The sequence below is a fragment of the Mixophyes fleayi genome, chromosome 4, assembly GCF_038048845.1.
Source record: "Mixophyes fleayi isolate aMixFle1 chromosome 4, aMixFle1.hap1, whole genome shotgun sequence".
Classification (NCBI taxonomy): Eukaryota; Metazoa; Chordata; class Amphibia; order Anura; family Limnodynastidae; genus Mixophyes; species Mixophyes fleayi.
This window is the reverse complement of record NC_134405.1, coordinates 178261916-178334004: the sequence shown is the minus strand read 5'-3', so window position 1 is coordinate 178334004 and position 72089 is coordinate 178261916. Positions and strand designations below refer to the sequence as shown.

Here is a 72089-nt window from a genome sequence, read left to right as displayed (position 1 = left end):
TTTTTTAGGCTGCATCCATTTTATGGAATTCCCTCCCTCGCACAGTAAGACTTTCCTCTAGTCTTCAAACATTCAAGCGCTCTCTGAAAACCCACCTCTTCAGACAAGCTTATAATATTCTTCTACCACCATCTTAATGTCACTAGGTTACCCTATTACCACCCTCTACACAGCTAACACAAGACAACAACCCTCTGACCAACATTGCTGTGTGACTGATCACACAGCCCACTCAATCCTTTTACCTTTGCATTCTAGTTGGTCCAATGTGCAATATGATGTAGCACGTGACCTTGTTTTCAAACTCCCATTGTCCCATAGATTGTAAGCTTGTGAGCAGGGTTCTCTTACCTCTCTGTCTGTATGTATTACCCAGTATTGTTTTATTACTGTTTGTTCCCAATTGTACAGTTCTTCGGAGTTTGTTGGCGCTATATAAATAAATGATGATGATGATATCAACCAAACAACTCTGAATTACAAATGACACATCAATTAATAAATGACATTAATTTATAAATCTTATGATTCCTAGCAAATTCAGGAAGCGGCAACAGAAATTTAAAGTACAATGTCTTTATTTAGGCAAAGTAGGTACCAGGCAGAGGTCAGGGAAACGAGAGGTCTTCTATTTACAAAGATGTCCCAAGCAGTTCTGGAGCGTTGTTAAGTACAAGTAGCAGGAGCTGGTTCAGATATCCCTCCAGCTCCTGCACGCGGTTCTCCAGGTGGTGTCGATGGGCTGCCTGCTCTTCATCTTCTCCTTCCCGTTGAAGCATTAGTTGGATCAAGTCCTCCTTACTTAGGTGCTGGTATTTGGAGGCAGTTTCTGGAGGGGACAGATGGTCTTGCTTGATGTTATCTACCGCTATCTCCTGGGGATCTGCTTGCAGTTCCTCCTTATTCTTGCTGGTTTTTGGGCTTCTGTATCTTCCTAGCTGCCACCATTTATTTCCCCTGCGGGGTGTCCTAGGTTTATACTTTTCATAGTAGGTGTGGCTGCCGTTGACGCACAGATATTTTGGGTCCGGCTCAGTGGTTTTACCCCTTAGGGTCTCCCACATCCTCCTTAGTCGACTTTTCTTTTCTATATCTCTATCCATTTTTTCTGTTCAATATCTAACCCAGCAGCAGGAGTGGTGACCTTTATATACAGGGGGCTGCATTGTTGCATGTGGCTATTATGATGCATTGTACTGATGTCATCTCTATACCTCACCAGGCAGTGAGGCTGAATACACAGCTCCTGGATATATTACACAGAGTACAGCAAGGCCATATTCACATAAGTGCAACACAATTGTATATGGAGGCATTTTAGGATGTATTTTTTGTGGGTGCTGGAGGCTGGTGAATGTGATGATGACTGTTAGCAGCGCTATTCAGCAGCTTCTGATTGGCTGATTCTGTATTGACCCCTCCAGCTGATGGTACTTCATTGGTTAGCAATGGGGCATATATATATATATATATATATATATATATATATATATATATATATATATATATATATATATATATATATATATATATATATATATATATATATATATATATATATATATATATATATATATATATGCAACACGGTGGCCTAGTGGTTAGCACTTCTGCCTCACAGCACTGGGGTCATGAGTTCGATTCCCAACCATGGCCTTATCTGTGTGGAGTTTGTATGTTCTCCCTGTGTTTGCGTGGGTTTCCTCCGGGTTCTCCGGTTTCCTCCCACACTATAAAAACATACTGGTAGGTTGATTGGCTGCTATCAAAATTGACCATAGTCTCTGTCTGATTGTCTCCCTCTCTGTCTGTCTCTCTGTGTCTATGTGTGAGTGTGTGTCTACATTAGGGAATTTAGACTGTAAGCTCCAATGGGGCAGGGACTGATGTGAATGAGTTCTCTGTACAGAGCTGCGGAATTAGTGGCGCTATATAAATAAATGATGATGATGATGATGATATATACACACACACGCCGTTTTTGTGTGTCTTTTACTGTATACATTCAGAATGCCAATGTGTCCACCTTTACGTAAGCCACATAGACTTTCCACATGCACATACAATGTCTGTAACCTGTGATCTTTATGTTGAGCTCTGTTTGTGCACCTCTCAACACCGGGTGAACATAGAGGAGCTCAGTGTTCTAATCATCCCTAACTTTTACTATATACAAACCACCCAGCTAGCAACCAACACTCAGATCCCACATAATATACCAGCATCATTATCCCAATGTCCCCACACCAACCAGTGCCCTCACATAGTAGCTTGTGGCTGATCCACCCATTAAGCCTCAAATATTCATATTCACATGCGTCATAATTGATGGAACTTCTGCCTTAGAATGAGAGAGGTTGATAATGCTTTTAGTCAAACATATCGAACCAAACTAGGCTTTATTTAATAAGGGTAAACACATAATTTCATGACGTTGTGTTTGGGTAATGTAATGATCCCATTGTTTTATAACCATGTTTGTTCACAATTGTGAACTACGGAATTTGCTAACGCTACATAAATAATTGTTGATAATGGCCCCTGTGACTACCCAGTTGTGGGGGACTGATGTCAAATTGTGGGTATATTTTTACTAGAGATGCTCACTGACCCCCGTGTTTTGGATCTGGTTTTGGATATGGATTACTGCCGTGTTTTGGTTTTGGTTTTGGTTCTGCCAAACCGCCCTTGCGTGTTTTGGTTTTGTTTTGTTTTGCAATTTTCGTTTAAAAATCAATGTTTTATGGGCATAAAATAACCTAATTTAGTGCTTCACCTGTTTCTTGGATAAGTAATGTAATTGTAAAGCTATATAATTCTGGAAAAAAACAGTTTAATTCCTGGTAGGCCGTCATTAATTCTACACACAAACCAGATTGTCTTCCTCTCCATCTATGCATATTGGCAATGCAGCCATCGTCTTTGGATGTATATTACACCCTACACTTATAGTTAAATATCTAAAGAAATGAACAAAGGCAGTTTGGTTTCTGTCTCTCTAGGCCCCCCTCCACTTGTAGAAAATACTAAAAATTCAGCCGTTGTAGACTGTACAATATAAATTGAAATGGACAAAGGCAGTTTGGTTTCTGTCTCTCTAGGCCCCCCTCCACTTGTAGAAAATACTAAAAAATTCAGCAGTTATAGACTGTACAATATTAATTGAAATGGACAAAGCCAGTTTGGTTTCTGTCTCTCTAGGCCCCCCTCCACTTGTAGAAAATACAAAAAAATTCAGCCGTTATAGACTGTACAATATTAATTGAAATGGACAAAGCCAGTTTGGGGTCAGTCTGTGTATGACACGCTACCCTTAATGAGAAATTGCCAAAACAGCAGCCTTTCAAAATGGTATGTGATATAGAAATGCCCCAAGTCCCTTTCCTCTTTGGGGGTAGATTGCACCCTACACTTAAATAGAAAGTTTTAAAAAGATGTTATCGTCATCATCTTCAGCTTCATCCTCACCCTCATCAGTGTGTACGTCATCATCACAGACTATCAATTCATCTCCGCTTGAATCCGCCATTAGAGAACAGTCAGTGCTTGGATGTCTTTGATGGTGAAGGCCTTCCTCGTGGAAGATGTAGTTCATTTTTATAAACATCATTTTCTCCACATTTTTTGGAAGTAACCTTCTACGGCGATTACTGAATAAGTTCCCGGCTGTACTGAATACTCGTTCAGAGTACAATTTATTACGAACCCACCCTTACGCACCAGGATAATCCTACACACATGCAAAAAAAATATACTATTATCAACCATCAATCTTTTATTTCATACATTTATTCAGCATTTGAGGGTAGGTGCACCCACACAAAATTGCAGAATCTGAGAGAAAAACTGAAAAACACCTTATGTGTTGAGGGGCACTCAGAGGATAATGGAATTATAATAAAACATATTCAAATTTTATTAGTATCTATTAAAAATAGTGACGCTTGATGAGTGGTTAGACGAAGTGAAATCTTAAAAACAAGTGTATGACATAATTGACCAACAAATATATGACTGTTAAAACCGATAGTGAAACTATCGGAACGCGCTGTATCTACCCCAATAATGTATGGATTCTATATTGGATGCTGACTCAACTGGAGAATAATAAAAAGTTCTCTACAGGTAATATATACCAACTAAGACTCTATGCTAGGTCTAAAATTTATATGGCCAGATATATGAATGCTCCAGGGGTGTCCAACCTTTTAGCTTCCCTGGGCCACATTGGAAGACGACGAGTTGGTTTGGGCCGCACATAAGATACACTAACAATAACGATAGCTGATCATCCAAAAAACCATAGAAAACATAGTTAACATATATATATCTATGAGAAAAAAAGTGATATATATATATATATATATATATATATATATATATATATCACTTTTTTTTCAAATGCCCCTATACTTACCTTTCAATCGCCCTGTTCAAAAAATCCTCTCTAGTTATTATACTACAATCGCTTTTTGTATTGTTTCGATGCAATATCAATAAAGTGCATTTAAGCCAGGCATTGTATATCAGGGTGCCCTGACCAGGCCTGCGGTACCTGACATATACATCACTGTGACCCCAGATTGTGACCTGTTTTGCTAATTACACCACTATGTTAGTTAAGGGATAACAACTTATAATGGGCCAAAGAGAATAATATATAATGCCCCATTAGTATTAGAAGTAGAAGTATGTAGCAGGGAGATAAGGTCCATGATGCTCCAGGACCAGGTGACTTTTATTCACTGGTCAGCGTCTCTTGAAATAATAAAAAAAATCCCCCTTAACTTACCTTTTAATCGGCTTGTTCTCCTGTCCTCTTCTCTTCCTTTCTCCAATTCTGTGCTGCTGATTGTTCTTCGCGCGCGGGTGACTCCTCTGTGCTGCGCTCCGCAATGGATGTTGGGCGTGATGACATCACGCCCGACATTCACTGCGAGCACCGCACGGAGGAGGAGACAAGGGAGGGAGCCAGAGTACCAGCTGACGTGACCGCGTGACCGCAAGGTAAGTATTTTCTTTTCTTTTTTTTGCAGGATTTTTTTTTTTCATTAACAGTGCTGCCCCCTTACCACAACCAAAACTCCTTCTGGGCCACATTTACAGGCGTGCTGGGCCGCATGCGGCCCGCGGGTTGGACAACCATGCCTTAAACAATCAGTTAAACCATGGAGTTCCTTATATTCAAAGGACACCAAAATCAAGACTCCTATTATTGCTATAAAGCAAGGATAATATTTCCCACCTGTATATGAGGATTCCCTTCCTTGTATACAGCACCGCCGCGGATGCTTCTTTGACAGCGCCGCTGCTGCTGTATAGGAGAGCGCTGCCGAAACGGAGGGGGCGCATGCGCAACAGCTCTCTCTCTTGGGGTTGTTTTTTATTTTTTTCGGGTCGGGGGGGGAACCTCCCCCTGACAATCCTGCGTGCGCCCCTGGTTATATAGTGTTGAGATAGAGGAGAAACAGCGCGTGTAACGCCGACGCGCGTTTCACTCTACTAAGTTGCCTTGACAAAGCTTAGTAGAGTGAAACGCTATAATAAATAAATATACAGCCACTATGAATAAAGTGTTTTCTAACCATAATTTACCTCCTGCTGTTTGGCGGCGTGTTCCAAGAGCTTGGACTTAGCTGCTTTGCTCCAGAGAGCAGGGCCATCTTAACAACATTATGGGCCCCCGGGCAAAGCAGTGCACCGGGGCCCCTAGATATAGATATATAGATGTATACAGATACAGATATAGATATACATATATAGAGATAGAGATAGATAGATGTACTTGCTCAGTGACCCTTGAAGGTTTTTTTTGCAGGTTTTTTTCTTTTGCAGGATTATTTATTCTCATAAAGGGCTCACTGTGTATGTTTCATAAACCTTACATCAACCTTATAATTCTAAACCTTTGCATGCAAATAAACACATGGAGACTTGTATAAGTTATTAAAAATTGGCAGAACTTTTATTATGATTTTAATTTTAACTAGACCTATGGTGGCGGAGAAAGGGCACTGCGAAACAACTCTCAAGCTGAAAAACACTATCACGAGTGGACTGGCGCAAACCGCCGTACGTCCACCACCACGGGGAACAAATCCCAACATAACTTTTGCGCTGAGTTGGCGTCAGAGTGACTGCCCCTTTTAAAACTCACGCTGCCCTCCCTCACCGAGTCGGACAGGGACCCTCCTCACCGAAGGGCCAAAAAGGGAGTTACTGGTGCCTCAACGGGGGGCAGTGACCTACGACAACTACCAGTGCGCCCACAAATCAGCCTCTGAACGCAGTGCGTTCCTACCCCGCTGCGCCCCACAGACGCCGCAGCCCGCCACCACTAATCCAGACACGCCGAAACTCCTCCACAAATGCTATCTATAAACAACCCCATACCTTCCTCCGTTAGATGTACGCCATCACCTCTAAAAAATGGAGGTGACTCTACCCCTAATCCCGGATGATTGATAACTAAACCTCCCAGGGACCTCACTACTTTCCTAATGGCGCTATTATGATGATATGTGGCCATGCCTCGTGAATTCGCCTAAGGTCTTCCCGAATCGAAAATCCCAAAATTTGTACATCGTGTGTGGTACCAGAAAAGGACTCACCATGAGGAGCATGATTCCCAGCACCGACTGACGCCTCTCCAGCCCTGGCTGACACCGTCTGGGCATCTGCTGGTCCCGGGATTGATTCCACACGACTCCCTGCCGACCTCTGGTCTCGTGACTCCGCCCCGGAACGACCTCCACCGGCAACCCTCATCTCTTGGTTCTGGACCGCAGGCTCTGTTACACAAAGTGGAGCAGTAAGCTGAGACCTAGGCATGTAATCCAATCGTCGCCACGCCGAACCCATGTCCGGACCGCGGGGATCTAGGCTTGATGACACGAGGGGACCCGGGCTATAGGGACCCCTTGGTGAACTGCGACGCTGAGGGGGGAAATCGTCATAAGGGACCCGGTATGGTTCTGCATAAAAACCGCTGAGTCTGGACTGGTTGCGCAATGGCGGGACCATTGGGACGTATTACCGCCGCTGGAATGATTGTAATCATATACTAAGTTGTCCCGCGTGAAGCCTCTGCTAAATTGACTGCTATCGATGTATGCTCCCACCGGCGAGGGGGCCCGCCGAGGCCTGTATGTCCAGTCATCCGTGGCCGGAAGGACGTGTCGTTGAAGGGAGGGCCGCACAGGCGCCTGATAACTTAACTGTCCCCCACAACTTCCATACTCCTGCTACTGCACCTATCTAGCCCCACAGATCTTTGCCCCTGCCTGTAGTGCTGAACCCTATCCGCCCCCGGGGTAGGTCTAAATGAGCCCCTGTCTGACGAAGACGCCCCCCTGCTGTGTGCCCCCCAAGAAGAACCCCTGCCACTATGGGGTAAAAAGGGGCTGGGTGGGAAATGCAGCTGGTGAGGGACAGGGGGATTATATGTCTGCATGTCCCCCTTGCGGGCCAAGATGGGTGGTGTGATGGGACACTGAATAAACACCGCCGAGCCGGATCCCCTTTCCCCCACCTGAGGGCCGCTACTTGCCCCCACTCTACCCTCCCCAGCACTGCCCCTGGATGGGGAAACATATGCAGCCTGGGATGATGCAGGCATAACCCCAGCTGGATGTGGAACAGGGGCACCCGCTGGAATATCCCTCCCACCGCTGCCGCTGGCTGGGGAGACCACCGCAGCGCGGGCTGGCGGCCTGGGTCTGCGCATGCGCGACACAGATGCTGCCGCCGGCCGGGTCGAGCGACCCCGCCGCCCGCTATTCAGAGCAGGTGTGGGAGATGACCCTGGTGAAGAAGTGTGAGACCAGTTACTGGACTCACGCTGTGGAGGAGGAGGGGTACCCGTGACCGCCGCCGGGAGAGGAGGGGGTGGGGTGGTGCTGACAAAATGGCGCCCAGGGCTCTGGGGAGAAGGGGACCTGTAACGGACTGGGCGGGTGGTGGGACGGCGTGGACGGGGCATGGTGGCAACGCTGGCGGGAGGGGAAACTAAAATGAAGGGGAGAGGAACGGAAGGAAAACGGAAGGAGGGGGAGGAAAGGGGGTAAAAGAAAAAAAAACAAAGTTGAAGGGGGAGAGATAAACAAGAAAAGGCTGAAAAATGAATGGGTGAAACACGGAGGGCAGGGGGAAAGGCTGGCAAGAAAAAGGAGAAGGAAAATGCAGAAGATAGGAAAAGAAACAGGTACTTATCCACTCTCTCTCTGATGTCTTCCTTCCTGGGCAATCTCGTGCTGTGGAATGGAGCAGAACAGGAAGTGCAGCCTCCTATATCAAACAAGGTCCCTCCCACTGGATTACACATTGGTCGGGCCAACCCATGTTAACCCCTTCAGGTCAGTGTTCAGCTTACTACAAACCCTGTCGCCCTTTAAGTGCATTCGTCCTATTCAGCCTCATTTGTCATTAAGAGCCCTGCCCATGGGGCCCCCTTGCCCATGGGGCCCCCGGGCAGCTGCCCATCGTGCCCAATGGAAAAGATGGCCCTGCCAGGGAGTGCTTTAATCGTGACGGTCACAATTAAAGATACCCAGATAAGCCTGTTATATGACTATCCATGTAAGTGCAAATATGCATTGTTTGTGAAATAAATGTGTGGTTATACAGCGTTACACTATGTGAGCTCTTTTCCTTCTATAAATCTGGATACCACTGAGTATATATGAAGTATCAGCTCCAGACTCCATAAGTGCTGTGTGAAGCATCCGCCCTATATATATATATATCCAAGGGGTGAAAAGGTTCAACTTGATCTGTGGAGGCATTTTTTATAATAGAATAAAAAAGAAAGAAAAGTAATACTACTTCCAATGAAGGCAACACTAAAGACGTAAATATTTAGTCCAATACTGGGAAATTATTCCATATCATTGAGGGGATTGTTGAAGATGGATAATACATAAACATAACTCATAAAACCAAAATTTTTTATTGATATGCATTAAAAATGAATTTAATAATTAAAAAGCGAAATATTAAAATGTTGGAGTCTGGGACAGGTAAATGAGATGGGAGTACACATGAGAGTGTAGTGGTGGTAGAATCACCTATATTTATGTATCTCCCTATCCACGATAATCACAGTGAGAATCCCTAATTAACCATCAAACATGATCAAAAACTGCACAGGTCATCTAAATGAATAAATCTTTATATTGTGTTAATAACACAAATATCTAATGATGTATATAATTAATACAGATGAAGTTCCTGAATGTAAGTTCTGTTTCTATGTCCTTAAATGATGGTAAATATCTGTTCAATATTGTAAAGATCAACAGAGTATTCGTGATACCAGTTTATTTCTGAAATCAGCTTATTTGTTATTGTTATACAAACCTTAGTAAAATCACGTTGACTGTAGAGGCTGGGGCTGCAGCACAGTGGCCTAGTGGTTAGCACTTCGGCCTCACAGCACTGGGGTTCAATTCCCAGCCATGACCTTATCTGTGTGGAGTTTATATGTTCTCCCTGTGTTTGCGTGGGTTTCCTCCGGGTGCTCCGGTTTCCTCCCACATTCCAAAAACATACTGGTAGGTTAATTGGCTGCTATCAAAAAATTGACCCTAGTCTCTCTGTCTCTGTGTGTGTGTGTGTGTGTACCTTAGGGAATTTAGACTGTGAGCTCCAATGGGGCAGGGACTGATGTGAATGAGTTCTCTGTACAGCGCTGCGTAATTAGTGGCGCTATATAAATAACTGATGATGATGATGGGGCTGGTTAATGACTGATCTGCTATCAGATACTGTGTAACAAATCGGTCAGCCCTGTCCTCCTCATGTCATCATTAAGCAGCTGAGATATCTTTATTTAGAAAAGAGAAAAATACCAGTAGAACGATGGACTGGGAAAGAGGAGTAGCCCAGTGACTACAGGAGATGTACATTTATTGTTTGATTCCATATTAGCACGGTGGCTCAGTGGTTAGTGCCTTACAGCACTGGAGTCATGAGTTAAATTCCCGACCATGGCCTTATGTGTAAGGAGTTTGTGTGTTCTCCCTGTGTTTGCGTGGGTTTCCTCCGAGTGCTCGGAGTGCTCCAAAAAAACATACTGGTAGGTTAATTGGCTGCTATCAAACTGACCCTAGTCTGTGTGTGTGTATATTAGGGAATTTAGACTGTAAGCCCCAATGGGGCAGGTACTGATGTGAATGAGTTTTCTGTACAGCGCTGCAGAATAAGTGGCGTTATATAAATAAATGGTGATGATGATATTACATGATTGATTAGCATGCTTACCAATATTTCTAAATTAAAAATTGTGGCAAAACTGGGCAGGCCCCCGATTCACCCAGGCCCACTAGCCGCGCCTAATTTTCCATGCACCTGACCCACGCAAACTACGTCCTGATAGGTGAGATCACAACCCTTTTCCAGTAGGTGACACCCTGAAAAAAAAAATCATGACTGAAAAATTAAATACCATTTTTGGTTTATCAAACCTTCTAAAAAGGAAAAGTTGAGTTGTTACCCGTAGCAACCAATCAGATTCTAGCTATCCTTTATCTAGGACATTCTAGAACGTGATAGCTAGGATATGATTGGTTGCTATGGGCAACACCTCCACTTTTCCTTTTCTGTATTGTAACAATATAATAAAGGGCATTAATCTACTAAAACACATTTGTAATGCATCAACAAGAGCTACATTATATTTGACACTATAAATAAATTGGAATTTAATTTAAAAAAATCTTGGATTATACGCTCAGCAAATTAAAAGTGTGTGTGTGTATTGTGCAATTTCGTCATACATACTGTATATTAAAAGACAATATCTCTTTATTGGAGACACCCAAGATTTGCCATCAGCAAGCAGATGATATAAACAGGTGACTGTTCCTCCAGTTACCCGCCTAATTCCACTTATTTCAGTTTAGCTGATCCCGATTTTCAGCGATAATATCTCTGACATGTAAATTGTGCATTGTTTTAACAAAGGAATTGATGTAGATCAACAGGATGGCACGTGGGTGGGGAGATTGGACAAGGTCTGCCCAGTCTATTGGAGAACCACTGGAACCCAACACCGCGCTTGGAAGATGACAGGGCACAGATAGAGGTCACCTGCCCGCCATGCTTTCTAACATGTCTAACGTGCTCGTTTTCAGGCAACACACTCTATAATGTTCTGGCCCATTTGCCTGATGTTGACAGCCAGCGTCGGACTGGCCTGCTGGTGAGCCGGGCGATCCACCAATAGGCCCTGACGCTGGTTAGCTACGCCCCCGCCTCATCAGTTGTTCCGAACAGGTGAATATGTGATTGAAGTGCAGAGATCCCAGACGCGACTGCGGCTCTCTGCACATGTGCCGTACAGATGAGTCATGTCACATGACATGTCACATGACTCATCTTGGAAGAAGAACCGCCCACGTTGGGGACGTCCTGCAGCCCAGAGGAGCTACACGAAGAATGCAGGAGCAACAGGTTAGTAAAGCGCGCAGGAGAGGGGAAAGAAACATAAAAGATGAGGGGGAATAAGGGCATGAGAGATGCTGAGGGGCAATAAGGGCATGAGAGATGCTGAGGGGCAATAAGGGCATGAGAGAGATGGGCAATAAGGACATGAGAGATGATGAGGGGCAATAAGGGCATGAGAGATGCTTAGGGGCAATAAGGGTTAAAAGTATGTGAATGGAGTTAGATAGTTTTACAATGAAGGCAGTGGGAGAAGTGGCACCTTATACACCGCCACTTCGACCACTGGTTAACATTTGTCAGTACAGTACAAGGCGGCACAATCGTCTCTATTTGGAAGGAAAGATGAATACCAGGACAGAACGTTCAGGAGAGGATAAAGCTACAGTTGGTGCTATCTCAGTGTACTGAGCTCAGTCTCAATCTCGGATACAAACGCAGCGCCGCCTCCTCTGTCACATCGGAGATGATGTTATTGGTTGAGAGCTGATATCCGCTCAGTTACCAGGCAACCAGTTGGTGCTCCCGGAAGTACCCGGACTGAGCGGGGCTGTGAAGCTGTCAATGACGGATACCGGAAGTACAGTTATATGGAGCACGGCGGCTCTGGCAACGGGGGTAAAAGACCAGTGATAGTAAGAGCGGGAATATCTTTCTGTATGATGTATATAATATATCGCTGGTATCGTGTCTGGCTGAGCGGCATCGTTTTACTATGAATTTACTGTTGCTGTTATAAATATATGATGCCACAGTAATTGTGCAGAGCTTAATTGTAATACCATAGTACATATGTGTTTCAATTCATTTTTGCCAACTGTTCCTGTTTTGCAGGAATATTTAAAGTTTTCCCAATGTTTATATCCCTGTTTATTATTAAATGGCACAATATAATTCCTTGATCGGTGTATTATGTGCAATATTGTGCATTTTTTTTTCTTATTTGGTGATTTATAAGCTAATATTTATTGAAATGGAGCGTTTACCAATTTATGAAGCACGGTGTTGTTAAAACAGGTTTGCTAAAAATAAATGAGTACACCAGCTGTTGTTGAAAATCGTTGTAAACGGGCAGTAAAAAATTATGATAAGTTAGGCATAGTTGTCCATTATTTCAGATGTGTGTATATGTGTATGTATATATATATATATATATATATATATATATATATATATATATATATATATATATATATATATTTGGACATTCTTCACTAGGGTAACTGTACACAACTTAAAATGTGATAGACTGTAGTGATCACAGTAGCCATAAAGCCAGCACATGAAGAGTAAATGCAAAATCCAATATTTTATTCAAATGTCAATTCTTAAGAAGTTCATCTGCAACATGTGGTACCCAGCACTCTATCTCGCAGATTGGCCTTTTAATAACTGATGTTTGAATAGAATCTTTTGATTTTGTTTTTACTCCATGTGTGTTTCTCTTTATATATTTATTCCTGCATAAATGTAGAAAACAAAGAATAAAAATAACACTCCTGGGTTATTTTTCTTGATAATAAAATATAGCTTTATTCCAACTTTACAGTCAGATCCACTAGGTGCCTTTGTCAAAGATGACATTCCTTGGTTTCTGAATGAACTGCTTACCCTGTTTCACCGGCACACTGGCAGTAAATCTGTTATGATAGTGCTCATCTAAAACATTATATATGTTATCTAGATTTATCTATTTATGCATTTTTCCAGTTTAGATTTAAAGCATAGCTAACAGATTATAAATGGGTATTATAGATCAGCACTTGTTTTAGAAATGAACACAGAGCCATTTGTGATTATTTTTTTTTTAAATTTTGAGGTATTTAATTTTCCTTCTTCCCTGTTTATTAACTAACATTTACATTTTTTTTTTAAATGTATTTCAGATGTGGTAGTCCTACTTATCTTCACCACTTAAGACAAAGTAAAATTTCTTACTGAGAGATCTGTTTACACATTAAGATGAATAGCATCACTCAGCTCTTTGGTGACCTGTGTGAATCGCACATGAAAGGATTCCCATGGAAAACTGGTCTGGGTGGTAGAAACCAAAGCAAGAAGAAAACGAAACAAAGGCTCAAGAGGTTGGCCTACGACACACTCTTTGTCCACTTGTTCCAAGAAGAGGCCCGTAAGCTGCACCCTAAAGCTACAAGACTTCCAGTGAAAAATAAAATGCTCATGCTGTCTTTTAATTTACGTCTTGGTGGAATGAATTCAGAGGCAGAACGACTAGAGGAACTGCTAGAACATGTGGAAAAGTTCAGTGGTGAACATTTTACAAATGTGTGTGCTGTACTTGAGCTTTTAGTAGATCTTGCTGGTACTGGGCCACCACAAGTTCTTCCACCAAAAAGGGACTTCTTTCAAAACAACAAGTATGTGGGCAGGAAACCACACTACCAGGGATATGACTATTATGATGTTGGTGTATTTGAAGCTGACCTTGGGACATTTCTGGCTTACCAAGAGTGTGACATAAGCAACACTATCCACAGTACACTTCAGATCATGGAGGCTGCACCTGGCACTGGTCTTCCAGCTATAGGCATGTTCTCACAGAATTTCTCCACTAGTGACAAATTTGAGAAGGAGACTCGTGTATCACTTTTTGGAGCCCTTGTCCACACTCGGACAAATGATATGGATATTAAACTGGATATGCCACCTGTACCGGATAGTGCTGACTTGTCTGGGTTGGCCATAAAAGTAATTATGTCTTTTTATACATGTATGATAGGAAGCAGAAGAGTACTATAATGCTAGCCAAAATTATAGTTTGTGTTTTGATGCATAATTTGTAATTACATTAATTTTGTTATGCAAATTTGGTTGTCATTGCATCACAAAATGAAACCATTTTAAAGTAGAGAACTAATTAAATGTGGAGTAGTAGCTAATTCAGTTAAATAAGAAATGTTTTTCTTTGAAGCATCAAACAAAGAATTTTGGACCTGGTTACAGCAGCCTTTGACTATGGTTGAAACATAAAATGTTAATCCACGTGACCTTTCCATTGATTAATTTTTTCATCTGCTGTACTCCTACATTAGTCTGTTCAGTTAATGTACTCCTAAAATAAAAGTCCACCCACATATGTATTTTTATTATTATTTTTTGGGTATTTAAGCAATTGTATTGTACAGATATAACTATCAATATTTAAAAGTATTATTCACTATTTTCATCAGCATTTGTAGTACAGCCAGGTGTACTAAATGAGTGTACACATAACATTTTATATATTTTATATATTATATTTATTTTTAGGAAGTAATGGAATTGAAGTGATCTTTATTGGTTAACTGAGTTTGTTTCACCTGCAAGCTTTCTAAACTTACTTAGGTCTCCTTGTCATGACCGTAATTTGTTCAAAATACAATGCTGTGTATGCAATTATAATACTCTATTGCTGGTAGGACAGTTAAATCGTCATTAGCACACAGGGGGTTCAAACAAGTTAAAATTATACTTACCTGTCCCCCACAACGATTCCCTGTTGGTGATCTGTTTGGTGGGCTTAGTAATGTCGTCACCTTCTCTCTCAGACGCTCGCTCTTCTATTATCCTTTTCGCTATGGTTATGGGTGTGCTGCAGTGATGGTATTATCAGTTTCCTGACACTACTTTTTCCCTAAAATTGTGTATTAGGTACTGCTGTACATTATCTGCCGTTTGTCTTCTACCACGTTAGTGCTGTCAATATTTGGATTGCTCTATTGTGCAGTTATCATTATGTTACAATATCCTACAGATTTATCTGTAAGTTCATTTTCTTTTTCTTGACTGTTCTACAGCTAGCCTCCCTGGTTTGTACCTGTTATCGTATCAGTTAAGGGGTCCAGATTTAAGTTTTCTGGGGGAAATCTGTACAGTATTTCACATACTCTAAATGCCAGGATAAGTTGTTAAATGGACGATTCGAAATAAAAGCCTGATGTTCAGTTTGCGACATTGAAGACTCAAGTTGGAGCACGAATGGGAGGGACGCAGCCAAGATTGCGGAGCTGACCTGGGAGATGTCTCTTGCTCAATGGCTGCTTGGGTAAACAAAGCATTTGAGAAGTGGTTTTAGCACATTGGTGAGGGCTTATAATCTAATGCTTCAAGATAAAAATTGTTGCCCTTCATGGACCAAGTGAGGGAAATTTTAAAGTATTTTGGTGGGGGTTGTCCTCAATGCAGGAGTTATTCTATTCAGAATATTGTTGGTTGCAGCCAGAGGCACACTTTCACTTAGGTCCTGGTAGGTAGATGCTGAGTCCAAAAAGACTCTGAAAAACTTCCCCTTTGAGGGGAGTGTTCTCTTTGCTCCGGAATTGGGCAGGATTATCCTCCTGTGAATGCTCCAAAGCCTAAGGCCTATAGATTCTCCTCCTTTCATTCTCTTTAGAAAATTAGAGGATCTTTTTTAAAGGCCATTCGCTTGCCCCACTGGGTGGTCCCGAAGGAGCAAGCAGGCTTGGTCAGCCAAGTGTCCAGCCCCCAAGCAAGCAGGCTTGACCAAATTTTGCGCTAAAAGCTCACCTTTTGCTGTTTTGGGACAATTGGATCAGATCTTCATCGGACGCATGTCAGGCACCGTAGAAAGAGGTTATTTCTTGAGCCTCCACCTAGGCGATTTTTCTCCACAGTCCTTCCGAGAGACTGGAAAAGGAGATGGCCATCCAGTTACTATTTTCATCTGGAGTTTTTGCCCCAGTCCCAAAAGAGCAAGAGGGTTTGGATTATTACCCAAATCTATTTTTAGTACACAGATGAGACTTGACTTTTTCATCTTGAAATTGAAAAACACTCTGGGGGTGGTCACATTCATGATTGTGTCTTTGAGATCTGTCATGGCATGGAGTGCAATAAATTTCTCACTGTCATGGACATAAAAGGTGCACTCCTCTACATCCCTATACAGTAAGGGCTATCACAGCTTTCTCATGTTTGATGTGCCGGATTCCCATTTTCCGTTCAGGGACTGCCCCTCGGTCTGGCTACAACTATTGTACCATACCAATCTCGTCCCTGCCCAACGCATGATATTTCTGGGTCTAACCCTCAACACCAGATGTCAGGTTCTTTTTACCAGAAGAAGAAGACACTAACCATTCAAAAACAGGTAAAAGCTCTCTTAATGTTCAGACAGGTATCTGTTCTTCATTGCATGAAGCTCATGTTTAAAATCGTATCTTCTTTCAAAGGGGTGCAGTTTACACGCTTCCACTCATGAATTTTCCAGACTGAAAATTTGGCAGGTGGTCAAAGTCCATCCCTCGGTTAGCAACAAAGTTCTTGAAACTGTCACCACAGACCCATCAGTCCCTTTGATGGCTGAAGAAACAAATCTCAACAAGGGTTGTACCTTCTCCATCTGGGACTGGACCATTGTGACTACAGATTAGAGGCTACTGGGGTGGGGAACGGTGCCTCTGAACCTCTAACTACAGGAAATTTGGTGTAAGATGAGGCAAATCTCCCCATTAACGTCCTTGAACTCAGAGCGGAGTTAATAATAATAGCCAACTGTAGCAGAGCGTTTGACATTCAAACTTTCCTACAGTGGGTTCTACCACCCTATGTTCTGCTCAGAAGGACATAAATTTGGTTCTCTCAGCAATACAGCGATCGCCATTCAAGCCTTTAGTATACATTGATTGTAGATTCATTACTTGTAAACTGTCATTCTTACTGGCTATTGCTTTCGGCAAGAAGGATGTCTAAATTGGCTGCTCTATCCTCCAGGTCTCCATTGCTGCTTTTTCCACAATGACAGAGCTCTGCTGTGCACCAAGCCTTCATTCCAGCTGACGGTGCTGTCAAATTTTAAACTGAAGAAGCATATTGTTATCCCTGTCCTTAAGGAGGATTTAGCTTCAGGGAATGAAGATTCTCTCCCATCAGTTGGATGTGGTCGTAACCTTGAGGATTTATGTACATTCTTGCGTAGGTCCGATAGGCTTCTGATTCTTTATGATATGCAGAATAGAAGCTGTTGTCATCAAAATAATCCCTTGCAAGATATATCAATGCTACTATTGGGCAGGCCTATGTTTCTGCAGGGAAGCTAGTCCAAAAAAATATTACAGCTCATTCTACCAGAATGGTGAGCCCTTCTTGGGCGTCGCAGCACAGGCCACAGCCGAAGAGTTGTTGGGCGGCAGTCTGACCTTCTGTCCATACGTTTACAGGATTCTACTGTTTCAATGTATTTATCTCAGCAGCTAGCTTTGGAGGAAAAGTGCACAGATGTGTTTGAACATACTCTCTCCTAGGAGCAGCTTTGGAACAATGTCCCTCAAATAGGAAGAAAGAGAATGGAGGATTTTTGTACTTGCTTTAAAACAGTTTATCTGATTTCATGTGGGAGAGCTCTGTTTGAGGTGGAATGCTGTTCCATTTGAGAGGTGTTATTCTTGTTTTGAGTAGATTTTTCGGTGCTCTTTTATGGGGCTTTGATAGTAGAAGAAAAACAAAACACTGGTTGGCCGTTAGTTGAGGGTGAAGAGCTTCTGATTCAAATATTTTTTTCAACTAAATGTGCATACTCCAGCAAGCCCTCTATAACCCCATGGTAGCAGTGTTCTCCAAATGGAATCAGAGAAGTGGATGTAACATAAGTGCAAAAATCCTCTTCTTCATAATCCCTAATACTGATGCTTTTTAAAGAAAAATGTGTAACCCAACATCTGACCCCTCATGTATTTGCCATCAGTGTGATTAGACCGTTACTTCATCTGCTCTCCAGGTTCCACAGAGCATCGATCAGTCTGAAGATGAAGGGTTCCAGTCATCATCAAATATGACACCCGATTCTCAGTCAGAGCCAAGCATCACCCCTGACATAGATTTGTGGGAGGCAGTCCTCTCCTATTCACCTAGTAAACGTCGCTGTTGGGAAAGAATAGGCTGGTAAGTTACAAAATGCACTATAAAGTGAATATTTATTTTGTCTGCTTATGAAAATCTGGAACATTAAGTTAAACATGTCATTGACAACTAGTTGAAGTGGTGTTCGTAATATGTTAACCAATGTTGAAAGGTTTACTAGTACAATCCTATAATGTTCACAATTTTTTATTTATGTTTTCTTTTGACACGTGAGCCAAGTGTCATTTGCTCTAGTAATTTGCATTTGTGTCTGCCATATTTTAGTTACTTAATAAAACTGAAAGAGATGTATTGAAAATCAGAATATTAAGTAAATGCGCTATATTGTTTATTAATTCCATAGTAGAGCAATCAAAGAAAAACACTATGTAAGAAACTTTTGTATTGGTATGGCACAATAAAAATAATAATCTTGGGGTCAAATATATCTGAACCCAAGTACTATAATAATATAATGCCTTCTTTCTCTCAACATTGCAACCATATATGGGAAAGGAAATGCACTGTGTCGTCTTCTCATACCAAATGTTCCTTTAATGTGGGAGAACACCCAGTGCATGTAGCAGTCTGACAACAGACTAGAATCTGGGGAATAGTAGCTACATTTGCAAAACTGGTACAAAAGCTATTTATAGAGTGAATTTTTAGATTGTGTCACTTGTGAATTAATTGTGAAAATATAAGCTTTAATCTGTTCAACTATATTAATATTTTCTTTTCAATGTTTATAATGTTCTTTAAGGGAATAACTAATAAACAAAGTGTAATCCTATCTGGCAGCATTGAAGATGGCATTACGTTTTAAAATCCTGTTTTGTTTTTTTTGTTTTTTATCGAATTGTAAGAAAATTAGAAAGTGTCAGTTGTTCTAAAATGTGAAAACGGATGCGTCTGTGGCCAGTTTTAAGTATGTGCTCTTTAGAGATATCGTCGAACAATAATATATCTAAACCATGCCTTGTTGTGCTCTGTATTGCTATAATCTTCAAGGAAAGCTAGGATCTCAGTCTTGTATTATAATTTTTTTCTCTTGTTATTCCAAGTCTGTCTATTTTATATACTATAAGGTGTTATGTTCATTGACTTCTTATATATGGATTGTAGGCCTCTGGGGTTTCAGATAGCTGAACCAGGAAACAGCCAGCATTGCAAGTAAACAATGCTGGTTACTGCGGAATCATGTTTGTCTCCTCTCTCCTTAGGAGACTTCCTCTAGATTAGCCCATGCACCCGACAATGCAATGACTTTGTGTGAAATATTATGAACGGTTTGAGTAATTGCTTTATTTTTTTTAACAAATGAAATTTTTATTGAAATTTAGGGAATAAAAGCAAAATAAGGTACATGCATATGTAATAGGGAAAGTGAGGTGAGGGAGGACATCGGAGGGGGTACATTGATTCACTTTAAACAGCGATTTCCGGCAATGGGGCTAAAGCTACTGAACTCACTGCGTTAATCATGTTAAAAACTTCCGTCCAAAGGCATAGCAACTTCGGGCAAGACCAAAACATGTGTATCAAGCTCCCCACCTCACCACACTTCCTCCAGCAAAACTTTGACACATTGGGCATACATCTTTGAAGTTTCTCGGGAGTCAAATACATTCTGTGTACAATCTTAAGGAGCAATTCGGAGTGGTTACTGCATTTTGTCAGGGTTAATCAAACTGGGAAAGGTCTGGTTCAAACGCAGTGCAATGACTTTAGCAAATATTTTAATGTCTGAATTTGAAAACGCAATGGGGCAATAATTTTGCCATTTAGTGGGGTCTTTTCCTGGTTTAACGATCGTAATAATTTAGAATTCCAGCATTTCCTTAGGAAAAGCAGAAGTCAGAGTAACATGGTTAAATAGTGCAGTAAGAGACGGGGCCAGTTCTGTCCTAAACTTCAGATAAAAGTTGTTGGTAAAGCCATCTGGGCTTCGCGCCTTGTCACTCTTTTTAAAGTCTTGATGGCTTGCTCTACCTCCTCCATAGTCCACAGGGAGGACAGGGCATCTAACTCATCTGAGGAAAGAAAGGGGAGATCCCGGGAATCCAGGAAACTACAGATAGATTCAGGTTTATGTTGCGGAGCAGAGGGGTCAGTGTGTAAATTGTATAACTTCTCGTCGTAGCTAGCAAATTTATTTGCACTATCTGGGGGATTTGAGACTCGTTGCCCACTGGAGTCAGACAGGTGTGTAATATGGTTAATAGGATTTTTACCCCGTAACTTACGTGCCAACAGTCTGCTTGCTGACACCGAGATACAGAAGCTTGAACTTGGTACATAGAGATGGATTGCTACTTGCTACGGATATCAATTATTTCAGCTTTGAGATGAGAATCCCTAGGCGCTCTTTTATGTTGTATGACATCAATTGATTCTCCAATTATTACTGCAATTCTATATCTCGGGATTTAATTTGGCCTGTAGCTTTAATCACCTCACCTCTCATAACGACTTTCAGAGCGCATCAGTAGTTAGACAGAGAAGTATCTTCTGGGTTCAGCAATACTGACGCCACCAGTCTCCAGGTCGGGGATGGGAGGAGTTGCCTAGGAGCTCCCAATGCCACCTCAAGGAGGCATGGTCAGACCAAGTGATAGGGAGAGTGTCTATAGAGGTAATAGAATGCAGAGACCACCTACCTGTCAGAAGCAAATCAGTGCGACAGTATGAGCTGTCAACATGGGGGAAAAAAAAGTATAGTCCCTCAGAGTTGGATGTTTGACTTTCCACGTGTCATACCAGTCATACTCTGCAGTGAGTTGATAGAAAGTGAGTACCAGAGCTAAGAGAGGGGATAGTTGACGAGATGTGGGAGGATCTGTCTGATCTTGGGTCCGGGGCAAAATTAAAATCACCCATGAAAAACAAGGCACCACTTCTAACTTTCTGAATTTCATGACATAGCTTCCGAAGGAAATGGATCTGATTAAAATTGGGAGCATATAGAGACACCAACGTGACTTTCCTACTATCCAGGGAATCCATCAATATCAGATATCTACTATTTTTATCTGAAATTTTTTGTATCAATTTAAACGGGCATAATTTACAAAAATAAAATGTCAGTTCCATTATGCTTGAACGAACCAGTAGACCTGTAGCAAGTTGGGAACATGGAGTTAGAGAATTGGGGAGCTGAGGTCTCAGAGCAATGAGTCTCTTGGACAGCAATAATGTCAGCCTTGTGAAGAGCAAAATATTGCAGCACCAAACTTTGTTTATTAGGGGAGTTTAAACTCTTAGCATTGAGGAAAAGAAAACAAACCATTCTGACGATATATAGAGAAATAAGCAGGATCTGACGAAGTGATGACATGAAAGGCTAAAAGCATGAGAGTGAGTACCGACACACGGAATGTAGAGAGGTGGTTTACCCTAGGAAGAAAACAGGAAGGGGAGGGCAATGAAAAAAAACAGAATTAGTTTCCATTTTGGAAACTAGAGATTTGCTGCAAGGACAGAAATATAGCTAACAATGGGGAGGAGCAATACAACATACGCGCACCATAAGTGAATAAGTAAGTAACCCAAGTGTATTGAAAACTATTAATATCGGTGAAAACAATTTCCCAGTCTACTTAGTGCAGCCTAACTAAGAGAATAGACTCTGAAAACATTGAGGATCGCCATAACTTCTGAGCTAAAGTTCTCTGAACTGACATCTATACATATAGTATTATATCAACCAAGCATTAGAAGGGCAGCAACAATCGTATATAAAATAAAATATTATAAATAACTTTAAATGTCAAATAGAGCTAGAGCAAGACAGCTGAGGATATTTACATGAGAGGCACAGTCAAGTCTCTACACATGAAGACACACTTTTCTGGCTGGTGCCCATTCCAACAATTTTATAAGTGAGTACCAAAATATGACTAGATAGTAACATTTATAACGGAACAAGAGGTCTGGAGTCTCAGATCAGTTAGGATACACAGCCCACTCTACTTGCTGCATAGAGGTGTTGCTGAAGAACAGTGAGGACCCTAAAGGAAAAAAAAGGTTATTAATCCAGAGCTATACTCTGGCACTGGCACCTGTAGTTCGCCATGGAAAAACTTAAACCAAGCAGTCAAGGATTTATAAAAGTCCATTCCTTCCGGATTGGTTGAGGAATCAGCAGGGAGCAACAGATCAACTGGGATATTCCATTCCTTCAGCAGAGATATAGCAGATTCTGGTGACAAAACTGCAGTATGAACTCCCATTTCTTTGTATTATAAGGTGAGTCTGGAAGCCTCATTTTTATGAAATAGCAACATTCCGTAGAGCCAAGGTAACAGGTCAGAACTGTCAATGTTTTGCAAGGGTGGCTGGAGAAATGTCGGCGAATAGCTGAACATCTTCCAGAAGAACATAAGTAAGGGGGGGTGGAGGGTGTAGCCGCCTTGAGGATCTGTTCTTTTATATGAAAGAAGTGGAGGCGGTGAAGAAGGTGGAGCTGAAGGGGAGTTCGGCAGTCTATAAATCTAGTTGATGAGAAGATCGGAGGTCGATGCCGATGGAAGCAGTTTACTGAACAAAGAAGTTGCATAAGCATACAAATCAGCGTTGGCTACCGAATCAGGAATACCCCTAATTTTTATGTTGTTGTGCCTAGATCTGTCTTCCAGGTCAGCAAGCTTTGCCTTGTTGTACGTTACTTCGTCTTGAAGACACTCGTGGGCAGTTATCAAATCATTATGTGAAGAAGTCAGATCTTCTATTTTGGTTTCAATGTGATCTGTACGTGCACCAAGTTCTGACACTTCTGATTTTAATTCTTTCAGCCAAGATCGGAACTCGTGAGTGATGTCCGCTTTCAGAAACGTCCACAAGGTCTGGATAGAGCGAAGAGTAATGGGGCCAGCTAATTCAGAAGGTAGAGAGCCATGAGTAGGAGAAGAGAGGGTCTGGAATCTGACACTGGCTAAACTGAGCCCGAGTTCAGAGATTTAGCTGTCACTGGTGATCTGGAAGTTCCAGATGCTGCAGACACATTACTAAAGAAGTGGACTGGTGGGACCAGCTTCACTGAAGCCTTGATCTTCTTTGGATGCATAGTGTCGTCTGAGCTCAGTAGAATAGATAAAGAAAAGAATAGGCAAACTCCAAATTGCTAAGCCACTCTTCGTCCGGGCACTTGAGTCAAAGCATACGGTTAGTAGGTCGTCGGGATTATAACATTGCAAGGGTTATAACCTTCTAGTGCAGGGATCGGCACATTCTAACAATGTGCCCGCTAAAATCTTGTCAAGCCCATGTGCCACACACACAAACATTTTTTTTAAGATTATTAAAAAGGATAGCGCATTTAAAAAAAAAAAATTGTGCTTACCTGCCAGTCCCAGGTTCAGTTATGTGGCGTTGGGCGCGATTTTGCCTTTGCTCGTTTACGTCGCTTCTGATCGGCAGCTAACAACTCTGCCTACCACACAGGAAAGCAGAAGGAAAGGTGTGAAAAGAGGAGAAATGGAAAACAAGGGGGAAATGGTGTGGTGCAATAGGACTGTGGCTTGTGGGGGCACATAGGAAAAAAGGAAGGGGGACGACGACAAGGATGACATGTACACACAGCACAGAGGAAGAGAGAAAGGGTCAGGCAGCCATAATGTGAGACACAAACAGTTTGGACACACATGGTCGGGGGGAGCAGAGGCACACATGGGCAGGGAAAAATGGAGACAGGAAAAAGCAGGGTTGGAATGCAGACGGGAGAGCTAACTTATTTGGATAAGGCGCTTCTTTATCTGTGCACCGTGAGAGCGGCACTCACTTTCAGGCACGACCAATAATGAGTCAGAAGAGGCAGAGGCAGGGACACAGCCGGACGCTAGATGTTGCGCTGCGGTTCCTGTATAAATGTCCGCATGCACGCGCTACAGTCCAAACAGAAAGTACCTGTTCCTCCAGGGAGACCGGCGGTGGAAACTCGGAGCTCCTGAAAACAGTGTTTCCCCTTGATATCTAGATGTGGCCTGGGTGGTGGGGGTTGCCGACCTGCTCTAGTGTGTGAAATCTCACTTGAATTGTAGTGCTGCTGCTTATGCTTAGTATCACTATATAGCGATTACCAGTGTTTTCCCCAGAAAAGTGTGATGGCTAGGTGCATGAAGAAGTAGCCGGGTGGGGGCAGTTGTAATACTTTGCAATAATAATGAAAAATGTTGAAGGCTGTTGCCCACACCTGCCAGGACTGGTCAGACTGGTGGTCAGTGGTCTAACACACACTGCTGGCTGTAGTGCTCACATAGTGCCTGTAGTAATAGGAGAAACATCATCATCATCAACATTTATATAGCACCAGTAGATTCCGTAGCGCTTTACAATTGGGAACAAACAGTAATAAAACAATACTGGATAATACATACAGACAGAGAGGTAAGAAGGCCCTGCTATAGGACAGTGGGAGTCTGATACACAAGGGTAAGTGCTGCATCATATTGCATATTTTTCAGCTAGAATGCAAAGGCAAAACATATTGAGTGGGTTGTATGATAGTCACACAGCAATGTTGGTCAGAGGGTTGTTGTCTTGTTAGCTGTGTAGAGGGTGGTAATAGAGTAACCTAGGGAGATTAAGATGGTGCTTGAGGAATGTTATAAGCTTGGCTGAAAAGTTGGGTTTTCAGAGTATGCTTGAAGGTTTGAAGACTGGAGGAAAGTGTTATTGTGCGAGGGAGGGAATTCCACAAACTGGGTGCAGCCCGAAAAAAGTCCTGTTACCGGGAAGAGAGACGCAGATCTTGTGCAGGTGTTGAGTTTGGAGATATTTTGAGACAAGTGAGGAGATGTATGTCGGTGTAGTTTTGTTGATGGCCTTGTATGTTAGTAGAAACATTTTATATTGGATTCGTTGAAAAACAGACAACCAATGTAGAGACTGACAGAGTGGCTCAGCAGAGGAATAACAATTTCCAAGGAAAATCAGTCTAGCTGCTGCATGCAAAATAGATTGTAGGGGTTTGAGTCTGACTTTGGAAAGACCAGTAAGGAGGGAACTGCAGTTGTCAATGTGGAACATGGTGAGTGCATGAAGTTTTTGCACTGTCTTTTGTGTGATATGTGCATATTTTGGAAATGTTCTTTAGATGTATGTAACATGATTTAGATATATAGTCGATGTGGGGAACAAAGGATAGTTGGGTGGGATTTATGGTCACGCTATCAACAGAAATAGAAATGTCATGTAGGAAGCTTCTGTTTTTGGGTGGGAATATTGTTAATTCTGTTTTTGAAAGATTAAGTTTGAGTTGGCGAGAGGACATCCAAAATGAAATGGCAGAACGCGAGACAACACAGATGGAGAGAGATCAGGAGAGGATAGGTAAATTTGTGTATCATCCACATAGAGATGATACTGAAATCCAAAGGAGCTTATAAATGTTCCAAGAGAAGTGTTGTAAATAGAGAATAGCAGAGGACCTAGGACTAAGCCTTGTGATACTCCAACTGATAAAGGAAGTGGAGTGGAGGTGAATCCAGAGAAATTAACACTTAACGATTTAACAGGTAGGATGAGATGCAGGATAGAACAGTACCTTCAATAATCATTGACAACCTTGGTCAGCGCAGTCTCTGTGGAGTGTTGAGAGCCAAAGACTGACAGAAGAGAATCCAGTAGGTTGTTTGCTGTAAGAAAGTGTGTGAGGCTAGTGTAGGCAATCTTCTCGAGAAGTGTAGAGGGGCATGGGAGCTGAGAGATAGGGCGGTAAATTGAAAGAGCATTTGGGTTAGATTTTTTTTTTTTAGAATAGAAGTAATCACGGCGTGCTTGAATAGTGATGGAAAGATACCAGTAGAGAGAGAGAGAGGGATCACAGGAGTCAGGGACCTACCAATTTGTGAGGGAATAGGATAAAGGGGACAGGAGGTAGAGTAGGAAGATAGGAAGAGAGTAGAAACTTCCTCTTCGTTTGTATCCTATTATAATAGTACTCTGTTGTGCTCCAAGAGCAGGGTAGCAAGTAAGAACAGCCGGGTGGAGCACCCGGAGAACACTGGATTAGGGTCTTATAAGTGTATAGTATAACAATCAGATTGTTAGAAACATTAGGACAGCAGGTTTAAGTAAATATATAAGGCTCCTCAGTTCCAATGTTCATTCTGTTGTAACATGTGTCACGCATATAAACAATAAAATGTAACTACTTAAGAGTACATTTTCTTTCTGCTTCTAACTATTAATTATGACAGCCTACCACATATAATATTGTCATATTTTGAAAATGTTGAATTTCAGCTTCAATTTTGTGTAGTGCATTTAAACCTCTAAAAATTAACATGAAATGTAACGTGATTCACAGGGAATGATCCAGGAATCTTCTCACTAGAAATGGACTTAATAAAGGGGATGAAAAATAATTAATAGATATAGAGGGATATCAGAAGAATTATGGGGATATTCTCTCCTCCTTGCTTTTAATCTATATTACATAGTTTTTCTACCTTATCTCACACAATTTTATATTTCGCTGAGGAATATATAGAATTAGATTACCAATAATGGTTCCTTTTAACTGGTGAAATAAAATTATTTTTTATAGTACTAATTATTAACAAATTATCTTTCTGTATCTCTATACAAATAATATATAAACTTAATGTGCCTCCACTATTAGATTTCTTTTCTTTATGTATGTCAGATTTAATCTAGGAGACCACCCCAAATTTATTTTCAATCTTAGGACATATTATTTGTAGATGGGATGATTTGGGTGCAGAGTGCCTCCTCCTTCCCTTTTGAATATGGTCTTCATCTTGCAAAATCTATGTAATGAGAAATATATTATTAAAACCTATGTAGAAGAAATGGTTGGTAAATATTGTTTGTACTTCGTTTAATTATGAATGTGATTGTTGCTTATATGTTTGTACAGTGTTACTGCGTATTTTTTTTTAAATGAACTTTTAAGTGTACAGAGATAGTGGTTTTCTGCTCGGCATTGATGCAGCTCCTCACAGAGCTGAGAATCTTATACTTTACTTTGGTAAATTGGGACTAATGTGTACAGAGGTTTGTCCATATATTAGAGGTATTACAGTATGTCTAGCAGTAATGGAGAGCGCATGATTTCAAAAGTAAAGTTTCAGAGTCGGTCTTAAGTGGTGAAAGGAAGTTTGTGAAATTTGCAATTGACTAATGTACAAACGTATAACTTTCTAATTTAGTCCCCCAGGTAAGAGAGAAGATCCATACCTTACTGAGGCAGGACGAGAAGCATTTGACAAAATGTATAAAATTTACGAGGGGAGTCTACAAATCCTCAGCAATACAATCATACAGTGTCCAATATATGTGATGCTTACAGAATCTGAGTTGGTGAAGGATGTTCTCAATGTGCTCATTGGTGTTGTCTCCACTACTTTCTCTTTCAACCAGGTATATCAGCATTTTATAACTTTCTTTAACTATGACATGGGTTATAATGTACTACCAGTTGTAAGGTTCAAGGAGATCAAGCAGTTTTACTGTACTTTTATAATAGCATGAATACTCCAACAAGCAAATACGTTACTTCACCAGGAGAGCTCCCTCTGGGGTATTTTGATTTGAATTGGTTAAATACTATTTATGGGTAAATTCGGCGGTCGTTCCATGGGGAACAAATTAAGTGGTAACTCCATAATTGTCTTCTCTCTTTGCAGTCCAGCCAGGCCTTTGCAGTTAAGCAGGGCATCTATGTTTCTGGGACTTCCCCTGAAAACATAGGCAATTTGTTGGCACAAGTGGGGGAATATGGTACTTACTACACCAGATTGAGCAATTTCTCGCTGCAGACTGTTTTGGATTCTTCGCAAAGCAAAGGCTTTGTATTTCAGGTACTGATAATATCCTTGTATTTCCGGTAATTCTGGCCAGCTCTCTAGTGACTCGATCACAATTATCTTGTTTTATGCTACTTTGTATTATAATTCATCAGGAACAAACTGTGAAGGGAAATCCATTAATCCTCAATTCAGACACACATACACCACAGTATTTCTCCTGTATGTGACATTGTATGTTATCTGAAATGGTGATTGAGATGGAATATAAATATTTATTCTGTGTAAGATCTGTTCTTTTTTTCTTTTCAGGCTATGATGTATGTCTCTTACACTAACTACAGTAAAGCCAGTAGAAAAGCAAAATCCATACAGCACTTAAAAATATGAACATATTAATGACATTTTATTGCACCTTTCTTTAATTAGCATATATATTCCTTAGCTTTAAGAACAGAAGTTAGAGACATTTTGTTTATTTATTTATACAAACACTGTAACCTAGCCCAGCCGTGTCAAGGCAGCTTCCAGTGAGGTTAGATTTAGTATTGGATCATTTAGGGGGGATTCAATTTGTCCGCAAGGTGACGCAATGTGTCCCCTCATTTTCCCTTGCGTCCCATAGAAATGTGAGGGTAAAGGAGTTGAGATTTTTGGACCATATTGGCTGGTAATGTACGCAGCCGAATATATCCGGCGGGAACCGTGCGGCCAATGGAATTCCCCCCTTAGTGAGTGATCATCAGGAGATTGAAAGTTTGTATATATCGGATAATTTGCTACTCTGGTAAATCAGATCAGACAACATGCAAGTGTTTCAAATTTAATTGTCTGTGTATGTATCTCTATTTTCAGGCATTTAAAAGTGGACTTAGAAAATACTTGCAGTATTACCGGGCATGTGTTTTATCAACTCCAAACACACTCTCCCTCCTCACTATCGGCTTCCTCTTCAGGAAATTAGGACGACAGTTAAGGTGATTTGAATTGACTTTTTGGATACAGTGTTAACTTTATTGCAGGAGATTAGTGGAACTTACCCTCTACAAACATTGCACTTGTTAGCTTTTATGTTGCTTCCTGGAGGAGAGAGGTTGGGGCTTCACTATCCCCCCCCCCCCCCCCCTCTCATTTGGTTTCCAAAAATCGCCTATCCAGCTGTCTATCTCATCTATCTTATTCCATATATCTATCCATCCATCCTCTAATTAAATAAGTAGCATATTGTTTTCCTTTATTCATAAATATTTATACATGCTCTGTTATTTTTTTTATTTTATTTTTAAGGTATTTAGCTGAGCTTTGCTGCATTGGTACAGTTTGTGCAGGAGCCAGTAGGGGGAGCAGCGCTTCTTTTCCCACAGTAAGTACAACCTCATCTATTCCAAATGCTGCGTGCAGGTTTTTTGTTTTTATTAAACAAAGTAACTGCTGTTTATTAAAAATAACGAAACCAGAAAGAAAACAAGACTAGAGATTGAACTAAATAAAATTGGTTGCAATAATGAAGATTAGTATACAATCTTATGCTTTCGGTTAGAGTGATTGGTTGTACACATCTCAGAGTTTTTGTTGGTGTTGCATAATATTTTCTAGTGCAGGGGACAACCTCTATCCCATGTTCTACTTTATAATGATAAATATCCTCTAGGGAGCAGGCACTTAATAAAAAAAACTTCAACTCCAAGTTTTCCTTAGATTCAGGTATAAAACCAGCACACAAGATTAGTAGCCAGCAGTTTAAAAGTCAGAGGAACTCTCATCTCTGTTACACAGTTATCCTTCAGATATGGTCCAGGCACTTACACACTTATTACATTTAACGTGCAAAGTGCTTCCCCGCCAGTATGAAGACTATGACTGATTATCACTAATGCAATGTAAACTTTAATAGATAATAATTATTCTTATTTCTTGTATACCTCATCTGAACAATAGTAAGCCAGTGTCTAACAAGCAGGCAACGCATCACACAATATTAACCTTGATGTTGATTCTCTTAGCATTGAATGTGTGCAGTTCTAAACGCACAGATGCACACAAAATGAATCAACGTTAACACTCTCACTACTGTCACAAGCTCCTATATTCCTCTACAGCCTTGCCCATGGTGTTCTCTAAATACCTTTGCAGAAATTGGGTATAAGGCTTCGCCACATAGTTTAGTTAACAAACAAAAAATTGAATAAATATTATTTATACACTACTGTTGACATTACAGTGAATTACTTGGTTAGCATCTGTTGACACCCAGAGTGCGGCAAGGTTGAGATCTCTGGAACCCCTTTACCTAGTTGTTTCCTGCCGGAGGTTTCTCTCACCTTTACCGTTGTCCCAGGCTACAGTTTGCAGCATGCTAGTATGTTTACCATGCCGTTGAGCCATAGACCCCACAAGACCTCTATATGTATCCGCTGCTTCTGGCACCAAGATGTTAGCAGCAGATCATTTAAGTCCTATATGTTGCGAGTTGGGGCTTCCATGGCGAGGACTTGTTCTTCCAGCACATCCCACAGATGCTAGATCAGATAGAGATCTGGGAAATTTGGAGGCCAAGTCAACACATTGAACAATTCCTGAACAATTTTTGCAGTGTGGCATGGTGCATTATCCTGCTGAAAGTGGCCACTGTCATCAGGGAATACCGTTGTCATGAAGGGATGTACTTGGTCTACAACAATGTTTAGGTAGGTGTAACATCCACATGAATGTTAGGACCCAAGGTTTCCCAGCAGAACAGTGCCTCTGCCGGAATGCCTTCGTAAACGACGCACATGCATCTGACCATCCACATGATGTAAAAGAAACTATGATTTATCAGACCATGCCACCTGGTACATGGGTACAAGTGCATGCTGGCACTTGTGGTGTCGTAAGTATGTACTTAAAACGTAATATTTCCAGAGGGCGGCACCATTTAAACACATCAGAAAAAAAGTATTGCTGCCACACTGGTAATGAAATAGTATGTCACTATATTATATTAAACTAAAATAAAAATTCCATTACATGTAAGCATTACTGAAATTTCGCCCACTAATTTATTCATAAAATAATTTGGCCCCCATAATATAATTAATAATTTTTGTACCTCTAAACAAGAAATCATGACTACCCTCTTAATTAGAGCTTGTATGGTGCCTACTGTTAACATTGACCAGCAGTGGGAAGCTGGTGTGTTTACTAATCTTTTCTACCCATTACAGCGTGTTGATTCTGGCGACTTTCACAGCAATCTTGGGCGAGTTTGCAAAATCGCGGTTACATACATATGGCAATTTGTATTCTTAAACTGGAAAAAATTCCCGGCATTGCAGTAGCATATCTGAACTACCAGAGAGTAAGGCAAGGTCACCAGTCCATGGAGAAATAGTTCAGATTAAGGGGTGGGCAGAGAGGAATGTACTTTACCCTGTGATAACAGATCCATTCTTAGTGGGAGTCGCCAGGGACAAGTGGTTGTCAGTATTATGGTATAGCATTCTCGTTGAGGCCAGTTTGGTGTGTTTGAATTGTTCTTACTCCAAACCTTCTGGATCACCAGTGGAAAAAGTTGAATTCCACTAGATTGGACAAGATGGTGAAAGACTTCTGGATTTATGGCAGATCTAAGAGTAGAGGGTTTGCATAGGGTCTACAACAATTGTGTCTTTCTAGCTTTTTGTCTTTCTCACAACCTACCTGTGACCTACCGAAGGGTCTAGTTTTAAGTTCATTGATAATTAAAGTGTCTGTGCTTTTTCTTCTTTTTCAGTGTCAATTGACAGTAATTTCTGACATATCTTCCTTTAGAGAGTATGCCATGTCTAACTACGTGATCCATTCCCTCAATAGTTCTAATAACCTAAATGTTGTTGTGAGGGCATTGCAAAAGTTGCCTCTTGAACCTTTGCTCAATGTCCTTTTGTCATTTTATCATTGAAAATAGCTTTTTTTTGTCCTTTTGGCTATTCCGTCAGATTGTCATGAGAACGTTCTGGCCATGCCAGGAATTTTCATTTTCTTATTAATCCAAAACCAAAAGTAGCATTGCTTAATGTGCCATTGTTTCAGCTGAATGTAGTCTTATCTTCCCACATTAATCAGGAGCTGGTTCTTCCTTCTTTGTCCCTGTAGTGCAGGGGTCAGGGAACTTTTTTACCTTTCACCCCCAAATATATTTAGATACGCGACATTACCCCCTTGATTTGAAAGGAGGAAAATTATATATTAATTATTGGAATTCAAAATTTTATTCAATCTATTCAAAATTTCTTTAACTTCAAAACTTCAGGTTTTGGAGAAATTATGTTGCTTCATTTTTGATACAAGATTATTGGGGCATTTTGCTGTCAGAGCAATGTGCATACAGTCTTCAGCGTCCAATCGATTTCTGTGCTTTGTTTTTATGTTTGTTAGAGTGAAAAATCCTTGTTCACAAAGGTAGGTTGTTGCAAAAGGCAGCAACTTTTTGACTGCCTCCTCATGTGCAATTTTGAATGCCTTTGCAGCGGTTGACATCCAAAAATATGACAGATCTGCTTTGTTTTCAAATGCAATACGTGCTTCATTATTACATCGAAGCTCAAGAAGTACCTCTGCCAACCCTTGAGGCTCTTCTGGTACAACAGCAATTTCACATTTAAAGGGGTCTACAATCCAACTGACAGCATGTGAATCGGCAGCATTACCCCCAGGAATTTCATTTTTACCCCATTTGGGGTAATTTACCCCTGTTCCCTGACCACTGCTGTAGTGTTACATACTCTAGACGTGGATCAATGTATTGTACTTATGTTTCCAGGTTGCAAGAATTCCATTGGTTTCAGCTCTTTTACTTCTATTTTGAATCCGAGAAAAGGACTGCAGCTTTTTCACGGGCTATTCCCTACTGGATTACAACTGCTCTTTGTAGGACCTGTATAGCAGCAGAGAAACCAGTTCTACCTTGTCTAACTGCACACTCAGTTTGAATGCTCGGCCTCTACTTGGTGGTGCATCATGGGATGGTATCAGAACAGACATCTAAGGCACCAGCTTGCTGTATGGCACATACTTGTTTGCAAGGCGCCGACTTGGTCTGTGGCTCATACATTATTTTTTTTTAACCACATTATGACTGCTTTTGCAGATGCTTTGCTTGATGGGAAAGTGCTGCAGGCAGCAGTTTTAAACTGAGCATTTATCCCATTTATCCCTTCCTTTCTGTGGTCTTTGAGACACACCACTGTATGTCCTGCTGCTGATGAAGAAAAGTGGATTTTTCACTTACCATTAAATCTCGTTCTCTGATGCATCTAAGGGGCACAGACCATCCTGTCCAGGGATGTATTTTCTTGTTTTGGCATAGCTTGGCAGTTGGTAAACTGGGGGAGAGCTGAGGTTGCTGAGGGTATGGTTAAATGGAGATTATTTTTCTTCTCTAAGAACCTCTTATAAAAGGTGGCGGTAACCCAACCTTTGTGCCACTTATATGCATCATGATAAAGGAGTTTCAAGGAAAGATAAAAAGGTTTTTTTCTTTGAATTGTATTTTAGTACAGTTATATAACAGCTGGTAATGATTTTGGCAGATCATTTCAGCATAAGTTGATTGTTTGGCTTAGGCAATCTGCAACACTGTTGAAGTCTCTATGTCTTGATCATTTTTCTCTTCTTATGGATAAAATAACAATGACTGCAAGTATATGTAACTGGAATAAGCATATCAAACAAAACTAATTTAATCATACAGTGACACAAAAAAACAATATTTCACTTCTTTTATCACATAAAAGGGTGTCAGCTGTCCTTAACCCCCCTTGTTTCTTCGGTGGAGTAAATCTATAAATAGCGAAAGATAATGTCACCCAAAGGTGAAGGATATAGAAACAAATAACACTGTGATAAATTCAATAAAGTAAGTGGCCTCATATCAACAAAAGATAATTTTTGTTGGCTTAGATCCGTTTCAGAATACGCTCTATGGAAGTGCCCAGCACCTCTCAGATGTATTGGAAGAGGCTCAATGTAAGGAAACTTGAATCTCCAAAAAGATACACATACACCACAGGTGTAGTAAAATAAAATAAAAAGCTATTATTAATAATAATCTATTGCATGTACATCAACAATTAAAAGCAATCTTATCTGGGTCAACAATGAACCCTTTAATCATATAGATAGAGTCCCAGGGCTCCACCTTGCACACAGGAACATAAGGAACAGGCAGATAACATCCAGTAAACCAGTCCATCAGAAAGCAGTAACACCGTTTGGATCATTTCACGACTCTTCAAGGGGTGCAGTCCTTAAGATGAAGGAATCTACCTGGGTATTACTTACCATGTTATTGCTCTGGGTCATTAATAGGTTGTGAACATTCGCAGCACTGTGATGTTTTCACCGGATCACGCTGCTCATAACCAAACACTGACACCAAACAGCAACATTGTGTGTGATACCCAGGGACTTCTCCTCCTCTACCTACTGCTTCTTTAAGACGTTGTGTTGGAGGGGAAATAATGAATTAAAGGAGAAGAGGAAAGTAGGATGGTCTGTGTGCAACATGGGGGAATTTTGTTTTTATTTTATTTTTTCTGGACATTCCTGGGCGGCAGTTTAAGTAATTGGCCTACCATTTGGAGCAGGTAAGCTTTTTATTTTGCGCCATGATTTAAGCCTTTTTTTTCCAATTAGTAATTTCTCAGGATGTGATATATTTTTTTCCAATTTTGTTTTTTTTTCAGGGAGTAAAGTTACTATCATATTTATACAAAGAATCTCTTGAAAACAGCAGCAATGAAAATTATCCGGTCTTGTTATCACTGTTAAAAACAAGTTGTGAGCCATACACAAGGTAATATTATTTGCAAATCTATTGATTCAACAAGGATGTGATCTGTTTGACATGGGATTTTACTCATAATGGGTGTGGTACAAGCAGATATGCCATGTTTTGGGCAGACTGAGTATGGGGCCTAATTTGTCCTGATTTTTCCATCTAGAATGTTGGGAGGTATGTATCATACATTTCATCAACCCTTCTGGCATCACTTCTGAGAGTTTTGCACAGTTGACAAGTGCTAAGTAAATTGTACATGTACGGTTTCAGACATATACAGACAGCACCGATCAGAAGCATGCATGGCCTTTATATTACCTATGCACTGTACTTAACAGTTTAGAAAGGTTTTGGTTTTTTTTTAACAAAATAAACAGCATGTTTGGCACAATGTTGTCAGACTATTTGTTTAAATAATAGTAATGCAGATTTTTACTTCGGCCACACATAAATATAGCCAACGGAGTAAAGAAGTGAAATTCTCCGGTTCCGAAGGAACTCATAGGAGAGTGTAAAAGAATGTAGAGTGTAAATAAATGCGTTGCTTGAAAGATATATAATCCACACTCACTTAAAGTAGTTGAAACAAGACTTCAGATAAGATACATCCAATCTCAAAACTGAAAAGTGAGCATTAAATAGAAAAGGATATACAATAGTATATATTCTGTGTGACACTTGTAGCAAATTTATCTATATACCGTTTTGAGAATTGTGTTAATTTGCAACTACGCTCTATATTCTTTTCCTCTCTCCTTGGATTTCCTTCTGCACCAGAGAATTTTGTTTCTTTGGTCATTAGGTCTGCAGCAATTTTCAGTCCAAGGATGTGTCTTACAGAAAGTTGTGGTGATGTAACGCCTGTGGCTCCCTTGACCCAGGAGCTGCTGTGGCCACTAACACAGCACATGGGAAGGATCTGCACTGCATAATCTGCACATTCTCATGTCGGCCATTTATACAGATATTATATACAGAAACATCAGTGGAGATTGTCTGTTGATGTATTCTATACTGATTATACCCTGTACTAGGGGTGTGGTTTAAGTCAAAGAAGACGTGTACTATTTAGTGAAGGGTCCTGTCTCCTGTGGCTGGAGTTTAATCCATTTTTGTAAATCCTATTGGCCTTAGAGAGAAATATTTAATGGTAGGTTCAAAAAATCATGCTTTTACAAATCAGTACTATGGGCCTGATTCATTAAGTTAACTTAGGCAAGACATTTCTTACTTAAGTCTCCTGGACAAAACCATGTTAAAGTTCAAGGGGTGAAAACTAGTTTTCTATTTTGCACATAATTTAAATACTGGCTGTTTTTTTCATGTAGTACACAAATACTTGAAAGCTTATTTGTACACTGAAATTTAAAGTTGATATTTGTGTGCTACATGAAAAAACAACCAGTTTTTAACTTATGTTTATAAAACTAATTTTTACCCATTGCATTTTAACATGGTTTTGTCTAGGAGAATTAAGTAAGAGATTTCTTGCCTAAGTTCCTAAATGAATCGGGCCCTGTGAGAGCAAAGTTTTCAGTATGATGTGGCTACATAGTATCTCTCCTACAGTTCTATCATCTATTTGTTGCTTCTGTATCTTAAGTTTAATTTCTACCTTTGGTTTGTATGCATTATCTTGACTTATATCAATCTTATATGAATATTGATTGACTTATTTATGACTCAAACAAGGTGCTAAATAGTAGAAATAATATGTACCAACCGTAATATAAAGATTTATTTGAAGGTTCAATTTAGTTCAGGTAGCCACATGTTTATAGTATTTCCTGCGTAATAACTCGCTTTTGGGTTGCAGTTAACGAAACATGGTTATTTATTACAATGCTTATTGTTGCAGGGTTATCTATGATTGGGTCTACAGTGGTGTTTTAAAAGATGTTTGTAGAGAATTCATGATCCAGGTCAATGAAGACTTCCTCGGGTTCAGAGGTATATTATTATTTGCTTTTAATTTATTTGTAAAATGTATTGCTCACCTCCTCAGCGTTTACATCCAAGTCCTGTTTCTGTTAGATAAACGCTACTGGAATCACGGATATATTTTGATCTCAAAAGAAGTGGAGGATTGTGTGCCTGTCTTTTTGAAGCACATAGCTAATGAGATTTACATCTGTGGGAAGACCATAAACTTAATGAAACTGTGCTGTCCCAGGGTAGGTAATAAACCCCATCAGGTTTTGTAAAATGCACATATAGATGTGGAGAGACTGAATAGAGATTGAAGCATATATATGTTTATTTTTCTAGCATTATATCTGCTGGTCTGATATCCCTGTTCCTCGAATATCAATTACGTATTCCTTAGAGGAGCTGAAGGAAATGAGAAAAGACTGTGCCGTCTATGTAGCTCGCATGGATAGAATTGCGAGGTACAGCAGCATCAGCAAAGAGGAGAAGGTAATGTCAAATTCAATCCATATGATTGTTCTGTTTCCCAGAAACAGTTTATTTTGTGTTTTAGTTTCTCGTAATTTCACACACAGTTCCAAATACAGCTCTATATAGTGGTATAAGTTACATAATAGAACTTCAGGATTTACACTAGTGGCATCCAGAAGTACACTATTTTTTTCTTTCCATTTATGAGTGATTGTATTAAATGATATTACTTTATACAGAAACCTAGAATATTAATGATGGGTAAAGACTCATTGGTCTACATATTTCTCTTACTAACGGTTTGCTCTAAGGGCACATCTTATTCCTAGTATGTTTACTTTAGGAAATGTCCTAATAAATATATGACAATATGAAATGGCTTGAGTTAGAAGTTACAATATGTCCAACATTTAAATTAATCAACCTGGGTTGTCACAAAACATTTCAGGGAAGAGATCCTTAAATATAAAAAAAAAAAAATCTGTCTGTTTCCTATGAACATCATTAAATCACAGACAATACTACATGAAATACAATCTTATAAAAGATGATGCACACCCTTAAGTTGTTGGGCATAGAACACATGCACTGCTAATGTCAGCAGGCAGGGATATAGTGTAGACGCTAGAACTGCCACTAGCTGATTCATCAATTTCCTCTTGTATGTACAATGCATCGCCGTTTTCTGAAACTAACCGAATCCATTTTGTAAACATCCCATTGGCCTTGTGGATAGAATAGTGAGAAAAGCAGCCAGTGAGCATGGCCAATGACGCCAAACCTGTTTAACTTCAATAGTATGTTAACATTTTTGCCGATTTTTAATATTTTCCTCTCCGTAAGAATGCACTTACTGACTGGAGCAAAATATTTGATAGAATAATACATAACTGTTTAGCTTTCATGTAAGGGTGACTAAAAACAAAGGTCTAATTGATGCAGACTTTTATCCCTGAAGATAGGAATTGCATCTAGAAACGATTAAACAATTCCTCTGACTACTTTATGTTTTAGAACAAAAAGATTACTTTTGTTTTTTTACATTTAAAGGCACTCTAACTTTCATAATCTCGATACTGTTTTATGTTGTCTCTTTGTACTGACTAATGTTGTCCACACACTCTGCTATATATCAGCCGATGATCTGATCAAAACTAATGGTATCATTATTAAGCAGTTGGTAATTGTGCTTAGAATATGACTGCTTACACAGGCCATCTTTCCACAGAATTTACTAAAATACCTAATTGTCGGTACTGTGTGGTCATCTTCTGACTCTCCAGACACACCCACTCGCACACAGGCACTGGCCATTAAAGGTGATCTGCAATCATGTTTCAACTGCAACTTTGGATTACAATAGAGCCATCCTGGCCAACCTGTGACTCTCTGTGATGTGAAAACTAAAAATTCCCATTATGCTTTGCAAGTAGATTGCCAATCAATAGCTAGCAGGGCTTGCTGAGACTTGTAGTTTCACAACACATTGAGAACCACAAGTTGGCCAGGCCTGCTATAGGGCATCTTCATCTCTTTTGAGCCACATGTTGCAATATTTTGCCAATTGCTCAATATGAGCGGGGATATACCAGTATGTGTGGCCAGTCATTAAGATTAACCACAGTATTGCACCTTGACTTATGAAACATAAGTGAACAATTCTCACAGTTTGGTTATCTTTCCATACCTTTATATACATTATTCTCTGGTGTTAGGCTACAATATGATACAATACCTTTGTGATATACTGCTGCCTCAGAATAATGTTTAATGCTTTGTTTTAGGATTTGCAATCAAAAATTGCACAACAGGACCTATTTATTGAAGCTCGTGAAACAACAGAGAAACTCCTGGACAGATTTAAAGGTTTGATTCTTTTCTTTCAGACACAGTTAAAACACAATTTGTTCTCATTTTTGATTTGTTTTCACTTTTATTTATACAGATCAGCAGTTGGCAAACAAAATGTCTCTGAACACAAAAAAGAGGGAACTGTTTCTGAAGCTGAAGGAACAATTTGAGAAAGATCAAGCGGTATTTTGTCTTTTAAATGAATGTGCTGATCGTATACACTACTGCATCTTAACATGATGATGTTGCAGTATGTACTGAAGTAGAGTGGGGCAGTGATATAGTATTACAATACTAGTCACAGTTGTTTTGCTGGACACAATGTTTTGAGCATTACAGGTTAAAAACAAACAAACAATGTTGGAGAGGTTGCAGGGATACTGGATCTTTTCTCAACGTCTGGTGGTCCTGCCCCAAGATTGCCTGATTGTGGGATGACATCTCCAGACTAATCGACTACATTGCCAAAGCTCCAATCTCTAAATTCTCCTGGTCTTTTCTCATTGGCCTAATTCTAGAGGGGGTTAGATAAGAACTCCGATAAGATTTATGTTCAAATCATCAATGCTGCCAGTGTCTAGTAGCAATGCATTGGAAACAGCCAGAGCCACCCTGATGGCAGCACCTCCTTAATAATATTTGGCACCTGTCAATTATGGAGAAGATCTCTGCATATTTACATAATACGTCCCACAAATACATGCAATTTTGGTGTGATTGGTTTATTTATAATAGCTCTCTTAACCAAATCGATCCCTCATTTGGCTCTTCAGACCTTTTGTAGTGGAAATAAAACTAAACTTCAAAATATATAGCCGATTCTTAGACTGTACTAGCATCTCCTTCTTGGGGGCCCCAACCTCACCCCCTCCCATTCATGTGGCTTTCCATCATCCTTTAATTTTTCTTAATAAAGCCAGTAACAAACACATGACCTCATGACACCATTTATCAATATATTTTGCTTTACCAATGCCAATATCTGTTTTTTTCCCGAGTTGGTTGTGTGTTCCGTTTAACTGCTTATGCAATTGATATCATTTTCATAATTGCCAGTTGTTGTATCAACCAAATAAAACAACATAGGATGGCATAAGAGAGTGACTACAATGTAAAATTGTCTTTAAATAAAAAAAAATGTATAGTAGCTTCTTGTTGGATTTGTTTCACCTGTGGTTAAGTTAGTTAGGCAGTTCTACATTTTGCTTTTATGTTTATAGCAAATAACTATGAATCTAGTCATTTAAATTACAATTTGGTGGTAAAAGTGGGATATTACATTGCCCTCTTGAACTATTTTTTCAGTTCCACTATTTTTCACACAGAGGCGGCTTGCGGAAAAACAGGAGGAAGCTGATGATGATTTCAGTTATGCTCGAGAGTTGCGTGACCGCGAGAAACGGTTAAAAGCTTTAGAGGATGAGCTGGAGAGCAAAGCAAGGTAAACTCTGTAAATCATTATTGTTATATGCTAGTCTATCTCTTACATTTGTAATTGTTATTAACATTTGTGTCTTCATTAATCTTTTCAACATGTGTACCATGTTACTGATCAATTGTATGTTTTTTTGCTACACAGACCATTCTCCTTCCCTACCAGAAATCTATTCAGGATAATTAAACCTTGTAACATTCATTTTTACATATGCAAATGTCTGTTTAATATTCTCTGTGTTCACAGTATGCTGAGCACATTAAATGAATCCTTATGGTGCTCATTAGAGATATACATTGCCTGTTATTTTAAAAAAAATTATAGGGATGATTTATCTTTATGATACACAATAGTGTAGTAAAAAAGCCTGCAACATGAAAAATAAGAATAGTACTCAAAAATCTCTAATTAGATTTGTCTTCGTGAATTTCCTAGAAACGTTGCCATAATATTCTGAACATGTTCCATTAGCGATATGGTTTACCAACCTCTATTGGCTAGGTTTTGTAAAAAAGAAAAAGGCAAATGGAACAGGTGCACCATAATGGGCAGGCTGCTCACTCAGGAACTTCTGTGGTGGCAGCCAGTCTGCTGCTTTTCTGGGTCCAGTGGTCTGATTTCACCACAGACACCTGGTTGAGAGGCATCATAAGTCTGAGATCTCTCCACCCAGACACTTTTTCACCACCGGTTTTCTGGGAGACAGAGCAAACCATTTTGCCTTATGGGAAGCCAGGAAAAAAGATTTGTACAGTAACCTTTCTGGGCCAGAAACTGCAACGTTCCTTTCGACGTTTAGGGTATTCTCAAAGATAATGGCAGTGGGGCAGCACGGTGGCTTAATGGTTAGCACTTCTGCATCACAGCAGCGGGGTCATGAGTTTGATTCCCGACCATGGCCTTATCAATGTGGAGTTTGCATGTTCTCCATGTGTTTTTGTGGGTTTACGCCAGATGCACCGGTTTCCTCCCACACTCCAAAAATATACTAGTACGTTAATTGGCTGCTATTAAATTGACCTTAGTCTCTCTGGGTCTGGGTGTATGTTAGGGAATTTAGACTTTAAGCTCCAGTGGGGCAGGGACTGATGTGAATGAGTTTCTCTGTACAGAGCTGTGGAATTAGTGGCGCTATATAAATAACTGGTGATGATGATGAATGGCAGTCATGTCTGCCCTTATCAGATTCAGAGGGGTACCTGTCATGCCTTACCTTGCCCCTGCTGATGAAAGCGAACTCCCTGGCTTTGCTTTAAGCTCATGTTCGAGAGACAGCTCAAGATTGAATCAATTACTAGGAATCCATCCTGACTCCTTCCCAGCGGTTGATCTTCCTGGGGCTTTTGTTTGACACCTGTCGACAGAGGGTGCTCTTAATCCTCTCACTTCTGTTCATGGACATCATAGATGGATAATTACATTTTCTAATCTGGAAAGGACATCAGTGCCTTTTCTGATTTGCAGTTCCATCCAATCACTATTAGTTTCCCTTCAGCCTGTCTAAAGCCTTGAGCTTGCAGCTGTCGATTCACCTGTGCATGAAAGTCCTTGGGAAAAATGGCTTCCACCTTGGAGGTGGTACAATTTGCACAATTCCTTTCACTAGTATTCCAAATTTATGCTGAAATGGAAACTCTCACCATCACTAGACCAAACAAACTTTAAGGCTGTCTCCAAAGATGCCAGCCTTTAAGGGGGGGGGGGCTATCGTGCTTCAGCACTGGTTACAGGGCCTCTGTGCCCCACAAATGTCGAAGATAAATGTGCTGGAATTCATAGCAGTTTTCAACGACGTAGTCAGAGTGCACCAGTTCTTGCAAGATATACCTCCTTGGTGGGAAGTGAAGGTATTTCCTACTTCTTCAGTTGGTCTGGTTGCTGTTGTTCCAAATGGAAAGTCTGGATGTGTGTTTAAAATTCAACTCTTTGACGGTTCAAGTCTCGGCCCTCTTGGCTGTCTTTTACCTGAAGTGCAGACCTTTATTCAGGTTCTGCATGTGCAGCTTCCATACATCTCCCTGATAGCTCCTTTGGATCTCAGTCTGGTGCTGATAGCGTTACAGCACCCTCCTTTTGAACCAAGTTCCTTACCTGGAAGACTGACTATGTCCACAGCTAGGAGAATGTTGGAGCTGGGGGCTCTGTCTTGTAGGTCACCCTTTCTCGTCTAGTCTGCGAACAGGACTGTGCTTAGGACTAAACCTTCCTTTCAACCCAAGGTGGTCTCCAAGATCCATCTTAATCAGGACACTGATTCCATCCTTAAGCCGTAATCGGTCTCCAGAGGTTGAGGGCTCTCTTCAGTATCTGGATGTTGTTAGGGCATTGAGGACTTATGTCTGAAGGACCTGGGAAATGAGCAAGGTGCCCTAACAACATCCAGATAGGGGTGCCTGTCATGCCTGTTGGTCTTTTACGATGTCCACAAGAGAAGCTGGTCAGCAAGTTCTAAGCAGTCCATTGCCAGGTGATTTAAATTTATGGTTCGCCAGGCTTACATTGGGTCATGACAACATATTCCTGAAAATTTGAGCGTACACTCTACTAGGTCAGTGGGCTGCACGGGGCCTTGGCTGAGTATCTGTTTCAAGGCTTCCATCTGGTCTTCGGTGCACACCTTCACAAAGCTCTACAGGTTCATTACTTTTGTGCCCAAGGATGACCGTCTTAAACAAATAAGAAAATTTAATTTTTAAAAACTACATTTTCTCTGAATCCAATAGGGGACACTGGATGCCCTCCCTTTACACTCTTTGTTCTTGTTTCTGTCCTTTGTGGTTTAATTGTTGTCCTTGTTAGGAGTTTTGTTCTCGTTGGAGAACATTGTTCACTTCTCTTCCTCTTGTTCTGTCCTTTGGGGCTTTGTTAGAAAAATACTTAGGTTCTGAGGCAGGCATTGGCATATTGAGGGGGGCAGCTTAAGTTTTTACTGGTAAATGTATCCACAATCTTTACCCCAGTGTTCCAGTGTCCTCCACTGGATTCAGAGAAATGGATTTAACTTAAATACAAAGATCCAATTTACTTGCCCCTGTATTTTTGTCGATTGGCTGCCAATTATACAAGTTTTGAATGACCTAATGGGAATTATACACCTGCACCATTCAGGGCCGTCTTTCCCATTGGGCACAATGGGCAGGTGCCCGGGGGCCCTGCAGCCCAGGGGGGCCCGTCGGAGGCAGCAAAAAAAAAAAAAAAGACTGGAAAAAAAAAGACAATACTTACCTTGCGGTCAGCTGGCGATCCGGCTCCCTCCATGGTCTCCTCCTCCGTCGCGCTCGCAGTGCATGTCGGGCGTGACGTCATCACGCCCGCCCGACATCCATTGCGGAGCGCAATGAAGGAGGAGACCATGGAGGGAGCCGGATCGCCAGCTGACCGCAAGGTAAGTATTGTCTTTTTTTTTCCAGTCTTTTTTTTTTTTGCTGCCTCCGACGGGCCCCCCTGGGCTGCAGGGCCCATATATATAATAATATTTTTTTTTTGGTATATATAGGGGCCCCAGTGCACCGCTGTGCCCGGGGGCCCAAGATGTTCTTAAGAGGGCCCTGGCACCATTACATCCATCACAATTCAACCTGAGCATTTTTGAGGACTTAAGACTGTGAACAAGCGTGATCTAAGGTTACCTTGATGGCTTTGCATTGTTACTCTCCTTTACAAGCAGATACATATTTAACAATATGCCAAATTTTCCGCTAAATAGCAGTTGTGGCTATACCAAACAGACATTATCTCATTTCATTATTCTCGTTTGGCTCTCTCATTGCTGAGCAACTAACCTTGTGAAATATACTCAGTTTGTTATATTCTAAGGGGTATATTTACTAAACTGCGGGTTTGAAAAAGTGGATATGTTGCCTATAGCAACCAATCAGATTCTAGCTGTCATGTTGTAGAATGTACTAAATAAATGATAACTAGAATCTGGTTGCAACATCTCCACTTTTTCAAACCCACAGTTTAGTAAATATACCCCTAAGTGGGTATAGTTCCTGCGTTTGCTAATGAATTCAAGCATCCACGTTCAACATTATTTATCTTCTTTTTTTTGTTGGTTTTGTCTTTGCTAAGCATTGTTGTAAAATTAATATATGGCACTGTAATGTTATGTCACACACACTAATTTCTAATAAAAGAAAGTGGGAATAACATTTCTTGTAATTATTTTTGTTTAAAAACTTAAATTTTAACTTTTTAGATATATATGTATATATATATATGTGTGTGTGTGTGTGTATATATATATATATATATATATATATATATATATATATATATATATATATATATATATATATATATATATATATATATATATATATATTCAGTGTAGGTTAACCACTTAGTTCCATGCTTATTTAGGCTTTCCTATTTATTTGATTTATTCTCCCCGTGTACATATATAAAACAAGTTGCAGTCATTTGTACTTATGCTTTCCCAAATAGACAGGAACTCATAGAACATTACAGCCAGTTATCTGAAGAAGCCACTCGGAAAGAGCAGAGAGCTCTCTGGAAACTCGAGCGCCATAAATTGGAAACTGCTCGCTTGAAATTTTTATTGGATGATGAAAAACATATACAGGTATATATTTGTTTGTACTTTAATTGTAGTCTATAGTTATGTAGAATGATTAAGGCCGCTTATTAGCTGGTGTTGCATTCATGTAAAAACGCAGGTGCAAACCACGTGTGAAAAAGCATATAAATGCTATGCATTTGTCTATATGTCTGGTAAGTATATGCTGTTGGTATGCACTTTGCGCATTCGCATTTTCGCATTTGTAAATGTGTCGAGAATGAAAGCGATACAGAGCTTTTCCCATTCATTCCAATGCACTACTTTTAAAAACCCAGTTGAAATTAATCCGAAAGCTCTGGTAATAAATAATTAAGATAGGTCAATGTGCAACCACTCCCAAATTCATCAACCAACCCCAGCATTCGACATCCTGACTAGGTTCATACTAAAATGGGAGCAATAAGTGTGGACTTACCAATGTAAACCTATGAGAGTAAGGGGTACATTGCCCTTTTGTGATTAGAAAGGGGTGAAAGGAAGTCCTGGGGGTTCTCTGTTTTGATCCCACATCAATCGAGTAATTAAATCTGTCTTAATCTGGGGAAAAAACAATAAGTGATGCTGTGGAGCTCCATTCCTTTCAATGGGGTTTCTACATGCTGAAAACGCCTGTAAAATGAATGTGAAAGCTCATCTACAATGCTGCAAAATAAATTGTTTAAAAATCAGGCAGTGTAACCCCTCCTATTATCCTAGTTTTGCACTAAACAGCTTGGGATAGTAAAACAAGAACTGGACTACATTACAGCATGGGCTTCCCTTTCATAATGGAAACCATTCTTGGGCTGGTCAGTGGAGGGCAAAGAAGCAGCGTGGCACCCCCACCTCAAAGACTACCAGCCCCAGTGCTCCCATTTTAATGGTAAGGAATCTTGGTCCATTATACTAAAAATAAAAACTAAATACATGATTTTTAAATACATTTTATTCACATAAAAACTCCCAAATATCCTTGAAAAGATTCTTTATTTTTAACCGAATGGGATCTTCATATCTCTTTATAATCCACTGGAAATCTTTTTCCTTGTAATCCACTGGAAATCTTTTTCCTTGTAATCCACTGGAAATCTTTTTCCTTGTAATCCACTGGTAATCTTTTTCCTTGTAATCCACTGGTAATCTTTTTCCTTGTAATCCACTGGTAATCTTTTTCCTTGTAATCCACTGGAAATCTTTTTATTCTTGTAATCGAAGGGGAAGAAAAATAGGAAACTGTAAGTGATGCTGTAAATTGCTCTGTAGGAAGATTGCCCCTAAAAGACACTAGAATTAATTGATCGGAAATATCAGTAGCCATTCAACCTTTGATTGCAAAAGAAGAATAACAGCACAATGCTGGTGTGACTGCTCTTGTTAACTAGTGGGTATGTATACAGTCTGCTCCCAAAGAGATAAAAGGATTTTTTCAAGTGCAGCGACACTCTTTGAAAACACATAGATGGAGCAAGCAGTGTCCAAAAAAAACAGATTGCAACACAAGTGCGCATAATCGCAAGCATATATGCAGATGGGTATGGATGGATGGAATTGAATGTGTTTTAATTTTATTTTTTTTACATGCGGTTTTATGGTTTACACTTGTGTTAAAAATGAAAGTCAGCGTTTAAATGTGAGAAGGGACCATTATATGTTTATGAATATCCAGACTTGAGAATGATGGTAATTTTTGAAACTTTCATTTTAGGAATTGGTTAAGCAATTTCCAGTTGCTCAGTCGAGAGAAAAACTAAGTATTCTACCACATTCAGAAATACATGATGCAGTGTCTAGTTCAAGTACACCATTAGAGGATGAAATATACCAGGTTAGTTTTCTATTTCATTCTACACCCTTCCATAAAAAGTTCATGTTTCCGAAAGTTGTTATTTTTAGGTGTATTTGACTAAGGTCAAAGTTCATACTTACAACATGTTGCTATCATTATTTGCTCCCTCACATTTGTTTGGTTCCAGTTTTGAATTGAGAGGGGAACAACTTGTAGCAAATTATATCATAAGACTGTTTACAGCAGCACAAAACATTTTTAAGTTTCCTGGTCTTGGGATTTTGTGTTCAACTCTTGATTAGGTGAAGACAGGTGTGTTTCACTGGGGCACTGTCATGATGCCGTGATGGGGATGGAAGCAAGCAGGAGGTCACAGACTTTGCGTTTGATAGTGTAAGAAGCGGGATCCCCTGACAGCACAAACTATCGATGAGAAGTGAACTTTAGACTGATGGAGCATTGTGGTGTCAAATATGCATCTATATGAAAAAAAAAATAAAAAATTTTGTACATACAACATGTTTAATTACACAGACACTTGGCAAATCAGAGAGATTTTCTGGCCCTGCCTGTCTGATCTGAAAAAAGTTAGGACCGATTAATAATACAGGCAGATATTTCTCCTAGCATGTCCCTCTACATATACATCACAGTGACATATAGTCATTCAAACATACTATTTCATGTAATAGAAAAATAATAAACATATTTCTTTATAGATAGATTTATTTATTCACATGTATACTTCTACACTCCTAGTTGGAAGTACATATCTTCATATAAAGTTTCCTTCACCTGTTCTAGTTCCATATAGGACACCAGACATTACACTGTATATCTATAGTATTTAACTATAAAACATTACAGTATATTGATAACCTTGTAATTGGACCAAAAATGCAATTTTACGGCTCTGATCGAGAAGATCAGATCATTTTTGGACCCCTGTTAGTGTGGAATTAATCATCTCTAATTTACTGATATTATTGTGTATAATGTAGGTATCCTGAGACCTGGCTACATGAGCAAAAGATATCATAAAGTAAGAGCTAGCTGTTCTGTTGGACCTTAAGATAAAATAATCACAAATAAAAGAGAAAAACATTGGATCAAAATGCTGTTATTGGTATCTTAAAGCAGTGATTCTTAACCTTTTTGGCGGCTGACACCCCTTTGATTCTGAAATTATGTTCTCGCACCCCCTTGAAAAATATCTTTATATTTTTATATCAGGAAAACATAAAATATTGCAAAATGCTTTTACATGCATGTCTCTCATTGCTCAGTGGGGTCACTGCCATCTCACACCAATCTTTTAGTTAATCAATTTTATCTTCAACCAATCTAGATATGTTTCACCCTTAGGAGGCAGGGAACTTGGAATAAGTACCAACTCTTTCTCCATATAACTACCCCCCCCCCCTACTCCACACAAACACCCTTTGTCTTTGGCCTCAGCTGTGTGTTAAGTGGACCTTTGCCCCCTAGGGTGAGGAGGGCTCTGTTATTCAAGTGGACTCATGCAGCATCTCACTATAGTCACTGTAGTGTCCCATATCTTTTATGTCAGCGCTTCTACAGTGCTCTAGTTACTGTTTATTCGACATCCTGCCTCTACAGTCTTTTCAGTTCTCCAGACTTGAATTTAGTCTGTGACAGCAGTGTGTGCAATAACCACTCATTTGTCCAGCCTACCTAGGGGACTCAGGAATACCTGACCACAAGGACTCTTTTCTTCTCCCACATATTACCCCCTTTTCAGGTAAGTGTTTTGTCTGTTCTACTTTTGTTCTTTAGCTAAACTAGCAGGACCTTTTTCTTCCCGGATTGTGGTATAGTGTCCATTTCTCAGGAAAAAATTGTCAAAGATAAGAGAAGCTATGCCCTTGCTTTGGTGGGCCTTGTATATATCTGTGCCATGTAGCAAGCTAATTTTTACCTACGGGGCAGTTAGTCCCCCTGAACACTACCTGTGTCTCTCCACAGTCCCCACTGGCACTTCCAGGGGCTTAAACCATGCCATGCCTGAGCCAGAGTGGGTGTTGAGACTTGCACAGTCTGTGGAACACATTTCCTGCTTTTCTTTCCTGGAGGAAGGCCTGCAGGCAGCTTGTTTCCCAAACAATAAGCATCCCTTTTCCTTGCTGATTAGGCCTCCTTGGGTATGTGTCTGACAAGTTAGTAGAGGATCCAGTCTTTCAGTAAAGATGAAAGCATATCTAGGGAAGGCCATGTGGATGGGAGTCCTATTCATTTTTGCAGCCACTTTGAAATTTGACAAATGCTTCTGTGTGACTGATTCTGTGAAATGTCTCATCAAAGAAGTGATTTCTGCACTGAACGTTCAAGATTTGCAGGACCTAGGTCAACTCATGCAGCCACTTTTTAGAAAGCAATCCCAACACCCATTTATCTATCCCTCAGATCTGCTTTTTCAATGAGTTGTCAGGGGAATGATCGTATCCAAATACTTTTGCACCTTGTGCCATGAAATTATACTGTAACTGTAGACTCTCCAGTGCACATCTATATTGGATGACTACAATTTTTCTGGATGCTGCTCTTAAAGAGCCTTTTTTCAGCCTCTGTTACACACTGAGGCCAGTCTTTCCAGTTGCTTCCATGGCCAAAATAACTTTTACTTTGGTAAAGCAACTTCCTGGTGTGGTTGCAAATGTTAGACATTTCATTCTACATGTAGTATAAGGCTCTTATTTTCACTAGTTAGCAGATAGATCTTCAGCCTATTTCTTGGTAGAGTGCAAAATTCTATGGCTCAAATCTTACTTTGAAAAAGTCCCTGCCTACAGAATGTTTTTAGTATGCAAAGGTAATCAAGGATACTGCAGAAGGGAAGAGTTCCGTTCTTCATCAGAATAATCCCAAACGAGTTAAATTCAGCCACAAGATTTCCTTTCACCAAAATATAACCAATTCTTGAGGCTCAAGCTTGTTTCTTTGGTGGCAGTGCAGGACAAAAAGAAGCCTACCTGAGGTAAACCCTTCTGACTATTGGCTTGGGCTCTGGGGAGCGGAAGTGCCAGGGAGTCAACGCCTCCTCTTTGGTGACTTGTGGTCAAACTCCCTTTCTCACTTCTGGGTACTTGGTATCATCAGTTAGGAATATTTAATATTATTTTCAGAGAGTGGAATGTTATCATCTGACTATTTAAAGGCATTGCTCGGATCCATTCTAGCTGATTCTTGTTAAAATTAAGCAGTAGAAAAGTGAGCTAAGCAGATTAGTAAAGCGACACAATCTGGTCAGAATTGTTACTCTTAGTGGACCATGTAATAGATGTGTCCGAGTATTTAGTAGATTCGGTCCTTGACGCTGGTCTCAGTGTATCCAGAATTTCTGCTTTAGTGATAGCAGCCAGACGCATACTCTTTGTAGATGACGGTGGAAATGCTGGAATCACTTGGCTGGGTAATAAACTATCAAAAGTGCACTCTTGTCACAGCCCAGTACATGATTTTTCTGCGTCTCCACTTGAACACCAGATGTCAGAATTTTTTTGCCAGAGGAGAACATTCTGGTTGTTCAGAAACATGTGAAAGCTCTGTTATCTCTCAGACTGGTATCACACCTCTATTGCATGAAGCTAATGGGAAGAATGGTATAGTCTTTCGAATTGGTGTGGTTTGCATGTTCTCAGACCTTTTAAAACCAACTTCTAGCCAGGTGGTCAAGGTCCAACTCTCATTGCCAACACAGTTCTGTAAACTGTCGCCACTGACTTGTCAGTCTGTTCTGTGGTGGCTGAAGAGACAACATCTCAGCTAGGGTTGAGTCATTTCCATACTGGGACTGGACCATTGTGACCACAGATGCCAGCCTGCAGGGATGGGGAGCAATGACTTTGTGGGGCAGCACCTTTTCAGTTTAATCGAACAACACCATGGATGTGGCATATATAGACCACCGGGGGGGGAGATAAATGAAACGGCCAAGATTTTGCGCTGTGTGGAACGGTTTGTCCTGGCGATTTCTGCAGTGTTCATCCCTAGTGTGGGTAATTGGGAGGCAGACTTCTTAAGCTGAAATGCCATCCATCCCAGGGAATGGTTCCTCCACCCAGAGGTCTTTAACAGTATTGCGGAAAGGTGGAGTCAACCAAAGGTCTACAAGGTGTCCTCTCGGTTGAAATACAAAGTTACTTCGTACTGTGAAGGAATTCAGTCCCATAGACCAATGTCTGTACCATGGGAGATTCGATTTTTCCTTTTGTTCCTCATGCTTCTTTGGCTGCTAAAGAAGGACAAGAGAGGGGGTATCCCAGTAATTCTCTTGGCACCGGCTCAAGAAGATCATGGTATGCCAAATTATAAGCATGTTAACAAAACCACCGTGCAGCCTGCCTCTAAGAGAAGATCTTCTCAGTCAGGGCCCATTTTATCGCCAAGACTTAGCTCATCTGGCTTTAATGACTTCACTTTTGAGGCCATTATTCTTCGAGCTTACGGGCTATCAGAGACGTTCATTCAAACCATATGGAGATCCAGCATAGTCTGCGGTGTGTCAGTATTTAACTTGGCTCTCATCTTGTCAATTTGACAGGATGACCTGGACAGTGGCCTGAGATTGACTTCTCTTATAGTCCAGGCCAAATCTTCTTCCAGAGAAAATTGGGTGATGTGCCCATGATTCAGACCTTTCTTCAGGGGTTCTTCACGTCCAACTACCCCATGTTCCACCAGTAGTTCTGTGGGATCTAAACTTGGTCCTTTCACTGCAACAGAGGACGTCATTCGATCCTTTTTTTTTTTGGAACTGGTTATTGCTTCAGCAAGTAGGGTGTCAGAATTGGCTGCCCTCTCTTTCCGATCATTATTTCTCGAGTTTCACAATGACAGGGCTGTCCTGGCCATCAACCATTCGTTCCTGCCCAAGGTGGTGTCAAACGTTCATCTGAACCAGTATATCGTTATCCTTGCATTGGGTCAAGATCTAGCTTCAGGAAGTAAATAATCTCTCCACATGTTGTATGTTGTTAGAGCCTTGAGAATTTACCTATTCTTTATAGGTGCAGAAGAGAGGCACAGAACAAAAGAATCTGTTGCGAATTGGACTAAAGCTACATTCCCACAGGCTTATATCTCAGAGAACATCGGTTCCCATCCATACTTTTTCCAAATTCAATGTCTTTTTTTTTTTTTTTTAAATCCAAAGACACCAACTTTGGATGAAAAGTTTTGCACACAGCTGTGACTGACCATACCCTCTCCTAGGTTAGCAGTGTGCCCCAAATAGGAAGAATGAGAAAAGAGAATTTTTGTGCTTCCTATTAAATCCATTTTTCTGATTCCAGTTGGGGGGCACTGCATTCCAACCCCCTTTTTTTTCTGTTTTATTGTTGAGTGTTCTGGTTTGATTGGTTAGTTCAGTCCTATCCTATGGACTTTGTTAGTTTAAAAACAAAAAAGAAAACCTGAGAAGCTATTGGTGGACTTGTATAGTTGAAGAGGAGCTTAAAACAAGTTTACAGTTTAGAATTAGTACCTACACCAGCAGCCTCTATACTCTAGGGTTAGCAGTGTCCTCCAAATGGAATCAGACAAATTGATTTGACAGTAAGTGCAGAAATCCTCCTTTTGCAGGTTGTCTGCATACTTCCACACTTCTACAAGTTTACAGAGTGGGCATTGTGCCTCTGTGAACTTTCCCTTTCTTAAATAAGTCTAGGGGCTAGATTTACTAAGCTGCGGGTTTGTAAAAGTGGGGATGTTGCCTATAGCAACCAATCAGATTCTAGCTTTCTTTTATTTAGTATCGTCAACAAAATGACAGCAATAATCTGATTGGTTGCTATAGGCAACATCCCCACTTTTTCGAACACGCAGCTTAGTAAATCTAACCCCAGGTGTCTGTCTTATTTTAAGGTATTCCCTCTCTCCCATTAAGGGTTGTTTTGGAACATCTTAACATCTATGTTCCCTGCTGCTGAAAGAGAAAAGGGGAATCTTGTACTTAACATTAAATCCCTTTCTCCACAGCTGTAGGTGGACAAGGACCAACCTTTCCAGGAATGTGTTGTCTCTGCTCCTTTTCTTGTCCTTGCTGAGCTAGTTAGAATCTAAGAATGAGCAGTAGAACAGGAGGTTATAGTTGGGAGTTGGAAGAGTCAAATCTTTTCCCAGTGCCCTGCCTTTTCCGGGTAAAACATAACACCACATTTGTGTTCTCCTACAACCCTGGAGAAAATGTACCTTTTTATTATGCTATGTGTTTAAAATTTATATATAGCAGTAATGTCACTTGTAGGAGTTGTGTGGCACTACTGGTTAAATTATCATAAATCAGCATTTCTGTGGAGCATTTCAGTTGAGCAACACCACACAGAATTAGCAGTTTATTAACATTGTATGGTTATTTTTTCTCTCTATGTTTTGAGAATAGAAAGGCAATTTAGAAATTACGCTACTGTCAAAACAAATTGTGTATATTATGATACTTTCCACAAACTCTGATACAGATTATTCATGTCTTATCTTATAGACAGTAGCTACTGAACCCATTTCTTCAGATGGGAATATTAATGAGGAAGAAATGAGAGATGAGAGTCTTATTTCCATGCATTCAACTGTAAATTCATCAACGGAACATAAACAAACATCCCTGAGTTCAGCAGATGAGAAGGAAACCGATATCATTGACCCAAGCTTGTGCATCCCTGATATGAATATTTCAGATTTTCTTCCTTTGCCACCTAGCGAGAAACCGAATAATGAAATGACTGTTGATCAGTCTCGCGTTGATGATGCTTTAAAAGATATTGGTTCAGATCTTGCTAAAGACACAGAGAATAAAGACATTACCGATACACCATGTGATAAACCTTTAAATGAGTATGACTTTAACACAGTCTTGAAGCCGGTGGCATTTACACAGGTCTCTCAAGGACACATAGAAATTGGTGGATATGTGTCTAATGAACAACCTAGAAGGCTGTGTTGGAATATTCATGGACATGCATCAGATGCCAATATTAAAGTTGGAGAATATGTTCCTGACATCATTGTGCCCCAGCCCCAACCTAGTCAACATGGCCACTGCTCTGATTCTCATATAGATATTGGCAACTACATGTCTGATGTTGAGCCTTCCCAACCTCGGGGTAATGTGCATGGCCATATCTCTGCAGGTCACATAAAAATAGGGGGTTATACTTCTGAGATAGAGAGTTCAAAACCAAGTCAGAATATTCATGGGCATGTATCACAGGGGAATATAAAGATTGGTGAAAATGTATCAGATGTGAAACCATCAAGACCACGTTGGAATGTCCATGGACATGCATCCGATGCCAATATCAAAATCGGAGAACATGTTTCTGAGGTTGTGCCTTCACGACCTAGGTGGAACATCCATGGACATGCTTCACAGTCCCATATACCGATTGGAGAGCTTGTTTCCGACATAGAGCTATCAAAACCACGCTGGAGCACCTTTGGTCATGCCTCACAGTCAAGCATTGAAATTGGAGACTGCACTCCTACAGTGGACAGCAATGTGACTCTAGACTCCAAATCTGCTCATTCATCTGACGCCACCATTCAAAGTTTGTTGTATGGTGAAAAAACGGGTTCCTTCAAGGCTGGTGGAAACTCAGAAATAAAAGACCTCCATTCGGAACATACATGTTCACCTGATATTGTAACTGCATTGTCACCCTTTAGTGTCAAAAAAAATGAAGGAAGCATTGAAGTTGGTAAGTACTTATGCATAACATGCTTACTAAATACAGGTTTGCCATAATACTAGGACTGGACACTGATACAAATCTATTATCTGTAACAAAGGTTTATGTACAATGTTCCTTACAGTTGACTGATTGAGATATTCAGCACAACTTACAATTCAGAATGATAGTCCCCGGTGTCCATACAGTTCAGATTTTGAATACCCCCGTCTGTAACAGTCACATTTGCAGCATTTTTTTACTAAAGCCAATGTTAGAAAAAAAAAAAGGGAGGACTGTATATTTAGGGTTGTTTGTTAGTCTTTTAGGTAGGGGTTATTGTATACCAAGTCATGGTGTAATGTTGTGTAATCAGTACCTGTAAAAATGCAATTTGCGTAAAGTTTGTTGCTCTGCACTTTTGCACAACATGCATCCCTATGTAGCATTACACATACCTTGTACTAGCGGCCTCTTACGCTTCAGGAAGGCGTGTCAGAGGTGTTCACGTGCCATAAGGGCATGGAGGCACAAGTCAACAACGCACCTTAGAGACTTTGACGCAACTTTAAGATATGCCTTTTAGGAGGCGCATCTATGCATGTTGATAGGCCTGGTACTGACAGGCTCATTCTTGCATTTATTGTAAAATGTTTGTCAGTCATATGTTCAACTCTGAATCCGACCCATAATATTCAAATTATCTATGTCTAGCTGCATGGCCTTTTTTCTTTTTTTTACATGCATCTCCTTGTGCATCCAGTGCTGATATTTCTCCATCACCTTAATACACTGTTGCATATTACAACTAAAACTGAACATCAGCTTTCATCCCTGTTCTGTGCGGTCTTACATGAAATGCTGGTACAAGTGAAAGATTGCAGTTTGGGAGAAGTTTCATAGTTTAACAATTACCAGTGCTATGTCTACATATTGCAACTTCAATTCACTTATTTCTCTTTTAATTAAATTCAATTTTATTTTAGTCTTATGTAATTTCTTTCATCCTTCTGGGCTACCATGGGTTGTGGGGAGTGAGGGAGTTGGCTATTAACTAGTTAAATTGTTACTTGTGACCTGCTGAGAGACCCCTCCCCTCTGCAACCCCCCTGTAGCTCCTCAGCATAGATTAAGTGCCCAAGGAGTTGGGCTTACTTCATTACTGCTAGCATAATGGTTTATTTTCTTATCTTTTTCTTGTTTTTACATAGATAAATCACAGCCTGTTTAGTGTGTGATTAGAATCGACACACTGTGTAAAAAAAAGAAAAAAAAGAAGAAGATTGAGAAGCAGCAGGCTGTGTATGGGGTGAGAGCCGGCACACACTCAACGTGGATATCGAGAGTGTGACTGGGGGCTCATTAGCCGTTGTCACACTTGGCGGTGCCTACTGACCGGCGCTACCTGCGGGTATAGAGTGCCACGGTTTGGAGAGATGGCGGTCGTCATCTTATGGCGACTACCAAGTTCCAATTTATGTAAATAACTACATTAACTATCAATGTACGGCAGCAGACCCGATGGTGCACTTAAATTATGGAAGTGGCGCACATTAGGGCTAAGAGAGAGATGGCTGAAGCAGAGGAATGCAGCTGGATTAGAGAGCCCCCCCCCCCCCACGCGCACACACACACACACCCACCCACACAAAAGAGGGTGCAATGGTATCTCCTAAGATCTGCCCAGGAAAAATACATAGTACACTTCCAGATTCTGCTTCACTGGTGACTGAGACTCCTCTCCTGCTGCAGACTTGTACTAGTCTACAAAGGCTAAGTACAAATAAATATATATATATATATATATATATATATATATATATATATATATATATATATATATATAATTATTTATTTATTTTACTAATAAAGTATTGATATTTGACATTCATTGTTGGATAGCGGCATATAATGTCTGATAAAGGGAAAGCACCAAAAGCAAAATACTTTGCTTGCTCAAAATGCAAGGTAAAGTTGCCAAATGTACAGCAGGACCCGGGGGACGCTCTGCGTAGATTGTGAGGCAGGGTCCCAGGCTTAGGGCAATATTTTGTTGTTAACGGAAGAACCAGGGTGGGCAGTATCATTGGCACAGTCGATGGACACTCTGGTACAGATTCTCACTCATCAGGCGGAGACTACAGCTTCTACCTCGACGGGGGGGGGGGCTATAGTTTCAGCAGTACTCCAAGCACGGGGGAGCACGTTCCTTCCTTTAAATTTACCAAAGTCTCGGATACACAGGTTCAGTTCCTTTCGCCAGTCCTTTCGAGGGAACTCGTCCAATAGAGGACAGGCGAGCCGGGGTAGATCCATTGGCTCCAGATGGAGTTCGTGAAAAGAAAGGTTGTCTTCCTCTTCCTCAGCAAGGCATGCTACTCCCAAGCTGCAGGATAAACCTGCAGCCTGACTCGCATCCTCCTCTCCTCGCGGAGTGGGAGGGCGTCAGTAGTTATTCAGGGAACAGTGAATATCGTCCTCCCAGATCAGTGGATTCAGGGGATTATGACAAGGGGCTACAAGATCAGGCTAGTGGGTCAGGCCCTGCGTCGGTTCTTTCCCACCTCCTTACCGTTAGATTCCATAGGGAGACAAGCGATATTAGATTGTGTCGCTTCTCTTCTAACCGCAGGGGTCATTTGTGCAGTTCCGGAATTGCAGAGACGCCAGGGATTCTACTGAAACCTATTCTTGCTCTCAAAACCGGATGGTTCCTTCTGCCCAATTCTCAATCTACAGTCCCTAAATTTACACCTGCGGGTGAAAAGATTTTGCATGGAAACTCTTCGGTTTGTAATAAATGGCCTAGAACCGGAAAAATTCCTTGCGTCCAAAAACATTGGGGATGCCTACTTGCACATTCCAATATGGGAGGGACATCAGTCTCTACTTTGTTTCATGATAGGAGCTTCCCACTACCAGTTCAGAGCGCGCCCATTTGGTCTCTCGTCAGCGCCAAGAGTTTTCACAAAGATCATGTCTGTAATGGCCAGTTGTCCTCGTTCCAGGGGTAGTCAGAATAGTGCCCTATCTGGACGATCTTCTCTTCAAGGCTGCATCTGCTCATTTCTTGAGCAGTTGCCGCCATCAGTCAACATCTAGATCTTGCAATCAGGGTGTTAGTCTCACGGATGGATCTTAAATCTAAACTCCCAGTTAATCCCTTGCCAAAGGATGATATTCTTGGGTCTCATCATGGACACCAGAGAACAGAAGCTGTTCCTTCCCGAGGACAAAGCCCGAGTCATTCAGATCTTGACGACCCGGGTCTTGTCTCAACGCAGTCCCTGCATGCTCCTATGCATGAAGCTCCTAGGGAAGATGGTCTCGACATTCAAGACTATCCCTTAGGTTAGATTCCACTCCAGACAGTTTCAGTGGGATCTTCTATCAGAGTGGTCAGGGTCTCACCTCAGATTGGACTCCCAGCCAGTCCATCCGTCTCAGGAGACCGGGTCATCCCTTCACTGGTGGAGAATTCGGGACCATTTGATTGTCGGCAGGTCGTTTGCTCCAGTGTCCTGGGTAATCATCACGACGGACGCCAGTCTTCAGGGCTGGGGGGTGGTAACCCTTCATCTTCGTTTCCAGGGTCTCTGGTCACAAGCAGAATAAACATTCTGGAGTTGAAGGCTATGTTAATGGCACTGAGGGGGCTCAGGCACTTCTTCACGGATTTCCAGTTCGCCTCCAAGCCGACAATACCACAGCAGTGGCATACGTCAACAAACGGGGGAACCAAAAGTGCAATAGCAATGCAGGTGGCTACTCAGATCCTGAAATGGGTGGAACTATTTGTTCCCTCTCTTTCGGCAATATTCATCCCAGTCGTGTTAAACTGGGAAGCAGACTTTCTAAGTTAACATGCAGTTTTGCCAGGAGGTCTTCCAAATGCTTGTTCGCAGGTTGGGTCTTCCGGATCTGGACCTAATGGCATTGAGATACAACAATCAGATTCCCAGGTTCTACTCAAGGGCCAGGGACCCCCTGGCGGTGGATGTAGATGTCATGACAATACGCAGGGAGTTCAGGTTGGGATACTTATTTCCCCCAATCCTAGTTCTTCCTTGCGTTTCTCAAGAGGGTCAGGCAGGGAGGTCTGCCAGTAATACTAGTGGCGCCTGAATGGCCGCGCAGGGTCTGGTTCGCAGACATTCTGTCCATGGCAGTCGGTCCTCTACGCGACGACCTTCTCCTTCAGGGACCGTTTCGACACCAGGACCTTCCTCGGATGGCGTTAACGGCATGGCTGTTGAGGCCGCCCTCTAGAGGTCAAAAGGATTCTCTTCCAAGGTGATGAACACTCTTTTGTGGGCTAGGAAACCTGTTTCTGCTCGTATCTACCACAGGATTTGGCGAACCTACATTCGTTGGTGTGAGAGTAGAGATCGCCTTACTGCGACTTTTAATCTTCCTGTCTAATGGCTTTTCTACAGCATGGTCTTGAAATGGGCCTCTAGTTGGGTTCCTTGAAGGTTCAGGTGTCTGCCTTATCGGTCTATTTTCAGTTCCAATTGGCGGACATGCCAGACATAAGGACTGTTATTCAGGGGGTGTTGCACATTCAGCTTCCCTACATACCACCCACTGCTCCATGGGATCTTAGTTTGGTACTTCCAATGCTTAAGTCTCCTCCTTTTGAGCCAACGGATCTGAAATTCTTAACATAGAAAGTGTTTTTTCTGCTGGCAATCTCCTCAACTTGTAGAGTATCGGAACTTGGGTCTCTTTCATGCAGGGAACCATATCTGGTTTTCCATGATGATAGGGCGATTCTCCGTACTGTTCCATCTTTTCAACCTAAGGTGGTATCAGGGTTTCACTTAAACCTGGAATTTGTACTTCCAGTTTTTCAAGAACCATCTACCCCTTCTGGAGATAACCAGATGAAGCTTTTGGATGCCGTCAGGGCATTACGCTTCTATGTTCATCGAACTGCATGCATTACACCTTCAGATTTTCTGTTTGTACTATACGATCCCCAAAAATGGCATGCTTCTAAGCAGAACATTTCCAGATAGCTTATTTCAACTATTAAGTATGCTTACATCAGTGAGAACCGATCTTTGCCCAGTCGCATTACTGCCCATTCCACCTAGTCAGTGGGAGCTTATTGGACTGCGCAAAATGGGGTCTCGGCGGAGCAGTTATGCCAAGTGGCCACCTGGTCCTCGGTACACACATTTACTAAATTTTACCAGTTCAATGTGTTTGCGTCTTCTGACGCTAGCTTTGGCCGTAGTGTTTTACAGGCCGGGCAATCAGAGCAGTCGCTCCCTTAGGGGGGGCTGCTTTTGTAAGTCCCCATGGTAGCAGTGTCCCCCAGAAGGATGAAAGAGAAAATGGGATTTTTGTACTCGCAATAAATCTTGTTCTTTGATTCCATCTAGGGGACACACTGCGTTCCCTCCCTTCTGCTATTCTGCTGTTTGGTCTTTGGTTCCTTGGGGCTTTAGAATTACACTGAGGAGCTACAGGGGGGGGTTGCAAAGGGGAGGCCTCTATCAGCAGGTCACAAGTAACAAGTTAACTAGTTAAGTGCCAACTCCCTCACTCCCCACTACAACCCATGGTAGCAGAGTTCTCCTGAACTGCTGAACTTATCCTTCTTTCTTAATGCAAGTGTTTTTTTAGTTGCTTGTGATGCTAGCGTGGCTGTGAATTTTATGGTGTGTCCATGTTACTGAACACTGATGTCCTGTTCTTACTAATTGAACACTCCAGTGTTATTACCTCTATTATTGCCTGGACTGTTGGTTTTGGTCACTGGCTGTATTATGTGCTGCAGGTGGTAGACCCCTACATGGTTGCCTGATTCAGCCATAACTGTATATAAGGTGTTTTAGAAACAAAACTTTTGAAACTAAACACAGCAATCTGCTTTACACATATTATGCTTCCATATACAGTTGTTACCAAATATATTGCCATCCTTGCAGTTTTGTCTAATACATTATTGCTTCCAAAAAAATGTTGAAATTAAAAAAAAATATTTTGGTTTGCACATAAGTATTTCGTTCTAGCTTATATCATACAAAAATGCTTAAATGGGCCGGAGTAAATTATTTTAAGTAGTAGTTTGAAATAATTAATTTCAAGCAGGTGACAATATAAAAATCACTCATTAAACAAGCTTTAATAGAGAAAAGGATTTGTTCTTCTGTTTGGTGTCACTATGTGTACTACAATTAGCATGGAGAAAAGAAAGAAAGCCAGAGAATTGTCTGAGTAGAACAGGAAATTGTAACCAAGCATGGACAGTCTCAAGGCTACAAATGAATCTCCAGAGACCTTGATGTTCGTGTTTTCTTTGTACATAAGGTTATTATGAAGTTTAAAGCCCATAGCACTGAAGCCAACCTTCCTGGATGTTGCTGCAAGAGACGACTTGATTGAAGATTGCTCAAATACACCTAAAAGAGCCAAATTCCTTCTGGGAGAATGTCTTGTTGATAGATAAGACCAAATTAGAGTTTTTTGGTAAATCACATCATCCATATGCTTACAGAAAGGAAAAAAAATAAACCTTTTAAAGAAAAGAACAACTTCTCCATAGTCAAACATGGAAAAGGTTCAGACATGTTTTGGGATTACGGTGTTGCAACTTACACTTGATGCCTTGAATGTGTGCATGGCATCATGAAATTTGGGGATTACCAGCTCATTTTAGATCTTAATGTTTGAACCCAGTCAGCTGGGACTCTGTCAAAGGTCATGTGTCTTTCAGAAGGACATTGACCCCAAGCGCACTTCAAAAAGCAACCAGGAGTGTTTCTAAACAAGACACTGGACTGGTCTGAAGTGGCCAGCAATGAGTCCAGATTAAAATCCCATAGAACACATAAGAGATCTGAAAAGAGCAGTCAGGAGAAGGCATCCTTCAAATCTGGGAGACCTGGAACAGTTTGCCCAAAAAGAGTGGACCGCACTGCCAGTACAGAGGCGCAGGAAGCTTATCTATATCTATAGGAATGGTTGGTTGCAGTTATTTTGACCAAAGGCTGTTAATAATTTTGTCAATGCCATTTCTTTTCATTTTCTGATTTAAAGAAATATACATTATTGATTTCAAAATAAAAAGCAAAACTTTTGTAATAATCACAGAGACAGAATTGTGAAAATGAAATATAATATAATAACTAAATAAAATAAACACAATTTCCTCTAAACATAAGGTAAAATTGTGAGTTATTTGAAAAAAATTGAAGGGTGCCGATATATTTTGTCATGACTGATTGCATAGGGACACATCTATTCACTTAATTATATTTATTCACATGAATAAGATTTAATTTTGCTAATATGGGATGTTCTGTTTTCTATTCCAGTAGTTGAAAATGTACCTGAAGATGGCACATCCGGTTCCCTTATCAATGTACAGGTAACAAGGTTCAGGATGCTATAGGAAGATATAATATGATTTATTTCTTTATACTGTTCTTTCAGTTTAGATCAAAATAAAATTTGTATTTATACATTTGAAACGGTTATAAAAATGTTGCTTATGAAACATACTTTCATTTTCAGAAGTAAAAATACAATTTGAGATTTTTCCTACAGGAGAGACTGTACCCACATTTATTGTTGAATGATTTTTTTTGTTTTGTTTTTTATTTTCACAAGCACCTCTTTTTTTCCCTCTAAATGTTGTGAATGATTCAAATAATTGAAATCACGTTGCCTATAGAAAGTAGAGGCAGTCATTCTGTTAAAACCAATATTCTTGAGACTACAGCCTATCTAATAACAACCGGTGCCTTGTGAATATTGGTCATGAGGTGTCACCGTCATGTCACTGTTTCTTAGTGAAAAGCCGCAGTCTCATGACTATTAGTTCAGCCCTCAAAATGATTTGCCTGTACTGAGTGTAGGCAGGGTTTATGCAGAACCAATTTTGTTAAAGTACATATAAACAACAAGTCACTTCCTACATGACGTGTGAGTGATGAATATTATTATATACTGTAGACAGTGTCAGGAGATTCTGTGTGTGAAGAAGGAGAATTCAGTGACAACACACAGACCGCAGGCTGTCCGTATGATGATAATCTTCCCACGGCCAAAGAAGATGACACCATCAATGATAACACCTGGCAACAACAGCAGGACTATCTACAGGCACTAGCAGAAAAATATAGCCTTGAAAAATATCAAGACAGCTATGAGATGATGTGTAAGTAACTTCAATACTCGAAAATAAGTGTAGACATACTAACAAATTGTCTTGGTTTAGTATCCAGCTTTCATAGCATGCTGGGGATTTGTTTAGGCGTTTGCCGATAACTAGTTTTAAAGCTGCAGAAATATTGAAAAATCTTTAAATACATTATATGTCTGCCATTTCTTTCTTTTGTTTCATGCAGCAGAGCCTCCAGTTCTCCACATGCTTAGCCACGTGGTGCCAAGAGAGTTCTCACTTCCTGTGGACCCTGACATTGAATCAGCCACGGACGAAACCGCAGTTCAGCTTATTGAACTTCTCTCACTACCTGTGCTTATGAAATATTCTGTTACTGCGCCCATTGTATCCCAGTGAGTGTTGTACACACTTATTCTTATTTCACATTTTTTGACTATGTGAAGTGGCAGTTTAATAGTAGCAATTTCTCTCTACATTTGCGTTTTGTAAATTCAGACCATGAGTACCTCTAAAATATATTGTTAGTAATGTTGAGAAACATCTTGGGTTACATAATCTTACCTGGACAGTTACTGTCTGAGACATTTTATGTAGTGGGTGGGATAAATATGCGCCATCAATACTTATGCATTATTTTAAATATATACTTGTAATATCTATGTAGCCTTATATTGCTAATTGTTAATGCTAACAATCCCTGATCTGAAAATTGTGAGAGATATCACTTTTAAATCTGCCTTCTTTGTAGTGTTTCTCTGGTGAACAAAGCTGTGGTGGATTACTACTTTGTGGAGCTAAGTATGGAGAAGCATTTTGAAGCAATAAGACATTTTCTACTGATGGAAGATGGAGAGTTTGCACAATCACTTAGTGACCTAATCTTTGAAAAGGTATTTAATCTCTCAGCTCACGTTTTTCATGCGCATACCGGGCATTTTAAGATCTAAGTTTGTTATTCAGTGAACAGAATTAATAGCGAAGTTATCCTACATATTTTGCTATGATGTGTAATATACCCATTTATACTGTCAGAAGAAACTGCACCTTTGAAAATTTGTAGCTGATGCATTAAGAATGGAATCAGTGACCATCTTTTGTAAGCAAAAGTCATTTTCTTCTCCTTTATTCCATAATAATTTACAAGGTAAAAACTGTTTAATGTAGGCCTTTGTTTAGAGTGTAGAGTGTTACATTATTGCAACAGTTGAAATATAATTTTGCAATCATACCCTTGGCTTCTCACTGCTAGGTGCTTAAGTTTTTATCTTTTAAAACTGTGTATTTAACTTCTGGTACTTAAATAAATGGAGCGCAGCGGGGGAGTTTTATTACCATCTCAGTGTGTGAGAAGGAACACCCATATCTCCTGGGTCTTATATGCAAGTCAGTTACCCTGTTCTTTTCTTGTTTTACAGCTGGTATCGGGGCAGCCACCCAATGAGTTGTTCACTCCCCTGGTTCTGAATTCCATATTAAACAAAGCTCTGCAGTACAGTCTACATGGGGACTCTCACCTTGTCTCTAATCTCTCATTTGCACTTAAATACGTCCCAGAAATGTTCACACCTACAGCCCCTGATACATTAAGCTGCTTGGAGTTAAAATATAAGGTAATATAATGTACAGAATGTGAGCAACAGATTGTGTTCTAATTTGCCCTGCAAGTCCAGCAATGTCTCCAATAGAAGGCCATAATTAGGGGGGAGGAGCTGTGATCCAGGGCTTTCCTGCACTGTAGTAATGATAGATCACTTTAACTGGTAAAACAAGCTAGTATACATAAACATTAATACTATAAGTATATATAACAGCAAATAAAAAATGAACTTCAAAAAAAGTCCTTGTTTCTGCTTATAATCTTCTTTGTACAAACTGTGTCACTTATTCTGTGTTTGGCATGGTCATGAAATCACACTATTAATGTGACCCGAAACCCACATAAAATCTCCATCTCTCCTAATGTTTCACTCCCAGCTCAGTTCCATGACACTGAATGTTAATCTACAACTGCCCCATTTTTTCTAGACAAATTTAACATTGTTTTATTTTTCTTACAAAATTCTTGTATTTTAGCGTTAGGTGTCCTCTAAATTATACATTAACTTATATCTTTGGTCTTTTCAAGGTTGATTGGCCTTTGAACATCGTCATAACGGATACTTGCATCAATAAATACAACAAGATCTTCTCTTTTCTGCTACAACTGAAGCACATGGTTTGGACACTAAGAGATATTTGGTTTCATTTGAAACGAACAGGTAAAGCCGCGTCTTATGAATAGTTTGATGACATTTACTTGGAAACATACAGTTGAACTTAAGATTATTTGAGTGTCTTTTTTTACGCTAAGAACTTTGTAACACATTACCTTGTGAAGCGTGTATTATAGCCATTTCGGTTTAGTTACAAATATATCCATTCTAAAATTAAAATGTGTCCTAACCAACGGCATTTTGTATGACAACTAATTACATTTGAGCTTTATTCAGAGTATTTATCTTAATATCCTATAAGTAATTCTACCCATAAAAAGTATATTTGCCATGATACTGTATAGTTCTTCCCAATCTCCCTCATTGCTTTGGGATATCCTTATCAGTTCCTTTGCTAGTCTGCTGACACTTTGGGCACTCCCTCAACATTCTGGACCTGAACAGTTGCCAGATTGCCTTATGCTAACAATTGAGATAGGAGAAAGAGCTATCAGGGAAGGCAGACTCAAAGCTATCCCACCCTATTAAAGTAGCAAGGACTGTGATGTGTAGTAAACATGACTTAATTGCTTCTGTTAAAGTTGCATCTATTATACAAATGCTCAACATAATTGTGAAGCTCCTGCACTGTTTTCACCCTCAGTCATGACAGCTACGTTCTGCTAGTTGACAGTGCACAGTGAGGGTCTTTTTAAGGAATGCATTGGAGAGGATTTAATCATAAATAGAAGCTTGATATAGATGGACAGCCTTGTTCTTCTGGACAACTTACTCGACAATATAAACGAGTGCTGAGCCTGAATAGCTTAATAGAACTACATAATTTAACACCATAAAAACTTGGGATTAATAAATAGTTGGACTTTTGAAATTGTAAAGTTGTTTTTAGAATTTCAAGGGGGTTAAGGGGTGGATATGTTTATTAGTATACATGATTGTGTATGTTTCTTTTCTTTACAGCTTTGGTGAATCAAGCATCTAACTCGGTTCAGTATCGACAGCTCCAGCTTTACCGCCATGAAATGCAGCACTTTGTAAAAGTTATTCAGGGTTATATTGCTAACCAGATTCTGCACGTTACTTGGAGTGAGTTCAGAAACAAACTTCGTACAGTCAGCAACCTAGAGGAGATTCGCAAGATGCACACAGAATACCTCAATAAGGCACTCTTTAGGTAGTAGGCTTGACTTAAACAATTGACATTAATGACAATATTTCTCTTGTTTTGTGTTATTTATAAACATTCTTCTTGTGAACTTCAGTAGTTTTGTAACATAGTAGCTCTAACTCAAGTAGAACTTGGCAGTCTTCTACAAATACTATTTTAGTGTATACACACGAGTGTTCGGCAATCATTGCCTCTCCCCTTGGGCTGTGTTTTCTTCTACTTACATTAAACTGAACAGAAGCTCAAATAAAACTTGAAAAGGAATCATATCTGCCTATAGTGGCCTTCTATTGGGGCATGCTTGACAGAGCTTGGATGTAGATTGCAATATGTTTTCCTGTCTAGCATTTACTGTGTATTCTATGCAACGTGAATGGAATACAGTTGAAGCAGAGTGGCACTGCAGGTTTAACGTCTGTATGCACCCCTAGGCTTGTTAGTCTCACTGGCATTTTAATGCAGTGCTATTGGCTGTGTTTAACATATGGTGGTAATGAGAACTAGCAGTCGGGATTTTCCCATTGACCCAAAGCCTTTCAATGAGGGTGAATGCAAGTAAATGGATCATGCATCGTCCAAAAAATGGTGTGGCAATGCTAGCAGACCGGCTGCAAGCAGAAATGCTTTTTTATAATTGTTAAAACAAACATGTATATTGGTGCCAGTGGGTAAAGGCCCTTAGTTTTCATTTTTGAATCAATGCTATTTCACACTACCAGTGTTGTAGAGAACCTAATTAGCTTAAATGGTTTTCTACCATAAGGCAGCAGAAAAGCGAATAACAATGTTTGCAAATTCTTTTGTCAATTGGGGATTGTACAATTGTACTTAAATGTGCACCAAGCATAAAGAAGTATTATCTTTAGGTTTCATCAAACAATGACCGATTCTAACATGCTGTTTATATTCTGTAGGGGTCTTCTTACAGACAAAGCTGCCCCATTAATGAACGTCATTCACAGCATCTTCAGTCTTATCCTGAAATTCAGGATACAACTGATTTCCCAGGCGTGGGCCTGTGACAAGGAAAAGCAGATGGCGAGCCACCCCAACTATGGATTGATGCAGCAGTCCTACGATACCTTCAAGTACTATTCTGACTTTCTTTTCGAAGGTAAGATTTTATTTTTGTTTAGCTTATATCCTTTGGAACACATTGAGCCTTTCTGTTCATATAAGTTACAAGTTAACCCGTGCATGATACTCATGCATTCTAGTCAAATCAAGCTACTTAAGGTGTTAAAAAGGTTCTTGTCATGCATTTGGGCCTAGCCCAGGCCTCCTCAGGGGAAGAGCGTTACTTCCAGACGCAAGCGCCCTTTTTTAACGTGGTTTTGTCCACATGTCACCACCTCATCATTTTTCTCCATCACCTCATCCTTCATCTTCATCGCCACATCCTTCATCAAGCTACTTAAGGTGTCAAAAAACTCCCCACTGTCACCCCCGGCAACCACCAATCACTCCCAACTGTCACTTCTCCTTCAAGAAATATATAGGTCAGTGTATAACTCTGCAGGTGGCGCTGCAGCTTGGTTTTTTTTCCCCACACACGCCACTAGGCATTTATATAGTAGATTACCTAAGTAACTAATCCTTTTTTTTTTTTTTTTTAATAGTATTTCACAAAACCATAAAATAATATGGGAGGAATTTCTGTAACTATTACTTTAAGACATTGAAGCTTGCACAATAAAGCATTGTTTGTATTCTTTTTTTTTTTCTAGTGGTGACCAAGCTTGTAAACCGAGGCTATCAACCACATCTGGAAGATTTCTTATTACGCATTAACTTTAATAGTTACTACAAAGAGAACTGAGCAGTGTGTATAATATGTGCAGTGTAAATGTAAAATAAATATTATGGTTTTGATAAAAGTCCAAGTCTCCTCCTCTTTGTTAGATTTGGTATAGTTTATGAATGTATGCGACTCCTCACTGTGTCTCAAGTGTTGTCAGCAATTTGGACTAACAGAAACTAATAATGTATCGAGTAAGTGTTTTAGATGACACATGCTGCTCTAAAATGCTTTAATTCAAATCTAAAACTGTATGAAAGTGCTCATTCTCTTTAGTACATAACCTACTGCGTAAAGAAAGACTTTTGTTGAGAAACTGTACCTTACAGTAAGGTGTTTTTATTTGTTTTGTTTTTTTTCCTTTAAGCACGTCATTCAACGCCACTGTAGGCTATGTTGGGGCGAGAGGATAAAGGAGGTCGCATCTGTATCTATGAGCAAGTGCTTATTGGACAGACTGCTTACACTCCTGCTAGGCACAACTTTAAATAATGTTTGCAAACTGCGAATACTGTATATACAGTTCCCAAATATACACACATCGACTATTTGGCATATGGATGTGTCACCCATGAAGTAATTTTAAAATATGTTTTTAACATTTTTCCTTTTTCATTATGCGTCTCATCATAGGCTTAATATGCATTACCCTCAAAAAGAAAAGAAAACAAATAGTTTAATGCATCAGTTAGCGTTTTGAACCTTACACTGAATTTTTTTGTTGCTGGGTGGAACAACCCTAACTCCAATGCGCCCCTCCCCGTCCTGCACAAAACATACAAATTAGGGGATGACAGTCGCCATAATCATCAGCTATTTATATAGCACCACTAGTTCCGTAGCATTGTACACAGAACTCACTCTCATCAGTCCCTGCCCCATTGGAGCTTACAGTCTAAATGCCCTAACATACACACATACCGATCAAGAGAGACTGTGGTCAATTTAATAGCAGCCAATTAAACTACTAGTATGTTTTTGGAATGTGGGTACAAGATACAAGAACTGTTACATTTAAGTATGTAATTTGCATATTACTAATGTAATGCATCTGTACCACTTGGTATACAGAGGCTATTATAAAGGTAAGGGAAAGCTTTTTCCTTTACGTTGTGCCTCACCGAATGTATATACTATACATAGATACTATATATTGGGTATGTAGCTGTGTTGGGGATTCACATACACACACATTCATTGTGTTTGTATACTAAGAGTGAGGTAACTGTTTAGTCTAACAAGGAGTGGAATAAGCAGGCCGAAGCCAAGCAATTTCTAAATGTTACAACATTATTGTACCAGGTACATGGCTCAATCTTGCTGTAGCTCTACGAGTACGTACTGCTTGGTAAAGACAATGTCATGGTTTCTCTGATGCCCCTGTTATTTAAATCTTGAAAAGTTGAGTATTGTTACAAATAGTGATCTTATTCCCCCTCCAGTGGTCTACCATCAGGTTGTAGTACTTAGTTGGCAGTCCATTCTGTTAATCATGCCATCCAAGTGACATTTATGTTAATAAAGCAATGGAGTACCATATACTGTAGTTATAAAAATAATTTATTTTGTGTTGCAGGACAAGAGGGGGCATTTCTACCACAAAGTTAAAATTATACTAATATTTGTATTGCTGCAATCATCAAGTTTATGTTGGTCTCTGTGGGTTAATTTTAGCTGTGATTCTCCAGTAATTCCACAATGGTGGGGCTGTATTTTTGTATTGTTTTTAACCCTAACACTGACTTTCCTTGCTTTTGTTAACTGACTCAAAGTAAAACGAACATGTTGTCATGTCCCAGTGACATGATTATAGATTACCATTTCATAATTACGCAAATAATGTGATGTATACAATGCTCAGCATTTGTTCTTAATTTGGGTGTTTGTATACTTCACTGCAAGAGTAGATTTTTAAATGCAAGAAAATTATGATTGCTCTTCCATTCTCCATGGCAGCCATCACAATGGGTTGGTCCTCTTTTAGTCTTTGGTTGACATAGGCAAATAGAAATTGTCTATTCATGTCTCTAGCTGTGGAAAGAGAGGGCAGATTATTCGCTGTGTGTAGGGGCTTACTTGCACCATGTCCAGCTTAAAGGACGACCAATATAGAGGACCAGGCATCAAGTGTAGGTGTTCCCTGTTCCTTAGAAAGCACTGCTGGCCACTGCACACGGAGCACGGGGATACCGAACTTTGCCAGCAGGATGGAGCCTGAGTTCACCACCCTAGGTAAGCCCCTAAGTCAGTGGTGCTTGTTTTCTGGATTTTGTTTAGTTGGCTATTTAGTAATACTTTTACCATTTCAGTACGATTGTAGCGCCTGTGGAGTCGAAGAACGATTACACCTCTGTAATTAATACATTGGTGAAAGTTATTGGGGATGTTACCAGACCAAAGGGGAAGGCAAGCGAACTGGAATTGCTGTCCCAGGACCACAAAACCTGACGAATCTCTAGTGATGCAAAAGGGATTCTTTTATATTCGAGAGAATTGAATTTACAAACTCCAAACGGAAATATCTTGCGTGGATAAATTGATTGTCTCCTTAAATCTCGAGCAGTACAAATCACCCCTGTGAATTTTCTGACTCGAAAGAGTCTGGAATAAAAGCCAGTGCCCATCTGGGCTAGAGGAATAAGAGAGATCACGCAAGTTCCCCGCAATGTTTGCAGACTGATGCCTAAAGCTTCAAACTCCTGGATCTGACAAAAAAGTTTCCATTGGGAACATGATGAAACAATATCTTATAGCCCCTTCTGACAATGTCCAAAACCCATTGACTTTGATTTGTATGTGTCAATCTTTCTGCATTCTCAGTCCCAACTAGCACCTGGCGGTGGCAGGATCACAGAGCTGTGCTATAGTCATTGCCAGGTCTTTGGAACCGATCTTTCTTCTTTGAGCCTGAACATCTGAAAGGGTTGTTTGTATGCAGTAGTATTGTCTCCCGTGTTTAGAATGTCTTACATCTTTGAAGTGTGGGCAAGATGAATAGGAAGGGTAAGCTTAAATCCCAATTTCACTTTTACTACCAGTTGGGGGACACTGCTCACCTTGGAGTATAGAGGAGTAAAGGCACTATCAGACTTGTCTAGCCTGTTCCCTCTGCTTTATGCCCCCTCTGGCCATCTTCCTTAGATTTTTTTTAATAGTGCCTACGGAGTAGGACTCATTTTTTGTAGTTTAGCCATTTTTTATTTTAAAAGTGATTTTCTTTTTTTTTTTTTTTTTTTACTTAGTAAGTTTTCTAAACGGCATCCGCTAGGAGATTGCAGTCAGGGAGAGTGCCAGTGGCACTTTAGTGTGGCCCCCTCCAACATTTGGGAGCCCCCAGATAAAGCGTCACCTGGCACCAGAAGAGGTTGTCCAGAGACCCAGCGACTGACCAAGCAGTTCGAGGGGCTGCTCTGGGGGCCGTGGCTGCATGCGACAGTCTCCCATTACAGAGTGGATGACTGTGCTGCCGGTGGCCCGTGCCCACTACAGATTCCATACAAGGGACTTCTCACCAGTGATCAGAGGACAAACTACGCTGGAATGGAAGTAGAGGGGCATGTACTGGTGCAGTGCTGACGTTGAATCGCAGCTCTCGCCAGTTTACAGATAGTACAGTCGCTGAACAGTACCCAACCCCAACATAGCATATAAATCCTCCTTAGTCACAAATAATTTAATCATCTAGGCTACCAGCTCCTTAAATTGCTCAGAGAGCTGGGGATTACATGCTGCACTAAAGTCCCCTTCACAATCTGTAGATAATGATTTGTCACATGCTCCACAGACCTGCTGGAGACCACTCTCTGGCCCTATCTGGATGACATCCTAGTGGCAGGAAAGTCAGAGCACATTGACTGGACCAGGATAGCTCAAGTAATGGTCTTGGTTGTACACCATCTACCGTTTTTCTACAGTTTTGAACCAAGGTTATGTTACACAATATTTTATATTTATTTTGATATAAAGTACTGACCCTATTTAGTCTGAGTGGTCTGTCACTGTAATTTATCCGATAGGTATTAAGTACTCACTTCTTAGCAATGGTGTTGGTTACTATACTCTTATTGTTGTTTATAGAGTACTAACTAGTTTAGTCACACTATGGGGTCAGACTCTGCATAGCATCCTAAGATTGTAGTGTGCTATTTTGTGGTATCTATACATGTTCCTCTCGCGCCGC

At 40.4% G+C, this 72089-nt stretch overlaps 1 protein-coding gene across 1 annotated transcript; it reads left to right on the top strand.

Moving 5' to 3' along the window:
- The first annotated feature begins 11977 nt into the window (after nucleotides 1–11977).
- Nucleotides 11978–67988, top strand: TUBGCP6 (tubulin gamma complex component 6). The gene is made up of 26 exons (XM_075208907.1): nucleotides 11978–12077; nucleotides 13329–14151; nucleotides 18179–18342; nucleotides 27474–27684; nucleotides 27951–28124; nucleotides 28926–29047; nucleotides 29358–29433; nucleotides 34778–34887; nucleotides 36731–36822; nucleotides 36907–37046; nucleotides 37141–37290; nucleotides 39057–39138; nucleotides 39218–39306; nucleotides 40449–40564; nucleotides 45008–45146; nucleotides 46828–46947; nucleotides 53408–54620; nucleotides 61919–61971; nucleotides 62559–62763; nucleotides 62954–63122; nucleotides 63479–63620; nucleotides 64146–64340; nucleotides 64856–64988; nucleotides 65904–66117; nucleotides 67026–67225; nucleotides 67839–67988. The coding sequence occupies exons 2-26, from the start codon at nucleotides 13405–13407 to the stop codon at nucleotides 67928–67930; spliced, it is 5148 nt and encodes a 1715-aa protein (XP_075065008.1). The 5' UTR covers nucleotides 11978–12077; nucleotides 13329–13404; the 3' UTR covers nucleotides 67931–67988.
- Nucleotides 67989–72089: the final 4101 nt, after the last annotated feature.

Excerpts from the sequence above, each read along its gene's own strand:
- TUBGCP6 (XM_075208907.1), top strand. The coding sequence starts at position 13,405 with ATGAATAGCATCACTCAGCTCTTTGGTGACCTGTGTGAATCGCACATG. Across the intron at positions 46,948-53,407 it reads TAGAGGATGAAATATACCAG|ACAGTAGCTACTGAACCCAT; the intron begins GTTAGTTTTCTA and ends CTTATCTTATAG. Across the intron at positions 63,123-63,478 it reads ACTGCGCCCATTGTATCCCA|TGTTTCTCTGGTGAACAAAG; the intron begins GTGAGTGTTGTA and ends CCTTCTTTGTAG.